At 45.3% G+C, this 69,935-nt stretch overlaps 11 protein-coding genes across 11 annotated transcripts; 5 read left to right on the plus strand and 6 right to left on the minus strand.

Annotated features, from left to right (window-relative positions):
* Positions 1 to 5,746: 5,746 nt before the first annotated feature.
* On the plus strand, positions 5,747 to 7,111 carry HRG_06211 (mitochondrial carrier protein; the record flags this gene model as incomplete). The annotated part of the gene is made up of 3 exons (XM_044864682.1): positions 5,747 to 6,260; positions 6,309 to 6,816; positions 6,871 to 7,111. The coding sequence occupies 3 exons, from the start codon at positions 5,747 to 5,749 to the stop codon at positions 7,109 to 7,111; spliced, it is 1,263 nt and encodes a 420-aa protein (XP_044721214.1).
* Positions 7,112 to 7,905: 794 nt separating this feature from the next.
* HRG_06212 (endonuclease/Exonuclease/phosphatase family domain-containing protein) lies at positions 7,906 to 10,099 on the minus strand (the record flags this gene model as incomplete). Its single annotated transcript, XM_044864683.1, has 2 exons — positions 7,906 to 9,128; positions 9,199 to 10,099. 2 exons carry the CDS (start codon positions 10,097 to 10,099, stop codon positions 7,906 to 7,908), a joined length of 2,124 nt encoding a protein of 707 aa, XP_044721215.1.
* Positions 10,100 to 13,002: 2,903 nt separating this feature from the next.
* HRG_06213 (methyltransferase domain-containing protein) lies at positions 13,003 to 14,732 on the plus strand (the record flags this gene model as incomplete). The annotated part of the gene is made up of 4 exons (XM_044864684.1): positions 13,003 to 13,374; positions 13,443 to 14,279; positions 14,334 to 14,400; positions 14,443 to 14,732. 4 exons carry the CDS (start codon positions 13,003 to 13,005, stop codon positions 14,730 to 14,732), a joined length of 1,566 nt encoding a protein of 521 aa, XP_044721216.1.
* A 713-nt stretch (positions 14,733 to 15,445) lies between these two features.
* HRG_06214 (uncharacterized protein) lies at positions 15,446 to 15,701 on the minus strand (the record flags this gene model as incomplete). Its single annotated transcript, XM_044864685.1, has 2 exons — positions 15,446 to 15,597; positions 15,650 to 15,701. 2 exons carry the CDS (start codon positions 15,699 to 15,701, stop codon positions 15,446 to 15,448), a joined length of 204 nt encoding a protein of 67 aa, XP_044721217.1.
* Positions 15,702 to 17,994: 2,293 nt separating this feature from the next.
* On the plus strand, positions 17,995 to 20,988 carry HRG_06215 (putative ubiquitination network signaling protein acrB; the record flags this gene model as incomplete). Its single annotated transcript, XM_044864686.1, has 2 exons — positions 17,995 to 20,712; positions 20,782 to 20,988. The coding sequence occupies 2 exons, from the start codon at positions 17,995 to 17,997 to the stop codon at positions 20,986 to 20,988; spliced, it is 2,925 nt and encodes a 974-aa protein (XP_044721218.1).
* Positions 20,989 to 22,278: 1,290 nt separating this feature from the next.
* Positions 22,279 to 24,486, minus strand: HRG_06216 (kinase; the record flags this gene model as incomplete). Its single annotated transcript, XM_044864687.1, has 9 exons — positions 22,279 to 22,503; positions 22,557 to 22,644; positions 22,695 to 22,760; positions 22,857 to 22,997; positions 23,073 to 23,154; positions 23,203 to 23,550; positions 23,600 to 23,684; positions 23,752 to 24,087; positions 24,136 to 24,486. The coding sequence occupies 9 exons, from the start codon at positions 24,484 to 24,486 to the stop codon at positions 22,279 to 22,281; spliced, it is 1,722 nt and encodes a 573-aa protein (XP_044721219.1).
* Positions 24,487 to 25,369: 883 nt separating this feature from the next.
* Positions 25,370 to 28,500, plus strand: HRG_06217 (retinoic acid induced 16-like protein; the record flags this gene model as incomplete). Its single annotated transcript, XM_044864688.1, has 5 exons — positions 25,370 to 25,378; positions 25,429 to 25,536; positions 25,609 to 26,546; positions 26,604 to 27,226; positions 27,275 to 28,500. 5 exons carry the CDS (start codon positions 25,370 to 25,372, stop codon positions 28,498 to 28,500), a joined length of 2,904 nt encoding a protein of 967 aa, XP_044721220.1.
* Positions 28,501 to 29,059: 559 nt separating this feature from the next.
* HRG_06218 (uncharacterized protein) lies at positions 29,060 to 29,659 on the minus strand (the record flags this gene model as incomplete). The annotated part of the gene is made up of 1 exon (XM_044864689.1): positions 29,060 to 29,659. One exon carries the CDS (start codon positions 29,657 to 29,659, stop codon positions 29,060 to 29,062), a length of 600 nt encoding a protein of 199 aa, XP_044721221.1.
* Positions 29,660 to 33,914: 4,255 nt separating this feature from the next.
* HRG_06219 (uncharacterized protein) lies at positions 33,915 to 34,489 on the minus strand (the record flags this gene model as incomplete). The annotated part of the gene is made up of 3 exons (XM_044864690.1): positions 33,915 to 34,110; positions 34,198 to 34,310; positions 34,397 to 34,489. The coding sequence occupies 3 exons, from the start codon at positions 34,487 to 34,489 to the stop codon at positions 33,915 to 33,917; spliced, it is 402 nt and encodes a 133-aa protein (XP_044721222.1).
* A 620-nt stretch (positions 34,490 to 35,109) lies between these two features.
* Positions 35,110 to 35,415, plus strand: HRG_06220 (uncharacterized protein; the record flags this gene model as incomplete). Its single annotated transcript, XM_044864691.1, has 1 exon — positions 35,110 to 35,415. One exon carries the CDS (start codon positions 35,110 to 35,112, stop codon positions 35,413 to 35,415), a length of 306 nt encoding a protein of 101 aa, XP_044721223.1.
* A 1,087-nt stretch (positions 35,416 to 36,502) lies between these two features.
* On the minus strand, positions 36,503 to 39,471 carry HRG_06221 (uncharacterized protein; the record flags this gene model as incomplete). The annotated part of the gene is made up of 6 exons (XM_044864692.1): positions 36,503 to 37,294; positions 37,341 to 38,003; positions 38,527 to 38,697; positions 38,875 to 39,005; positions 39,108 to 39,360; positions 39,424 to 39,471. 6 exons carry the CDS (start codon positions 39,469 to 39,471, stop codon positions 36,503 to 36,505), a joined length of 2,058 nt encoding a protein of 685 aa, XP_044721224.1.
* Positions 39,472 to 69,935: the final 30,464 nt, after the last annotated feature.

The raw sequence follows: 69,935 nt of genomic DNA on the forward strand, positions 1-69,935 counted from the left end.
GGATTACTTAGCTGCCTTTTTATCCCTACTTTAAGAAGTAAAGGAAGAAATAGGGCCCGATATAGTTACTAAAGAAGACTAATAACTCCCTTATTTAGATTATTTTTCGGACTTCTATCTAACGCCTATAAAAGACGGTTCCTATAGAGTATTTATAGTAGGCTAGCTTTTTAAGCTATAGCTATTAGTAAGGAAGGTATATAAAAGAGACCTCTTAGACTTATTAGTAAACTAAAAGTAGCTAGAAAGACACCCTTTTAAAGACTAGTTTTTCTAGGCTTAAAAAGACTACCTAGCCTTATATAAAGAGATAGGGTCTTTTAAAAAGGTCCTTAAGGAAAAGGTAAAAGGAAAATAGGTCCTTAGCTATAAGTAGGTCTTTATCTATAAGACTAATAAATATAGCTTCCTTTAAAAGTATAAAGCCTAGCTAGTTATCTATAGGAATTAATAGGAAAAAGGGGATCTACCTACTAAGGTAACTACCTTAGTAGGGATATCTTTTCGGACCCTTATAGCTATTATAGTAAAATTTAACCTTAAACTTAATTAGATAGATATAGTTAACGCCTTTATTAACTACTTACTTAAGGAAGAAGAATTTATCTATATATACCTTCTACTTAGTTTTTAATAACTAAGAAAGGTTCTATAGCTTAGGAAAGCTTTATATAGATTATAAAGATTACCCTTTCTTTAGTAATAGTATTTAACCGGTTCCCTTAAAGCCCTAGGCTTTAAGAAAGTCCCTTAGGAACCGTATATAATATAAAAGGGTAAAATTATAGTCTTCTTCTATATCGATAATATTATCTAAGCCTACCTAAAAGAGGAAGAAGCTACTATAAGGGAGGCTATAAAAGGCCTATAATAAAGGTATAAGATAACTAAGCTAAGGGAGCTAAAGTAGTTCTTAGGGATATAAATCCTTTAGAATAGATCCTAATAGACTATCTAGCTTACCTAGGACGCTTATATCGATAAGGTCGCTTATAAATTCCTCCTTAATTCCCTCGATAAGAAGCTTCCCTCTATACTTATATTAAATAAAGAGCTTTTACTTAATCCGTCCTTTTAAGCTAGGGAGTAAGAAAAACACCGATATTAATAGAAGGTAGGCTCCCTGCTTTTTTTAGCTATTTCTACTAGACCGGATATCTCTTTTATAGTCTCCTAGCTAGCTAAGTATAACTAGAATCCTAGCCCTATATACTAAGAAGTAGTAGACTAAGCTATCCTTTATCTCTATTTAATAAGATTATATAGTCTACGCCTAGGAGGGTAGGGAAGGAAGAAATTAGCTACCGAAATCTTCTTTTATTTAAGCGATTCGTCCTTTATAGATAACTCCTTAAATAAAAAGAGCTTATAGGGGTATATTATATCCCTTTTTAAAGGAACTATTGCTTAGAGAGCTTCGAAGTAAGCTACTATTACTACTTTAAGTATAAAGGCAGAGCTACTAGCTCTTTTAAAAGCGTTAAAAGAAGCGATTTTCCTTAGCCGGCTACTAATATCTTTATAACTATAAATTCCGTCCCTATTAGCTATAGAATACGATAATATATAGACTATACGAATTCTTATAAAGGAAAATAGTGAGCTATTAACCTAGCTATAGTATATTAATATCTATTAGTATTAGTTATACTAAGAGGTCTAAAAGGGACTTATTTTTATTTATTAGGTTTTAACGGTATCGATAAAAGTAAACGGTCTTATAAAGCCCTTACTAAAGTAAAAGCTAGCTATCTTTTTATAGTAAATTAAGCTAAAAGACGTTTATAAGAAGCTATCCTTAGAGGCCCGCTTTAAGAGTCTACGAGAGGAGCTAATAGCCCGTATAAGAAGGTAACGTCTATAGCTAAAGAAAAGGAAGAGGTCTTCCCTTTAAAGGGCCCCCTATTTAATTAGGTTTCTCCCTTCTAAGAAGGCCCCCTTTCTTATAGGACTTTCCCCTCTTTAGGCCCCTATTCCTTAAGTAGGTCTAAAAGAGCCTAGGGACCTAAAAGGGCCCCTACTTTCCTTAAGTAAAGGGATAAGTATAGAGCTAAGAACCTCCTCTATACGCTTACTAGCCTAAAGCTATATTAGCTATGCCCTTAAGGGGCAGGCTATAGCTAAGGGGGTATATCGCAAAGCGTAGCTTAATTTTATAGTTCTTAGAGATATCCCTTAGTAAGAGGGACTAAGGAAGCTAAAAATACCTAGTATAGAAAAAGGAAGAAGGAGCTAAAAAGAGGTATAGAAAGGAGGGTAGGGGTATAAGGGGAAGTAGAAGTAGCGATAGCTTCCTATAAAGGTAGCGAGAAATAAGACGGATATACCGGCAACGGCTAGAAAAGAGGGGAAAAACTAGTAAAAAGCTCGGTAGTTAAAAGGATATTAGTAGCTTCTTTAAGTAGGATCTTCTTTATTAATTAAGATGCTAGATAGGTATAAAGAGGGGCGTTAGATAGAGGAAAGAAGGAGAATTAAGGCAATATAATAATTACTCCCCTACTATAATTACTGCCCCCGTAAGAATTAAATAGCTCTGCCCTACCTATCCGACCCCTTACTTTTAATTTTACCTTTATATATTTTATATATACTTCTTATATCTCTCTTCGTAAGAATTATATTAAATAAGCTTATAAGGTTAAACTTCTATATATCTTTAGTTTAATATATATTAAGGGTAGTTATAAAAGGTTTATAGTAGTATTCTCCTTAGTCCTTCTTACTATAGCTTTTACTAGTAGTCTTATAAGAGCGTCTTTTATAATTAAGCTTACTAGCTAGTTAATAGTATACTAAGGGTTAGATATAAAGGTTATAAAAGGGATAATTTATATTAAGGAGGACTACTATAAGCGCTGCTCTTATATATTACGCCTTAGGGGTCTAAACTATTTATTATCTAGTTTCTATAGCGGGAGCTATAGTATATTCCCTACTATAGCTAATATAAGGGGCGTAGGGCTAGTCCTTATAGCGCCCTCCTTATATTAGTTAGCTAGGGTTATTATTATAAAAGTACTCCTAAGGGTAGTATTATTAAAAGGTTCCTCCTTATCTTAGTTATTATAGTTTAATACGCCCTTAAAGCTTTATTCTTTTAATAAAAGTAGTTAAGGTAAGGCAAGGGAAGCTATACTATATTAATTTATATAAGGCGTTATTGCTTATAGCTAGTATTACCTTATTATTAAAACGTATATTAAGTTATTAATTTATTTTTATAGGCCTTAACGATTAGCTAAGTAAGCTAGTAAGTTATATTATAAAAGTTCTACCCTTAATTCCTCTAGGTATTATTCTTATTACTAAGGTAGTTAATCTAGCTATCTTTTATTTTTATAGGAACTTAATAGGAAGTTTCTTAGAAATAGGTATCTTTTTAACCGCTAATAGAAGCGCTATAGTACTTAGGCTTAAATATATTAAAGTTCTACCTTTATCTAAAGTTCCTTAAGTATTTTCTCAATATAAAGGGATTAAGAAGCTAGGATCTATTTATACGCGAGTAAGAGCTTTCTTCCTAAGACGATATTAAGGTTTATAGGTTAAGGTTAACTTATCCTTTTTCTTATTTCTTTTATCTTTTATTCTACTAAATATAAATCTTAGGATAATAAAAATTAAAGGGAATTAAAACTACTACTATTTATTATATATTAGTCCCTTAATATAAGGCCGGTACTTAACCTTACCGTTTACTTAAATTAAGAATAGGTTTAATAAGTAATTAAATAAACTAGCTACTATATATTATTATATATATTAAATATAAGCTAGCTATTAGTATTATAAGTTAAAGTAAGAGTAGTAATACCTATATATATTCTTTTTTACCTACCTAAGATTTAGTAGGTTCTCTATCCTCTATATATACTATAGCGAGTATAAGACCTTACTTAAGGCTTTAACTAAGTAATATCTTAACGTTATAATTATATAATATTAATATAGTATATCTAGCGATATTTCCTAGTACTTTCCTTAAGTAAGTATAAGTATTTCCTTATAATTTCCCTACTATAATCTTATAGTAACTTTTTAAGGAAATATTAATATAATCGCTAAGAAGCTATTACTACTTAAGAAATCTTAGTATATTCCCTATATATTATATTTATAAGGGGAATTCTCTATAAAATATCTATATAATTTATTAGGTTATTATTTCTAGAATTTCTAAGTAATTTCCTAGAGTTTACCTAGTAACTTTTAGGTTCCTTCTTCTATAAAGAGTCTTAGGGAGTTAATAGTAACTTCCTTAAAGGAAGTAGATATTATTATAGGTACCTAGATTATCGATTATAAGGTGTCCTATAATAATAAGGGTTTCTAAGAGGTTAAGGACGCTTTAAGCTACTAGCTTAGTTTAGTTAGTAAGGAGGTCGGCCGATTTAATAAGTAGCCCTTTTAAGTATAAGGATTACTTTTCCTACTACTTTAAAAGCTTCTTTACTATATAAAGGGCCTTTATTATATAACTATATTACTCTTATTTAAAATTAATAGGGCTAATATAGCTAGTTTTTATATAGCCTTATTAAGCTTATTTTAAAGGGTAATAAGGCTAATAGTTAGCGTTAGTAATCCTTTCTTTAGCTTTAAAATAAGCTAAAAGTCCTCCTTTACGTTTTTCTTAGCTAGGGTCTTAGCTAAGGTTAAGGCCTTAGCTAGGGCTTTAAGTACCTTTCTTATAGTAACTTTACCTTATAAGCTAGCTTTAAGGTTTCCCTAGGTAGCCTTAAGCTACTAAGCAGCCTTAGGCTATTATAGGGGCTATTATAAGGGCTATTAGCGGTCTAGGGTCCCTATAGCTACCTTTTTAAGCCCTTTTATAAGGGTCTTATAAATAAGTTTAATTTTTTAAGCTTCCTTAAGGGCTTAGAAGGCCTACTAAAAGAAGCCCTAAGCCCGGTCTTTAAGAAAGGGGTACTAAGGCTAGTACTAGGGCTACTACTATTATAAGTATTAAAGTATAGGTTAGGTAGGTATAAGGCTAATAAGGCTATTAAGAGTAGCTTTCTTTTACCTCTTAGCTTACTTAAGAAGCTAGTTTAGCTAAAAGTAGCTAGCTTAAGGTAAGGCTAGACTAAGCTTAAAGAGGCTAGCTTTAAGCCTACTAAGCTAAGTTAAGTTAATAGTTTAAGTAAGCTCTAAGCTTATTTTATTATCTTTTATCTTAATATATTCTTAGCCTTAGTCTTAGTCTTAGGCTTTAGGCCTCTCTTTTAAAGTCTTTAAAGGGCGTTAGCCTCTTAAAGTTTCCCTTAAGCGGGCCCTAGCCTCTAGGGTACTTATTTTATCCCCTAGGTTAAAGAGGGGGGGGGGGGTCGATAGGGCCCGCCTTAGGCCTAGGCCGGGGTCCTAGGTTAGGTCTAGGCTAAGTTCCGTTAGCGGGGGTTATATATCTTTAGTTAGCGAAGGCGGGAAAGAGTTTTCTACCTATATAGGGGAAAACCTAGCCTAAGTTATAAACTTTAGTAGTATATTTTATACCCGCTAGTAGCTGCGCGAGGCTATACTTAGGGGGGCGTAATATACTATTCGCGAGGGTTCTAGGCGTATGCTTTTCCGTATTTTAGGCTTAGTTTCGAAAAGTTAGCCGGAAATACGTGATAATGTTTTTAGAGCGATATATTATATATAGGCTCCGGTACGCGTATCGGATCCCTGACGCACCTCTCCCACTCCACGACAGCTTCACTCGAACCACCAGCAACCTCTCCCACCATGCGCCGCCGGAGCCATGCCGCCGGGCCGCAATGACTTTGCCACCGCCTCGGTCCCCAACCCGCGCGGCGCCGGCGTCCTTACCGTCATCGTCGCCAACCCCGAGGACCTGCCGGAACGGGCGCCCCGTAACAACGCCGCGACGGCCGCCTCGGCCGCCGGCGTGAGGGCTCTGAGCTCCCAGCTCGTCGCCTTTTACTTCCGTGCCCCGGCAAAGGCCTTCTTCCGCACCCGCGTCGACTACCTGGCCTATGCGCGCACCGTCCACAACGCCCAGACCAGCCGTCTGTGGCAGGCCGTGGCCGACGACCGCTCCGCGTCGCGCCTGTCGCTCATCCTCCGCCACTCGTGGCTCTGGATGCGCAGCACGACGCCCGGTGTCTTGACCTCGGTCATCAAGCATCAGGGATGGGGCGTCGTCCCTCGCCAGATCCTGCCGCCCCTCGTGGCCAACGTCGGCGTCGGCGCCGTCCTGTACACGAGCTACCTCCAGATCCTCGGCCGGCTTCATCCTGAGAGCGCAAAAGCCAGCAAGAGGGCCTATCCGCCGCCGTCGCCCGCGCATACCTTTGCCGCAGGCTTTCTCGCCGGCGGTCTCCAGAGCGTCGTGGCCGCCCCGCTCGATGCCCTCCAGGCGCGCTACGACCACCGCGACCTTATGCCCAGCGACGGCAGCGGCAGGCCGCGGAGCCTGTGGACCTTTGGCGCCGAGAAGCTCCGCGAGATTGGAGTGCGCGGCATCTTTGCCGGATGGGCCCTGTCGTTCGCAAAGGACAGCCTGGGCAGCGCCGTCTTCTTCAGCACCTTTGAGTATGTCAAGGCCCAGGCCTACTACCGCTTTGTGACCTGGTACTACGGTGGTCTGGGCCGCGACATCGTCGACGTGCTTGCCATCAAGCACCCGTCCCACCGCCATGCCGAGGACGAGACAATCGTCATACGGCCGCACTACGCCATAGAGCCCATGTTCCTCCTCTGCGCCGGCATCAGCGCATCCTTCACCCAGCAGCTCCTCCTCCATCCTCTGACGCATTTCCAAGTCAAGCACTGGGATCACCTCGAGGACCTCGACCAAAAGGCAGCCCGGTACCGCGGATCCACGGCCGTGGCGAGTCCGGACCAGCCGCGACGACGCTGGAGGATGCTGCGCGCCTACTACCGCGCCTATCAGGAGACGTGGGGGGGATGCGCCGCCGAGGCCGCCGCCGAGGGACAGAGCCTGGGCCGCTGGCTGTACCGCGGCTTCTGGTGGAACGCCATCCGCCAGGTGCCAAGCACCAGTGCAGGCTTGATCATTTTCGAGCTGATTCGACGCAAGTATGGGTTCGGCGCGGAAGAGGTGAGGATCACAAAGGACGGATATGACATTCTGCTCAGTTGACGGGGCTTTCGTGATTCCGGTTTTGGCGTGTCGGCGTTTCGTGTAGGTTCAAATGGAAATCTCTTCTCGATAGAGTCGATGCCACCGGTGCCGAGGTTATAGAGGAGCAGAGCAGTACACATATACAACGAGAATTTAGAGTCGTCGCCTCCACCGACGTGTTTCTATTCGCTGTTCTCGATCGCGTGGCTTATGATGGTTGACGTGCTGCCTGTCGAGGAGCTCTAGAAGCTGTATTCCGAGCTCAGATAGGAGGAGCTCGCAGCCTACAAATCAGGCAGATTCCGAAGAGAGGGCCCTCCGGGGTGTCAAGTCATGCCAATCCTGTGGCGGCTTATCATGCTCTCCGCGATGAAGAGCAGGCCATTGTAGCTTTGGGGACGGCTCTGCAAGTTGGCATGATGAGCTCGATCGGCCTCTCAGTAGACGATTATACTCTCACGCATCATTGCCATCGACATCACGGCCACGAGGGGCTCTACGCTTCTCTCTCAGCCACACCACTCATTCCCATCGTGAACCAGAGATTCCTGAAAGTCAGTCATCAACTCCTACAAGCCCCAAAGGTACAGAGGCGCTGCCCCCCGCCGACCCCCTCAACCCTCCGTTTACATGCCATAGGTACACGCAACCTCTCGCCTATCCGACCGGCCCCCTGCCTTCCGTTGCAAGATCCGTAAACTCCTATTTGCAAAACCCAAAACTACATCCAGATTGAGGCAAAAAGCAGGATCTCGTCCCCCGCCCCCAAGATCCATTCGGCAGGGCCAAACGCATCCTCCTCCATCCAATCGCTAGCCGCGTCCGGCCCCGGATCCGCTGCCAAACTCGGCTTGATCCCGCTCAGAAGCGTGCTTCTTATCCTTGCGACCCTTGATGATGAACTCGGCCATGATCTGGATATGGTCGGCGGGGAAGTGCCAGTTCGGGAACGCCGGCATCCGCTTCAGGTACCCGGCGTCGGGCGGGCCGAGCAGGTCCACCACCTCCAGGGAGTTGGTCGAATACCAGATGTAGTCGATGACGTCGGCGAAGCCCGGCGTGTAGTTGGTAAAGGGAAGTTCGTCGGCGGTACCCTTGATGTGGGCATACGCGTCCCGGAGGCTAAAGGGGTGCTCGATGCCATCGCGGGTAAAGCTCCCGTATTGGTAGCTGCTCAGCTCCAGGTGGTCCGGCGGCACGCGGCCCATCGACATCAGTTCATACACTGACGAGTCTTCTGTCGAGTTAAAGTCGCCGCAAACCAGCAGCGGGATTTCCGTGTTGGTGCGATACTCCTGGCTCGGGCCGGGTTCGGCCTGGGGAGCCGGTGCCTCGGCCTCGCTCGGCGACGTCGGAATGACAATCATCTTCTTGTCTTTGACGGCCGGCCACCTCGCATACTTTTCTGCCAACTTGGTGACGTGCTCCATGAGAATGCCGGTCTGGATGACCTTGACGTCGGCCAGTGCCGAGTCCCAGGTAAGGTGAACGTTGACGAGGATGACCCGGGCACCGGTGAGGCGCGATTCAAAGAAGCATATGACGGCAATGTTGTCCTTGGGCATGACGCGGTTGAAGACGTCGTGCTGGTTCTTCATGTCTGGCCGGTTAATGGCGATGGTAGCAAACTCAATCAGCTGCTTGTCAAGCAGGATGAATTTGCTTTGCTTGTAGAACATGGCGCATCCGTCCACCGTCTGGGCGTCCTTCTCTGACATGGTCTTGGCCCGCGATTTGGGCCAGTGCACGCCCTTGTAGTCCATCTGCGCCAGCTCGGGGCTCAGGTCCTCCTTGAACGCATCCGTCGAGACTTCCTGCAGCGCCAGGAAGTCTGCGTCTCGAAGCCGCAGCTCCTCTAGGATGCAGTCTTTGCGATATTCCCAGTTCAGGGCACCCGTGGGGGTGTATCCATAAGTTGAGGCAGTCGCATACTTGTCGCAGAGGACGTTCCACGAGAAGACCTTGATTCTTTCCAGGCTGGGTGAGACGTCTTCCTGGATGACGATTTCTTTCCGGGCTGTCGGGGGCGGCGGCACTTTTGTTGCCACGAGCCATCAGCATCCGGTCACAGGCACGTAAGAGTACCTGGTGAGGAGGATACTTACCAGGAGCCCCCTCTCGCAGCGCATTGATCAAGCTTTTAGTGCCCTTTTCCATGATTTCCTGCTTCAGGTTAGGCTCCAAGGGATTGCCTTCGATTCCAAGCATGTCCAAAAGATGAAGAGACCCCAGTTCGAACGGCAGCTCCGGGATGTTGTTGTTGAAGAGCAACAGCTGCTTCAGGTACGTGCACATACCCAGCTCAGGGGGAAGCTCCGAAATTTGGTTGAACGAGGCATCGAGATGGCGCAGCTGCCGGAGCTCACCAATCTCCTTGGGGAGGCGCGTGAGCTTGTTGGAAGCAATGTAGAGCTCGTTGAGAAATTGGTATCTGAACAGCTCGGGCGCCAGGTTCCTGAGACCTTGGCCGCTCATATCCATGTTGTGCCAGTCCTGCCGCCGCGTTTCCTTTTCGACATTGTAGGGGCGTCTCCTGTCAATCTCGTCGTTTTCGCCGTCGGCCTGAGTTTTGGCGCTTGATAGAGGCGGGCCGCCGATTCCTCTGTTTTCCGAGGCCTTGAGCCTGGCATAGTAGTGCGGTTGTTGTTGATCGGTCATGGCGGAGTGAGCTCGCTCAGACTCCTTGTGCATCCGCAGCTGTTCCTGCCACATTTCGTTGGGCGGGCCCTGGCCTCCACGTCCGTTGTTGCCGGAATGCCCATTAGGCAAGGCGTTGGCGTTAAAGGCGGACGAGTTGGCCATGACGCCCGAGGTGAAGGATGCGTGGTGGGCAAGCCCGTTGCTGTTGGGCATGCCATGCTCATGCTGGAGGCCTTGGTGATGCTGGGGCTGGGAGGGGTGCTGATGTTGTGCGTGCTGCTGGTAGTTGTACAGCAAGTTTGGCATCCCGCGGCCCGCCCCGTTCAGTCGCGCATTGTGACCCTGCTGGTGATTTTGGGAGTACATGCCTGCAGCTTTGTTGTCTTGTTGGGTTCAAAGCGCGAGGCCAGGCTGATGGTGTGAGGTTGGGGAGGAGAGCCGGCACGAGGCTTGGCAGCTGCGGGCTTGACTGGTCGGCAGCGTCGCAGGTTCGGTGTGGAATGTGTTTGCGTCGAACGACTGAGGCGCGGTCTGGTCACCATCTGTCGTCGCAGGCGAGGCGGGGCAGTGAAATGGATGGCGAGGGAGCTCGGTAGGTCGGTCGGTGCAATACTTTACGGGAGAGTGGAAAGGAGGGACAGAAGGCAGAGCTCGTGTTGGCGCATGGGTCTGGAAGCGACGAGAGTACCTCTGCATGTGCAATCGTAGGAAGCCCGGGCGGTCGAGGGTGACGGCGTCGTCAGAGGCCCATTGAGCGGCGGGACAAAGCGGCGCGTGCACCTTCGAGGCTGGCTTTGTGTGGAGCGTGAACAAAAGATGATTCGCTGGCGTCGCCAGCCGAGAAGGAGTTGACGAGGTGAGACGGCTGATTGCAGGCGTGAAATGTTTGCTCCAGGCCTGGCGTGCTCTGCAGGGGGGAGGAGGTCAGCTCGAGATGGCGATGGGAGAGAGGGCGAGCGAGGCTGGCGGGCAGCTGGGCCAGCTGGCGGCGGGGAGAGGGAGGGGGCGCGCGCAACGTACAATAACGAATGAGTGCAATGGAGTGATGGTAACTCTGAAGAAAACCAACTGATACTTTGGCAGAATAATAGTGGCCGATGTCGAGGGTGAAACCAGAGATCATCTTCGGCCGTCGCTGGCTTTGCGGTGACAAGTTGGCTGCCTTTGGAGCAAGCAGGCAAAATCACGTGCATTGGCGGGTCCGCGCGCGTCACGTGCGCCCTCGTCCCCGACCCTTGAAGCGACTTTATTTCAGGCAAACGACCGACGGTTGGCTGATTCATCGACGAAGCCCGCGACTTTTGCCTGCGCTATGGCCATTACAGGTGCCAAAGTGTCCCGACCCCTTGTAACTAGGCGAGTGGCCATTTGTTGGAACTCTCAGCATCAACACACAGAGACGCTGCAGGCATCGGCAGAGCATGTTTTGGGCGCATGCAAGACGGGCATCGCAGGGTCAATGGGAAACCAAAGTCGAGGATCGAGTCCGGCTCGGCCTGACCATACACATGGTGGTGCCACGCAACGACGATAAGAATAAGACGAGCTTCCAATCGCATGGTTAGCGGGACAATCACGCCATCCGAAGACTAGAATCGCAAAGCATGTAGTTTTTTGGTCGCGTGTGGCACGGATTTGCTTGCTGTGCCAACCTTTGTTATCTATCTCTCAACAGCGAGCAGTCCATTTCAAGCCAATGAATTGCTAGTCGCAAACTGGAGGAGCCCTAGGCTGCTTGCTCGCGTGATGGCGCTTGCCGCGGCTCTGCACACGGCGTGCCTGACGCAGGCTGTTGGCTGCCCATTGGCAAATGACCGTGTGCTCGTAGGATAGGGAGCCGCAGCACTGCCCCCACGATCCCCAACTGCCATGGAGGCACATGCTGCCATCAGCTGTCAGTGCCACGGGGTCGGCTGAACGGGGTCCGTCGAGCTTTTGGATGCAACGGTAAGCCACCTCCAATGCCCTCTGCCTTTGTTCCCGCGCTGACAGCTGTCACTGGCCGCATCTACAGTGTAGAGAGATCCTGCAGATCACCAACCGAGGGACCCAGAGCAGCGCGCTTGATGGGAGCAAACCGCGTGTAGCCGCAACAAGGCTGCTTGCAGGCGAACATGATGGTTGGCGTCGCTCTTTCATGACTAAAAGAGAAGAAAAACAAAGTCTAGGATCGAGCTGGGCAATGGATGCGATTCACCAACAGTCTGTTTGTCGAGGGACAATCAGGAAAACAGGCATTGCACGGTAGGCCATGCGACCTCACACTGTAGCCTGTCGCGTTGGACCAGGCTTGTCGACCAACGGCCAACAAGGATGCTACAGTGTGTACTACATCATCTCCGCACGGTAGTTGCCAACGATTGATGCTTGCTGCTGCGCGTGCCCCGCAAGGCAAACCACGTCAAACCTTCGCCCAGCAACATGAAGATAATGGGGAAGCAATTCACCGCGCAGCTTGGACAACAGGCCGTACATCACGTCAGTCGCTCGTCAGGCCGAGCCCTGACTGGAGGACCCTGTTTGCCGCAAAGACGTCGACGCCGCATTACAGCAAGCAACCCTCGCTGCGTCGAAGCGCCCTGGACTGGACACGACAGCTCCATGAGCTTCATGCGTACTGTACATCCTCTACTCTCGTGTAGTCTGACGGGCTGAGAGACTAGACATGCGAACCATTGCGACATGCCGGGCCAGCAGAACTTGAATCTCGCGCACCGCTGACCAGGCAATCTGCCACCAAAAGGTCCAGGCAACCTTCACTGCCCTTTGCATCCTGCCACGTTGCGCCGCCCGAGGACAAACGGAACAAGCTCTTCGGCGACTTTTACAAACCTCAGTGAAGCATTCATCACCCGCCAAGACGGTCTCCATCGACATCGATTGGATGTGGTTGAGTGGCTGCAGCATCAACCGCGCGAGGCCTTGTCCTTGTCATTGACACTGCGCTGCTGGCCCCTGACCCGCTGCCGAGTTGAGGGCTCTCGCCAGGACGTCAATCGAGCTGCCTATCTCCGAGGCCGAAACGACGCTCCAATCCGACACCATCGCAGGGACACGGCGCCAAGCACGGAGCGCGTCTCCACAGGGCACACATCACTTTCTGGCCAGCGCTTCGTCAGGTTGCGCGACAGGGGCAGACAAGGGAGCAGCAACCTGAAGCATCCCGACCACGCAACCCGATTTTTATTTATGGGACCCCTACCCAAGCTGGACAGAGAGACCTCGAATCCGTTTGCGCCGGCCAGCACGGGCCACCGCTACCGCCAACAATGGCGGGTCAGTTTGACTTCAACGCGGCCTTCAAGAGCTCTGCCGTCATCATGCCAATCCCCGTCCAACGACCCTGGGCCCAGCGTCGCCCGGGCAGCCATCCCCACCGCTCCAACTCGGCCTCCCACGCTGATCATTTAGCATCTCGCCGTGCCCTTGGCCATTCCAGGACCTCGAGCGGAAGCCACTCGTCTCGCGAGACGTCCCTGCAGACGGATCGCCCCGCCGCCGCCGCCCCTGACACTGCCGCAGCCGCGGGGCAAAACCCAGTCGCCGATTCGGTCGCTTCCTCCAGCCTGGCGTCTCGTGCCAAGTCGCCCTCGTCCATGAATCGCCCCCAGCCTGCTGCTCAGGACGTGCGCGCCTCCGATGTAAGCATCGTCCATCCTCGCCGCCCGGGACTCCAGAACCCATCAGGTCCTCACACCCCTGCCTCCAGATGAACCCCCACGCTGCCAGCGCCGAGTCGGTCTCGTCGGCCAGCGGCACCGCCTCCCTCTCCGCCCGAACCACCATGACCTCTGGCCCTTACACGTCCTCGTCGAGGGACACTCCTCTGGCCCCGAGACCGTTTGTCCAGCGCAACGGGCGGACCTACCTCAGCAACCCGGAGCTTCCGTACCCCCTCCCGGTTGACCTGACGGAGCTTCACCGTCAATCCCTGCGGACGCTGCTGTTGATCCAGCTGTTCGGGGCGCCCGTGTGCTCTCCGTCACTCACCAAAAACCCGCCCCGGCGGGTGCTCGAGGTCGGCTGTGGTTCGGGGTTCTGGAGCATGATGTGCCACAGGTACTACAAGGGCCGTGGCCACGGTGGCATCTCATTTACCGGCATAGACGTGGCGCCATTGAGCCCCACGAGTACCGATGCAGCGGCGGATGCCCCGAACCCCGACACGGACATGAGCTGGAAGTTTTATAGCCACGACATTCGCGTGACGCCCTGGCCCCTACCAGAGGAAGAACAGTTTGACCTCATCATGGCCAAGGACATGAGCCTGGCCGTGGTAAGTCTCCACCAGCCTTCGAGCCAAGAAATCTTCAACGAGTACCTGCGTCTCCTGAAACCTGGTGGTGCCCTTGAAATTTGGGAATCGGATCATCTCATCCGCATGCTCCGTCCTTATGCCCCCGGGACGATGCCGACCGGCGACGCCGACGAGCTGGAGGTTGCTTCAAGCCTCGGTGCCTACGTCTTGTCCGCAAACACTCCGCTCTCCGCTCCTCTCAATTCCTTTCTCATCGATTACAACACCTGGCTCACGCGGGCTCTCGAGGCTCGCCGCCTAAGCCCCGTCCCCTGCACTCTTATTGGCCCGGCGTTACTTCAGGAGTCGGACCTCGTCGATGTCAGGTCGCGTCGTCTCGCCATACCCCTGAGCGAGGTACGATGGGAACGTGAAGGCGCCAATGACGCCGCCGGTGGGGATGGGACTCCAGGCGCCGAGGCCAAGAATCAGCAGGCCACGTCGCCCAAGCAGGAGCAGCGGGCGCTGTCGTCTGGTCAGAGTGCGCTCCGCGCCACGGCTCTCTTAACGGTGGTCGAGCAAGTGCAGGCTTTGGAGCCCGTCTTGCGCGAGGCCAGCGGCAAGAGCCAGGATGAGTGGGATGTGTGGCTAGGCAAGATGATGGGCGATCTGATGGGCGACAGTGGGGCGAGCTGGGGCGAGTGCCTGGAGGTTGGTGCCTGGTGGGCGACGAAGAAGGTGAGCGGGGGAGAGAAAGAATGAGATCCGAGAGGCGACGACGACGAGCCTCCGTCCTGGAGGCCACGACAACAAGTGTTCCCGACGCCAGCGGACTGAATTACGTCCTATTCGACGATACGCCCGCGCATCAGCCTGCGAGAGCGTGCATCCATCTACCAATCCGAGGAACAGCGTGCCCACCCCCCGCTTCTCTTTATTTACATGCGCATGGAGAGTTGGATATTCTGACTACGCATTGGCATCATACCTTTTTCTCAATACGCGATAACGTTTCAGATAGTACCTGTATACCCCTCGAGTCGTTAGCCAGTTTTGTCATTTTTCACGATGAAGCATGGCCTGGAACGGAACTGGCCGGAAGGTGTTTTTCTCTGGGGCGTGTCCAACGGTCATTCATCTTCTTTGCCCGGCTGTCCGGAAAGAATCTTCTGGAAACATGCAAGGGACAGGTGATGGGGCCGAGAGACTGAGAGTGAGAGCAGTGCGGCCTGGGTAATGATGGGTGGAATGGGTAGATAGCCTGGACTCGATTCCATATGCAAGGCATGGCTTGTATGCTGTGCCTCCCCCTCTTGGCGGAAAGAGGCAATTGATTGGAGGCATGGCGTGATGAGGTCTGAGGGGCGTTGCTTCCAAGGACTGCAGAGACAGAAGGCGAAGAGCTTACAAGGCCTCGATTTCTGCTCGTGGTCAGCGGCCCTGTATCATGTTTCTAGGGGAGCTGTTGGTTGGCTCTACATGCCCTTTTTGACGTATTGGGCCTGCGCAATGCCCGCGCGAATCTTGGCCTCGTCCCGCTCAGCGGCACGCGAGATGAAGGCCTTATGAAGCCGCGGGCGAAAGTAGGCGAAGCCGAGGGGATACTCGCGCCCGAGGTAAAGCAGCTCTGGCGCGTGTCAGTCCCGAGGGTCGTTGAGAGGGCGAAGAGAGTCTCTGACCTTTGTAAATGGCAATGACTTGCCGCCTCAGCTCGAGGTTTGGGCCGAGCATTGCTGAGTCGCGGGCGTGAAAGCAGGAGGTGCTTTTCGCACGATGATATCGTAGCTGCGCCCCGCTGAGCAGTTGAGACTACCTAGGTAACTATAGGTCCCTAGGTAGTTTGTACATCGAGTGGGTACAGGCGGCAGTCAACAGGCTCTCGGCGCAGCAGGGCGATATCTGATAGCAGCCAGGCACGTGCCCAGGTACCGGAGGGGGATGCGCGTCATGGCTGGAGAATGGTTCTTCCATGCTCGTTGGATTCGTGCTCGCCCCCTTGCGGGCATGGACGCCCTTCCCCGAGTCCGCTGGGGGTTTCCACGAGCACTGGAGAATTGTGTCACAGTGATGCAAGGACCCTGCTCGGCCACTCGGCCAGCATGGAACCGGTGCCTCGGTTTACACCAAACTGCGCCTTCTTTGGCCATGCTCATGCGAGGAAACGAGGGCACCATCCACCAACCTCATTCCTCGAAATGCCAGTCTAGCGGCTACCCAGGCTCGAAGCTGGCAAGCCGGCGGTTTCCGGCGGGCCAACCGATCGATGACCCGGGTAGACGGCGGCCGATCACGCAGCCAGACAAATCATGTCCAAGGGACGAACGGCGGCGCCATGGCAGCACCACCTTGCCTATTTGTGCGTTACTATGTAAATTACAACGAGCTATTCCCCCCCGAGACCGTCCCCCTTGCCCCTCTTGATGCACTTACCACGAGAACAGGTGGGATCAAAGAGCCGCCCCGGCACGGCGCACTGCCAGGCTCGGGGAGGAGTTCCTTTGTTGTGAAGCATTGCCGGCTGTGATGCAGAGAGCCGTTTGAACACAGAGTCGGCGAGTCGGTGTGGCTCGGGATTGCCATCAAAGAGCGGTGGACAGCATTGGACCTGGGATGGGCGACTGCCGGGTAGCGTTACGTTTTGGAGGCTGTGTTACAGTACTTGATACAGGAGTCTGTCAATGGCAAACGACATGTTGTATATGTGACTCCATCTGAGCAAATTCTGGCACCCATGATCTCGCAAAGTGGTGCTTTGATGTGATAGTCCCCGGCCGTATAAAGCCAGCCTAGAGAGGCAGAGACCACACGGGCTGCATCGGACAGTAAAAGCTTAACCTACGCCATGAAGCGTCGATGCCAGCGGTGATTGGTGCTTCCAGGCTTACCTGGATCAACCGAGCTGCTTAGCAGACGAGATGGCATGGAGACCAAGTGTGTGTGCGTAGTCACCGGCAGGAAAAGCCGGGGCGAGATGTAGCGCGTGAGACACATCTCAGCATGAAGGCACCGCCCGCGGCTGGGGATATCCTGGGCTCTCCACCCATTCCAACGGGTGGAGCCCTGGACTCTTTCCACGCATTGGGCTTTCTTTACTCGTCTTGCTTCTTGCTCTCGCGTCTTCGACGTCTCACGATGGATGTTGATGAGAAGACTGCTGCCTTGAGAAGGTGCAGTCCTGGCCATGTGTCCTGGGCTGCTCCAAGGCGTGGCTTGACCACAAGGCCTGGGACCAACACATATCCACCGCACTGGGTTCCGTGACATGCAGTTTTTCTACCGAGGAAAGGGCACGAGGCATGAAGTGGATTGGACCGGATATCGACGACCCGCTGGTCTTGATGCAGGGCCAATCGATGGAGTTGCCTCCGGACGTGGAGAGAGTAGCAGCAACATTACAAGCCATGTGGATGTCGCCAATGAGAGAGAGCAAAAAAAGAAGAAGAAAAAACACACAACCCCTCCGGCACCCACCCTGAACCCCACCTGCCAGGACCGAGTACCGACCGACCTGCGTCGTGCCCCCTTGGTACCTAACAATTGAGGCAATAATATGCTGCTCTGGGTGCGTGGCCCCAGGTCCCGCCGCGGCCCAGCTCTCAGCACCAAGGTCACGGGTACCTGCCAATTTCAGTACCTGCCTGGTTCCCGTTTATCCCCCTTCCGTCACTTCCACCCTTCCTTCCCTCCAGCGGGCGTAAAGTCTCCTGACGCTGTCTGTGGCATGGAAAAGACTGCCACGCGCCATCACCACCAGCCTCACCTGTGCAGAGAGACGCCGCTGCCCTCCTAATTCGCGCCTCCTCGGCCGCTCTCGTCAAGTCTCTCTGCATCCAACAAGACCGCCCTCCGGTTCCCTCGCTCCGGCTCCCTGACGTCGAGCGACGCCGACGTCAACACCACCGAACCGCCTCCCGCCTAGGCGCTGCCTCCTGCCGCTTGCACGCCCTCCGCTGCTCATGCTGCCGGCCCTGCCTTGCTCGAGGCTGCTGGGTCTGCAGGACCGTGGGAACAAACAGGCTTGCGCATGCCTCGTGCGTCGGGCTCGGGCAAGCGACAGCCAGGCGCCGCCGCAGGCAACCACCGCGACTCGAGGCCCGACAATGGGCTCGTAGGCCCTGGCACACGCGTCTCGGCCAGAAAGAGCCACGGTCACCTCAACGGCTCTGCCAGGTCGCCCGACCTCGCCGCCCCAGCGCCCTCGCCGCCGCCGCCCGCGTCTGCCGCAATCCCCCCCCTCAACCCAAAGAGACGCCCCGACGATGCCGCCGTCGCCGCTCCCGCCACAGCCTCGTCTCACTCCTCGGGCCTCGACTGTTTCTCGGGTGATGCCTCTCGCAGGGACTCGTTCGGCACCTATTCCGAGGCCTCGTCCGAATCCTGCCACTCCACCATGGGCGCAAACGGCAACTCCGGCCTCGTCGACGGCGGCCACCGCCAAATCGACGTCAATGCCATGAAGAACGCCGACGTCCACCGCGACTCTGGCCCCCTCGAGCTCGCTGCAACCGTCGTCAGGTCCCTGCCCATCCAAGACACCCTCGCCATCCTCATCATCCTCATGCATATCCCATACTTATCCCTCACCCTGGTCTATGCCTGTTTTGCCTCCCTCACCTTTGTCCCGCCCGTCGCCAGCAGAGCCGGCTGGAATATCAACTTTGGCGACATTCTCGACAGCAACTCGCACACGCCTTCGCTCGCGACCGTCATGTGCATGGACTTCTTCTTCTTCCTCATTTGGGTCTTTCTCTGGCCGCCCATCCAGGATTCCATGCTCGAGTTCGCCAAGCCCGTCATTGCAGTCACGCTCGGCGGCGGCACCAGCACCAAGCATGGCACCTCGAGAGGCGTCACCGTCTGCTTCACCTGGGTCCTGCTCCACAAGCTAGTCCGTGCCTCCAAGTGCTACTGGCCTCGCCTGGGGCGGCACCTCCCCGACGCATGGCGCGTGCACGCCGTCTTCAACACTGCGCTTCCCACAGTGACAACCACGACCACGAATGCCGCGTCTGCCGCCATGTCCGCCCCGTACGATAAGAGAGATACGCACGGCTGGATTCAAAGCATCCTCGCCATCCACATCCTGACCCAAGGCATCGTGAGATATATTCGGGAATGGTACCTCAGGCGTGAAAGATTCCACGCGGCGGCCGCAACGGGTGACCCGGAGGCGGCGAAGCCTTCTACGGCGACCGGCGGGGGCGCATCGAATACCGCAACTGCACCCCCCACTGGCGATTCGGCCCACGACACCAACCCGATCGCTCCCGACACAGAAGCTGGTCCTCCCCCGGCATCTTCTCATCCAGTGGCCATGACGAAGAAGAAGAGGAAACAGAGCGCCCAAGTCCGCCTGCAACAGCCGCTCTGGGCGGCCCTTGCCAGCACCAAGATTGTGGCCATGAAGGAAATTGAGCTTTCCAGCTGGGGCAGCGGGAGCTCCGACAAACGAGACATCCATAACTCTGGAAATACCCCGTCCTTCAACCGGCAGCCCAAAAAAATATGGATTTCGTACATTGGTAGCGACGAGGTTTGCTTCAGCACCAGCCGCTTCCCGGACCCCGACGAAGAGTCGCCTCAGCTATCCAAGGCCAGCAGTCAAGGTACCCGACCCGCGGGTGTGGACACTTCGAAACCGTTCTACGTTCGGATCAACAATGCTTTTTGGCAACCCACGCGCATATTCCCTGTCGACGAGTCGGATGAGGGGGGCTCCCAAGGGCTCAGATGGACCGGCGATATTTACGGCTTGCGCCCTGCATCCAAGTACGTTTGCGAGTTTGTGGATGCCCGGACCGACCAGGTCCTGTTCACGACCAGCATCCGCACGGTCAAGGAGCCCCTTCGTGACCACGATGCCCTCTCGTCCGGCCTGCCCAACGGCCAGCAGCCTCTCCGTCCCGACTCGCCCGCCACCACGCTCCGAACCTCGATTGCCGCCGCCGAGGCTAAGCTTGCCGACGAGAAGAACCGGCTCAAGATGTGGCGCAAGGAATGGAAGATCCGCATCAACACGCTGAAGAAGGAAAACGAGCTCGCCGATAATCAGCTCGCCTCTGCCGGGAACAGTGACGAAAAGTACAAGCAAAAGATTCGACAGCAGGAGACGCAAAAGGCCCAAGCCGAACGAGACACGCAGCGTCTCGCCGAACAGCTCAAGAACTGCGACGCCACACCCGAGCTCACGGAGCGCAAGAAGAAGGCGGAACGAGCCTACTCTGCCGAGAAGAAGGTTTTTGATGCCGCGCAGAAGGAGCTCAGGGAACACAAATCGCGGCTGGAAGGCGAGGTCAAGGCGAAGGAAGTGGAACAGTCAAATCTCAATACCCGACGTAACAAGGTAGCCACTCGCATTGCCAAGGTCGAAAACGAGCTCGCCAATATCGCCGACGCCAACACCAGAGGGCTCGACGAGGTGGAACGTCGCAGACAGGAGAGAAGCACGTGGCTGGAGCAAATGGCCGAGATTGAGCACAATTACGTTGAGCGGCTCGGGCAGGTCATTGCCGCGAACAACGGGCGGAGGGAGCACCTGCGCAGTCTTCAGACGCAGCGCCAAGCCATGCAAGGCTTCCTCAACCCTGCCAACGGCATGGGCCTCGACGTGAACCCTGCCATGGTGACCGAAACGGGCCATGCGTCGTTTCAGCGACCAAACCCATGGAATCCCACCCCGATGGCCCCGGCGCACTATCCAGCGGGTCTTTGGGCGACCTCTTCCAGCGACATGCACCCCTCCGTACCTGCGCCGTCTCGGCCTCCTAGCATGGCCGCCTGGCACCCTCCCCCCGCGGCACTTGCTTTCGAGCCACGCGGCCCGAGGGCTCGAGGCCGGAGCTCGAGCATGCTCAGCGACATCAGCGGCTTCACGCAGGCCAGCGACGACGGTTCGAGGTCGCCTCCCGCCGCGGTACGCCACCGCCCTCGGCCTGCTTTTGGCCGTAGGAACGGCGCGAGCGGAAGCAGCGGTAGCAGCGGGGGTGGGAGCGTGGGTGATTCGACGAGCCCGGCTTGACGAATCGATACGCTTGCATTGGGATTGGAGAGCAAGCTTCCCATAGCGACTTAGCAGAGGAACGAAAAGCAGCGTTTCTGAATTTGACGAGATTGCTCCGTGACGGTATGCGTTTGGAAAGCAACCCCCGATTGGCCTTGAAGGCTTGATACTTTCTCTCGTAGTCGCTCATGCCCAGCGCCAGCAGTAAAATGCAAGACCACTGCCTTCGATTTCCAATTCACTGTCCGGTAGTGGGGAGGGGGGGGGGGGGGCAGGCCACGCCGGCCTTGAGATTCCTGCATGTTCACACGCCTGATGACATGCATAAGATGCACGAAGGATGAGATGGCGTTGCGATGACTCGTCTTGAGAGAATGAAGGCGATGGACCTTGGGGAGGTCGCTCGGTTGCCCATGAGAGCAACCTGGTCGTGTGAGACGTGACAATGGAACCACCTTTGGGCAGCGACGAAGAAACGGAAAACTCGAGCTGACATTTCAAGCAAGTTACCAAGTGCTGTTCCTTCCCAAGCATGGCACCGTCGCCAATCCAGTCTTTCAATGTGCCGTTTTCCCGCCCTTCGTTTCATCACTTCATCGCTCGCCTTCTTGTCACACGCGGTGCCCAGGCGTAACCGCCGCCAGAGAACAGTCCGCCGCAGTGAGGGCGCGGTGGAAGACCGGCGGCCCGACAACCCTCCAGACGCGTACCCAGCTCTGAGGGGCGCGCAGATCCTCGCTGGACAATGGATGTTCTCGGGTCGTTGAGGAGGCCGGGGGCACGGTCGGATTGAATCAGGGGATCTGATGAATGCGGGTTAACTTGGTGGCCGCGTGGTTCAGGCTCTGTGGCGTCGCAGTTGATGTGCCTGATACTTCCCATCACCTGTTTCGAAACCCGTCTTCATGCTCTCTTGGAGTACACCATTCGTAGTAGGCGAGCGTGAATCAGTCCTGTCAATAAGCCCTCAGAGTACTACTGGTGCATAACCTGAACAGGACATCGCCAACTCTAGCTGGAAGTAGGGACTGATCCAAGCTGCTGCTGAACCCAAGTCAATGAGAAGCAAGCTCTCAGCACCAACGACTAGCGCGCGTTGCTCGGCCCCAGACAGCGATATTCAGATCACGAGGGAACATGCTCCTTTCGACTTTCTCGCATTCGGTTGTACATATATGCAGCTGATGGGGCGAGGCTGAGTCCAGAACTGTCCATCCCCCACGTCGTTGTCCATCCAAGGCTCATCTCTCGCGAAGAGGGCTGCGGGAAGACATGCCGGGAGGAAGCAACGACGGAATGGACAGTGCCTCATGGGACGCCGTGTGTATGTCGCCCGGTTGCTTGCTCGAGCCGTTCTTTTTCCATCCGGATCTTGGCCGCCTCGGTTCCGTCATCGGACTGAGCCACCTCTCTGAACCAGGGATGGTTTAGAGCCTGCTTGGCGGTGATGCGTTGTGAATAATCGTACACGAATATCCTCTTCAGAAGGTCGAGGAAATGCTTCAGAAACGCGTTGTTGGGAGGGACAATATCCTGCAAAATCAGCTTAACCGCTATCGCACATGGACACCGCAACTCATACGAACCTGCAATTTCTTCATCGCATTCACAAAGCGACGAGACCCGCGCGTCGTCTCGGAAGTAGGATAATCAAGCTTCAGCCGTTTGAAGTATCTAGGAGAAGCCAGTTAGGGCAGTCTGATGGCCGATCGGGCTTGGCTTACCTCGGCCCGCTTCCCGAGCTCCTGGCGTGTAGCTTGTTGACTTCTTGAACCAGGTGAGTGTCAATCCTGGAGCCAATCACAGCCTCCATCATGGCCAAATGCTCCCTGTTATCATGGGTCTGGAACAGCGCGTCACCCGTGAAAAATTCGACGAGTATGCACCCGATGCTCCAGATATCGCATGGAAATGACCAGCCGAGCCCCAGAATGATCTCTGGCGCGCGGTAGTGACGGGTTGACACAACCGATGAGTGGTACTCGTCTTGGAATGTGGCGGAGCCAAAGTCGATTAGCCGGATCTCGCTGTTTAGTAGCACTCGCCGCTGAGTTGCTTGCCTGCTAACGGTAGTCGACGACGACGGGATCTTTCTGTTATACGTAAAGGTCTGGTAGGAGTCGTCCAAAAGCAGGATATTTTCGGGCTTGAGATCGGTATGGATGAGATTAAGGTCGTGCAAGACTAGAACATTAGCAAGCCGGCAAGTCCCTAGGTCTGATGAATGCTTACATGCCACACTGGTGAAGAGCTGTCGCGCGAAGTGTTGTATATGGCTGTTGGGAAAGGGGACGAAGCTATTTCCCTTGAGAAAATCAAAAACGCTTTTTCCCAGCAGGTCGGTAACGATGCAAATATGTCCTCGGTAGTCGAAACAGTCTCGCAGATGAATGCATTGATTCCTGTTGCGTTCATCGTTGGCCTTGAGAGTGGCCAGGACCCGCAGTTCAATTCTCGAGGCGTCGCGGTACTTTTGGACAGAACGGATGATCTTGACAGCCACGGCCTTGTTCCGCGCTCGATCGCGGGCTTCGACGACCTTGCCGAACGTTCCCTGGCCTAGCAGACGATTTATCTCATCTAGGGCATGTTAGTAGAGACCTCCATGTGGCGGAAATTGGAGACATACACTTCTCGGTAAGCTTTGCATCGGGGATAACGATGTAGTGGCCGTCATCGTCATCCACTTTTGAAACATCCTTTTGGTGGAGGTGCTGCGGAAGAGGAGTGAGGCATTAGCCATTGGAAACGAGCGTGGAGGTGCCGGAGGCGGCTGCTCACGTCTTGGATGACCCGAACGTGCACGTTGGACACCTTTTTGGGCGGATTCGGAGGAGGCTCGTAAGTCAGAAAGGAAGCTCTGGCCTTGTCTAGAGCCTTCCGCTTTGCCTCGGCAGCGGTCCGCCGGCGAGTCGTCCGCCTGTGCTCAAAAGAGGGGGCTGCCTCGTCGCGCTGGCTGTTCGAGGAAAGAGAGGTAGGGGCAGTCGTATTCAAGGTCGCACTGGTGCGTTCGCTAGAGATGTTGACGTCGTTTGGGTGGCTACTCTGCAAAGGCGTGGCATGGGAAGCCACGTAATCGACGTGAGAAGGTGCAACGGCATCATCCTTTCTCCTCCTCTTGGTTGGCGGAGGAGCAGCCGAGGAAGAAGCGACAGCAGTGCCGACGTTTGCAAGCTTACGGCCGATGTTGGCCGTTGGCTCTGGGCTGTCTCCGATGACTATGATTTCTTTGGGAAGGCCATTGCGATAGAATTCGTTCCAGTCGGGTTCTCGGCGGCGTTTCTTGGCAGAGTCAGGGTCGGCGGCGGGGGCAAGCGCGGTGATGGAGGCCTCTGTTCGCGACAGTGTAAAGGATTCGTTGGGACCGGGGCGGGACATGGTGGCTGAGTGTGGTTCATCAGGAGCAGGGTCGTTGGCTGGGGTGCCGGCAAGGTCGCGGGGCCAGGACGAGTAGGTCGAGCTATTGACGGCGCGGTACAGGCGTGTCGGGTTCGCGAAGGAGGACGACGTCGACATGGGATCGAGCAGGCTATGGCGATTCGGGCGTGGTGAGTGAAGGTGAGGGGGAGCGGCCAGGGCCGTTGTCGTGGGCGTGGTCATGAATACTCGTTGTATCAATGGCAGGCCGACGGCCGCCTTGTCGGTGCTGTTTGAGATGCTCGAGGCAGACGTTGTTGTGGGCCGTGACGACGCTACTGTCTGGATCCCTCTGCAAGGGCGGTCAGTGGCTGGAGCTGTTGCACGTGAGTCGACGGGTGCGCCACGTTGAATGGCCTGCGGAACATTTCAGGCGTCGCCGGCCACTGATGATTGCCGGGCGAGAGGGAGGAGGCTAACGGGGCCCCGAACTCGGCTGAGGGGTCCCTCTGGCGACGTACTGTACCTACAATATGAGGATGCAATATCGCCGGTACGCGCCGGAGCCTATTTAGGCCGACGCGCCCAACCGCGCGGGTGCCGTGGCGGCGGGCTTAATAAGCATGCCGATATTCTTCAGCAGGCTCCTCCAGTACTTGGAAATAGTTGGGAATATCAAGTTATTGGTTGTATTTTTCGATGAATGCGTTTTGCCCAAAAAAAGACCCCCCAAACGTCTTCTTAAGAGATGGACCTTTTCTCCCAAAGCCGTGCCCCATGTGCTCATGTTGCTGGCATAACACTGGAAAATAGCCTTTCCTTTCTGCTTCTAAAGCGGCACATTCCATGTACAGTACCTGCCTGCCCCGCAACGGCGGGCAAGTCCAAGACAAGGAGAGCTGTCGATAAGGGAGTTTCGTGACACATGTCGGAGCTTGCTTCATGCATCCGCCTTCCCTAATCACCTCGCCCAACCTCGCCCGCCCTCCTCTGTGCTCCTCGACGCGCCGGCCCTGGAAATGACCGCGACTCCCGCGCCGACATGGACTTTGTAAGCTGGCCTTTGCCGTGCTTGCAGACGACGCTGACTCGCCAGTACAGTGGTCGCGCCTGCTGAGCCCCTTGTCGTCGGGCACCTCTCGCCAGGACCAGGCCAAGGATCCCGCCAAACGGCTGCACCGGTTCGAGAAGGAGTACGGCAGCTTGCTGGTGAGGTTGCGCCTCTGTAACCCCCCCGCAAGAGCCTCCTCCCACTGACCATGGCTCGCTACGTGCCTCCAGTCTGCGTGGCGCACCTCGTCCAACCTCTCCCGCGACAGCGACGCCGCCGAGACGCTCGAGATCCGCCTCCAGGACCTCACAAACATCCTCAGTGACGAGAGCCGCCGGCCTCTCCCCCATCCCTGCATCCAGTATGCCGCCATCAAGCAAATCTACGTGCCCATCGGGAAGATTGCCACCACGTCCTACGACGAGTGGATCATCAAGGAAGCTGTCCTCTTCTTTGCCACCCTCATCGAGAGCGAAGAGGAGGCCTTTGTCGAAAACCCAACATTTTCCGCCAGCCTGACAAACCTGCTGGTGCGCATTACAGGCATGAATGGCGTCCCGCTCGGCCTCGACACAGAGTCGCGTGTTGTCGAGCTGGCCTTCAACATCACCACCAAGATCCGCCTCGATCCCGACATACTGCCCGCTTGGTTCAAGGCACACCAGGCGGCGCGGCAGAGCGGCGAGCGGGACCGCGATACCCGCGAGCAGTTTGCCGGACGCACGCAGAGGGCCGATTTCCCCCTCTTCTACATTCTCATGGACTACATCCACCACGAGGGGAAGGTGGGTGATTTCGCCCGCACCGGACTGCTGTACATCATCGAGGCTGCCTCGAGCTCTGCGTCCCTGGAGCAGTGGATCGTGGAGAGCGACCTCTCGACCCTCATGGCGACGGGCCTGGGAGCCCTTTACAGCCAGCTCAGCCGCAAGCTCGTCATTGACCATCTGCCGCACGACCTACCGCCCATCCTCGCCCTTTCAGATTACGAGCATCCCGCATCCAGCTACGACATCGTCAGCTCCTGCTCCCCCGAGTTTCAGTCTCACCTCGAAACTTTTCTCTCCCACCTCTTGTTCTGGCAGGATGTATTGAACCATTGCCGATCTGTAGATGTCAAGTCAACCCTTCTGGAGCATTTCCAGGCTATTTTCCTGCAACAACTGCTGTAAGTCGCCCCCTTAGCCCGTCTGAGACGCCGTGCCTTGTCCCTGACTGGAGAAAGATATCCCTCGCTGCTAGAGTCCTCCGATATCGACGGGGGCTCGTCTGTGGCCGTCTTAACCTACCTGCGCCGTATCCTTGAATCCTTGGATCATCCCGACATGATCAACCTCATTCTCCATTACCTCTTGGCCCTCCCTGAAACTATTGCATCCCCCGAGGGTGCTTCCACGTCGTCCGTCAGCGACGCACGAAAGCGAAAGTCAATGGACCTCGCCACCATGATGGCCGAGAAGTCGGCAGAGACCGTGACTCCTCTGCTTTTCAACCTAGTCGACCTCATTCTTGCTTGCTTGAGGTCGCGCAACCAACAGACGATCCACGTCACGCTCCAGCTCGTCTCAGCCATCCTCAAGAGGCATCACCGATATGCCGTAATCACCCTGCTCAAAACCGAGGTCCTGCCCGCCAACACGGCTGACCGCACCGTTGGCGCCCACGAGCAGGAAGTTGAGTACGTTATTGCGCTCGCTAGCTCGATTGGTGGGCATGGCGACTTTGACGATGCTTACAGCAACATTCTCAAAGACACCATGGCGCGCTTGGAGAGCCACCCGTGCTCCCTAAGACTCGTGGCTCCCCGGATGCCGACGAGCAACCAAAAACCACCTGCTGTACCCGACAGTTTGCCTGGCGCGCCCAGGGACGTCCGGGAACACTCCCTCCGTGCAGACGATCCGCTGCTCAATGCCACACTGGACCTCTTGGAAACCTTCTTCATCAACCCTGTGGAGATGAACTTGTCAGTCACCGAGACCGTGGTTGATCTGGCTATATGCGGGTATATGAGCATCGAAGGATGGTTGGCCCGGAGCCCAAATACTTACTCGTTCCCGGAAGGAGAAGAGGCAGGAGATGGAACGGGGACGGGCCAAGAAGAGCGCGGTGACGGGATGTCCGTGTCCATTGACGAGCTCGAGGTGCCCCCTGCAGGTCCGAACAGTGACAAGGGCCTATCCGTCGGCGAAGCTCAAATGCTGAAGGCGCTGGAAAAGTGCAAACGCAGGCCCCAGTGGTCCCAGGAATCGGTCCCGCGAATGCTGAGGCTTCTCAAGCGTCTATGCGATCAAGTCTCGTCGTTTAAAGAGATGATTCCTCGGTTTGAGGAACTGCTTCAGCAGAGGCGGGAGGCATTTCAGACTGCCGAAACGATGCTGGACCACCCGCCTCCGACCCGCAAGGAATCTCCAGCATCTCAAGGCACTCCAGAACGTCCGAGCCCGGACAGGGCAGCGCGGGCTAGCTCTCCATCGCGACCCTCGGCGCTTGAAGGGTTCGCACAACGCTTTTTGCTGGAGCTTGGGACGCCGAGCCGGTCTGTGAGCCCGAGAGGCCGTAAGGAACCGGGTCGCAGCTCGGGAGCCTCGACACCGGGAACCACCCCTGGGCTGTCAGAATCGAGCATCCCAAGGGCTCCCCGTGTGCCCCCGAAGGAGTTCCCGATCAACTACGCCGACCCGAACAAGAGTGGGACCCCTCGAAATTTCTCGCCCAGCAGTGCTCGCAGTGATCTGGGGTTGGCGAACGACGTGGGCGAGACCAGCGCTGCCAGCCAGGCGGCGGCGTTTGCTGCCATTGACCAGAGCATTCTCGCCAAGCGCGTCGGCTTGCCGGACGACAAGCTCAAACCCATTCCCATCAAGTTAGACAGGTGGCCTGCGTCGAAGCCCGGCGAGGCGGCCAGAACTGATGGGACAGATGGCAGTGATGCGGCCGACACCACCCGAGTCTCCGTCGGGACAACAGAGGATGCCGAAGCCGGCATTTTCGCAGAGGAAACAAAAGTGTCAGTGTCGCATGTCATGACCAACGTCATCATTTTCCAATCATTCCTTCTGGAGCTGGCTGGCCTGATGCAAGTCCGAGCCGGTCTATTTGGCGAGGTTCGCTACGTTTGAGCAACCATGCACCTTTACTCTCGGGTTGCGAGGACGCGCGACGGGTCTTGGTTAGGTAGCACGTCCTTCAGGAAGCCTGAACATTGCATTGCATGATCATTTGAGGCGCCGCGTCTTGTTAAAGCTGTTCATCAGCCGGGGGTGGGCTGAAGCCGAGAAGGGGAACGAAAGCGCGGAGAATCGTTGCACAAAGCAACATGACATGAGCAGTCGACACCACCGAGGTCTATGGCAGACAGTGCGTGTTCGCAGGGCATGGAAGTCGAGGACCACATTCTCGACAGTGCTCTCATGTGAAGATTGGGGAATTGCGAGGAATATGGGGTCGGATGGGAGGGCGTCGAGTTTCACATGTCGGCCAAGCCCGCGACGAGACGTCGGCTACCCACCAGATGTTTACCGCCTACGGGGCACGTACAGTACTTGCAAGCCAGTCACTGGAAGCCATGAAGATGGGCAGTTTGAGGGCAAAATGAGGCACACGGTCCGTATACATGTATTCAGTCTATGATCGGCCACCGGCAGCAAGATTCCAAATTCCCTTGATTGACCAGTTCGCTTAGCACGAGCCACCGCCATCAGCGGCGGGAGACATCACCAAGCCGACAGGCTGAGCGGCGGCGTGGACAGCATTGTCGGTCTTGGGGGGGTTGACCGTGTCGGCAGTTTGCTGGACCGCCTTGCCGACCTGTTCGGGCTTGGAGATGGCGCTTTGCAACTTCGGGTCGGCCAAGACTCGGCTGAAGATTTCAGGAGCCTGAGCCGGATCGAAATCTGCAGCGCCTTCGATGCACGCCTGGGTGTATTTCTCGGTAACTTCGCTGCTGCTGGACTCGGGTGCCTCGTTTATGATGATGAGGAGACCGGACGTCATGGGCAAGGTGAGCCATAGGCTGAAGCCGTTGGCGGACATTTCAAAGTTGAAGGGCAAGGCATTTTTGCAAGTGTTCGACTTGCAGCCCGAGGTGGCGGCCTGCACGAGTTCGGGCTTTTGGAGCTGCTCGGGGCCGAGGTCGCGGGGCTGCCCTCTTGAACCGGGCTGGCCCTTTGTGCCGGACTGGCTGGCACGGGCGGGCTGCGAAGACGGGGTGGCGGCAGCGTTAGACGGCTTCGCGGCGCCCGACGACCCCGGGGCGGCGGGGTTGGCGGGCGCGGTCATCTCCTTGATAGCCTGCTCGACGAAGGCCAAGACGCCTCTCCTGGCATCGTCAAATGTCTCGCCGCTACGCACAGTGACGATAACGACTTGCAGGAAAGCTTTGCTGAAAAGAGGTTGCCCTGGAAAGGAGGAGTAGACACGGTCCCTTCGCCCGCAGCAAGCTCAGGTTCATGCAATGCCCCCGGGAGAGCGACCTGGCGCGCGCGTCTTGGAGCGTGGCTGGCGGCGAGGGACGGGTCTAGTTGGGCCACGGCGTTTCGGCCATCCCAGCTCTTCTGCGGCCAGGTAGGCGGGAGCTTCGTGACTCTGACTCCAGACGACAGGAGACGGAACCCACGCGTGGACGCTCCTTGTACCTGGCTGGAGTCGAGTCAGACGCCTCGGGCCAACCACTTCGGGCCAACGAGGTATTTCCGCATGATGAGTGGCTTATTTTCTGCCATGTGTTGGCACCCGACTTGCCCATAGGATGGATGGATGCTTGGGTCCCCAAAGGTCGACCAACTTAGGTAGGCTTCGGCCGTCTTTGACTCGCACCCGCCGTGAGGGAGCTTCCTTATAGCTACATGTTAACCGAGGCTGAACTCGGAATGCCCAACTAGACCATAGTGGGAGAAGACGAACGGAAGCGGAGTAGACTCGGGTTCAGAGTATTCATCGCCGACTTGAAGACCGGGAGGCCGCGATTTGTACAATCCAGGAAACATTGGGTCAACACAGCGGGGGCCAACGATACCTGTATGTAAACTTAGTCCACGTCTCTCTATATACCCTGAGGAACCCTTCCCTCGGCGCCTTGGCGCCCATTGGACGACGATGGACTGACATGATGTTCCTGAACATAATTGCTTTGGCTGCCACATCATGTACTCCCTTTGCTATAGGAGTCGCTAGGGTATGAATGCGTCTCACGTTATTGATTTGGCGTTCTCCCCTGGTCCATCTATTTCTCACAAGCGACCTCCCGCGCTCAGGATGAAGGTTGAAGTGGGACCGGGTTGATTGACGCGCTCCTCCGAAACCCCTCGAGTGTTTCATCTCCATCTAGGATACGATTTAGGATGGATATATAATTATACATACATACAGCCCTAATAGGCGGGCAGTCGGCCCCTCGCATTAGTCTGCCTTGGACAAAAGCGGAGAGGCAGTGTTCATCTTGTATGGGTGCCCGCTTTGCCGCGCTTTCGTTTCGCCTCAGCGCAACAAACAGAGGAAATTGGCCTCCCACTCACTCGGCCCTGTGCTAGTTGCCCAACACCCCATTTTTACACATAGGGACAATGCCGACGTGACAAGGTGCTCTGCTGGAGACGCGGCTTCATGCGAATTCCTTGCATTTGCATTAATCACTCAGCGCCAATCAAGTCAAGGAAGGGGCGAGACGATCGACAGGAGCCGCCCACAGGATTAATTCCCAGATTGTCCATTCTGGCCCCTTGGAGCCACTTGTAGAATATTTCAGTTGGTACCGGTTGCTCCTGACGCCTTGAGTTGTGATGAATGACAGTTTATGCGCCGGAACAAATGTCGAGCTCATCGAGGAGCAGCCCGGCTCCACGACATCCACAGAGTCCTTGATAGCCTTGACCTATAAACAATCCTAGACCTGAAACAGTAGGGCTTCGCTGAACCTGACAAGCAGGCATGATCGAATTACTGCCACCTTAAAGTGCTGCTAGTCACGCTGTTATGCGAGACGGCCGTTTATGCCGAGTGTTTAGCCAAGCCGTCCCTCACACGCTTAAGCCCCTTATGAACCTGGCTTGGCTTGCCTAGCTCGGCTTACTCGAGTCTCACTGCCAACATTTCCGAGGAGCCCGAGCCCTTGCTCGCCGCGAAATCGGGCATTTTTTTTATATCATTACTCGCATGCAGCCTCTAGGGCCATGGCGAGGCTAGTAGGGGCCTAGGCCCCTATTAGCAGTCCTAGCTAGCTATAGAGCCCGGGGGCTTACAACCAATTAGGGAAAGGGTAGCTATAAAGGCGATAACAAAGGAAAGGTCAGTCTGGTTCCTCCCGCGCGGTGATTTCCCCCCCTAAGGGCCCTAGGGCCCCTAGGTTACTCCTTTTCGAGCTACTTAGCTGTCCCTATCTCTATTTTAGCTAAGAAGGTTAGAAGGGATTCCCTTCCTTCCTTAGAGCTATAGAGAATAGGTAGGCTATAGGCCCCCTTCCGTCTCTTAGAGGTCCGGTAAAGGACCTCTCTTTCCCTCCTATAGTTCGGGCACCTTAGGATAAGGTGCCTAGCCGTATGCCTTCCTTAGCCGTAGCGGTAGTCGTCTCGGTCTACCTTATTAGTCCTTTTTAGGAAGGAAAATAGGAAACCGGCCCTAAAGAGGAGCTAGTAGAAAGCCGAGAGGGTCGGCCTAGGCCTCCCTATAAGGTCCTTTTCTAGGCTAAGGGCTAGGCGGGGGGTCTTTTAAATAGACGTATAGTGCTTACCTAAGCCCTTAGCCTTAGGGCCTTTAGCTGCCTTAGTAGCCTAGAGTCCCTTTTAATAGTCCTTAGTAGCTTACTAGACCTTTCTTTATAAGTTACTAATAGAGACTAAGGGGGTCCCTTAGGTAGGGGCCCCTAAGCCTCTTTTAGCTAGCTAGTTAGCTAGCTCGTTACTAAGATTCCTAGGTAGCTAGGGCACTAGTATAGCTATATATTATAAAAGGCTCCTAAGCTAGATAGGAGCCCTTTAATACGTATAGCTAGGTCCGAGAAACCTAAAACCTTCTTTATAGCGGCTTAGCTATCTATAAAGATATAGGTATCTATAAGGGGGTTAAGGGGGCTAAGCTTTAAGGGCCGAGGCCTCTTAGCTAGGTCCTCTAAGACCCTTAGTATCGCGAATAGCTCTACGTTAGCTACTTCGATCGAGGGCCCTAGGTTCTCGTAGTACGCCTTAATAGGCCTATTTTCTAGGCCTATTTCGCAGAAGGAGCAAGCGTTAGTCTCTATAGGGGACCCCTTAGGGCACCCCTTAGAGCCGGCGAAATCGGGTATTGTCTTGCGCCACGGATCCTTTAGTCGCCATCGAACCATGTTGCTGCTCTTATTTTCATATCTTTTTAATTTAAAGTTTTTTTAATTGTGGCTCTCTTCATGCTGACTTGATTGTCTGCCCTGATTGTGGCTCAATAAGTGCCACTTGAACGAGTCAATATCCCCCTTATCCAGACTCTGCCGTGGGCAGGGTCGCAGATAACAGCCTCCTACTACGCGAGGGTTTGCAAAGCGACCAAGTCCTTCATGAGTGCGAGACGTGGTAACCAAGCTCTGAAATGACCTAGAACGGCCGTCAACGTCGAAGACCGGCTGGTGTCGACGAGGCAAGGAAAAACATTGCAACCACTAGTTTGAGCTCACGAACCACGCCGAATATTGAACCAACCAACAAACATCTGAGAGACGTTCGTCGGCGTTCTATACAACTCACAATAAAAGTAGGCACTCTTCTGTCTTTGTAACTTGTTAACTCAACAGGTAGACGCGCTCGCCTTGGGACTCGGTGCACAGACCCGCTACATGTGTAGCTGCTTCCAGCAGAAGACATCTAGGCCTTTCCATTGCCCTTTGACGTTTCTACCATGCCAGTCTCAGGTTTTGACTTCCGAGGGGCTTTGTCTTGCTCCAAGTACACTCAAAAGTTGGCCCTTGACGCCCCGGCCTCCGCGATGAGGGCAGAACAATTCCTACAAGGTCCGGCAAGGTTATTCCACATCACCCCATCTGCGTACTTGTCATACGCACTCAAATCGGGACTCTCCATGAACCTTCTCATCAGAGCCAGACCATACAACTCGCTGTTTTTGGTCTTGTCCCTGGCATGCTGTCAGTCGCTAGTAACATCAGAGGCGGAGAGGGTGGCCGGCCAAGAGTACATACCTGAAAACTTTCACCGTGAATGGATACGTTTCGGCGCAATTTCCGTACGGGACTTTTGAACCGCCTGCTACCGTCTGCTCAGGAGCCGTCTTGTTCCTGAAGGCATCCTGCTCAAACAGCTTCATCTGCAGGGCCTCGAAACATCATACGGAATCGAAGGTTCTGCACGTGTTCCCTCCAGGCGCCGACAAATTTGGGAATAAACCTATCCCCACCTGTTGAGGCACCAAGAAAGAACCACTTCTGCGGGGTCTTGCCGCCCTCGGAATGCCACGTGCACTGGAACATAAAGGGCCAGTCTCCGGCCTCGGGGAGAAAGCAGTTGTTCTTGTTGGCGGCCTGAGGCGCGGCTCCCAAGAGGCTGAGGAAGAGGCCTCACAGGTCGTACGAATTCCACCAAGGGACCTGTCTTTCTATGCCGCCAGGACCAAGGTGGACAATGGGCCACCCATGAAGCCGGAACCAGGACTTTTTCAACTCCTTGCCGGTACCCCATCCCGGGTTGACGGGGCGTTGGAAGTGAGAGTCGGTCTTGAGTCTGGGATCGCGAAAGTGTGCGCCGTTAGGAAGGCTACGCGATAGCTGTCAGCCGCCCATCATGCCTAGGCCGTCGCTACTCAAAGTTGGAGTAGTACGAGGCGTCTTATCAGGTACGCACGCGAGAGGCCTGAGCTTGGCAAAAGTGTCCTTGAGCAACGGCTGGACTTTGGGGTCCTTTGCTCGGTGACCGCCAGTCTTTCCATTCGAGACGTCTTCCATCCGTTGGTAGATCTGCTGGAGGATCAGCTCTTATTATTGCAAGATGACATATGTCAGGTGCATTGTGTTTGCAGCTTCCACAATTCCTCGATGCCTACTTTATTGATGTCCCGGGTGAAGGCATTGCGGAACCACTCATCGCCTGGTTTGGAGCCGAATACAGGGAGAAGGACAACAGCTGGCTGCGGCATTTCGATGTGTGTCTTCAACGTTGGAATGCTCCGGTTTGGTAGGGCCAAGGAGACTTTGGTAGGTATGATGGCAACTTGGAAACGTAATATGTCCAGTGGCAGAGCATCGAGTCGTTCGCCGCCAGAAATCAAGAGAAGAAAGGTCCACGTTGTTGAACCCGGGGGCTGTTCCGACCCCTAATTCTAAGGATAGAGCGAATGACGTAAATCCTATTTCGTATAATCAGCTGTACTTCGTATCAGTGTGTCACTTGTAAGGTAATGAAACCCCCGCCTCGTCTGGTCGAAGCACGTGCTGAGCGTCTGTAGTTAAATTCAGTGACTGCATCATCTCATAGCCCGTCCCACGTCCCTGACTTGTTCACAACACATCCACCCACAGCTCACTGCCTCGGCCGGGCAACACTTGGCACTCACCAAAACATTTTCAGCCTGTTGCGTAACTCCCAGCTGCCAAAGCGAACAGATATGGTGAGCTGTCACATGTCCACTCAACTGTCTTGAATTTCTTCTATTTTCCTTCTCTCTCTCGTCGCCTGATTGACGCCACGCTGCTAAACACCTCCCAGCCCCTCCGTGTTACCGACCCGCCTGAGGACTGAACCGTCGATAAGGTCGACATGGACGTTGATTTCTACTGGGGAACCAATGGCGATGGCACCGAGGATACGAAGAGCGTCGGTCTTACGGATCCGCATCCGCTCATGATTAAGAGCCGTCATGCCGCTGCTGACGCATACGTGTTCATGGCATCCGGGGGCAGGTGCTACCTCTGGAACATGGCGACGGGTGACGTGTTCCAGTACGTCAAGCCCGCAGACTCGATAGCATCCTGGCCGGATGAAGAAGCCTGGGGGAAGGGGGCGGGTGGAGACAGCGTTGCTGGAGCCGGTTTCCTAGGCGGCTCCTGGTTCGATGAAGGGTGAAGATTGGCGAGTACTGGGGTAGAGCGGCGGGGAGCTGCTGTAACAAACATGCGCAAGGTGCAGATGCAGATCGCTCTTCACACGAGGCAGCTGTACATGTAGTCGCATTAAGCGCAATGGTGACGCAACGTCAAACCAAGCTGGAGTTACACTCGCTCCCATAGGCTGTTTGTGTCATGTCCACGGAGAGGTTATCGGTCCCCTCCAAGTCGTGGGACTGTCAGAGGGAACACACGCATTGTCCAACATGCTGTGGCCGGGGGCTGCTTGGCACTGTTATCAACCACGTCAATTTCATGACGGTATATCTGCTGCTGCTGCATTGCCGTCTTGCCGCAGCACTGATAATGCAGCCCGACCTGGTCGAAAGCCGGGTTCAATACACGTTGAGGGATTGGAGCTTGTGCGCCGTGTAGAACGCTGTACGACATGTTACCATCCAGCTTCTGTATGGCGTCCTGTAGTCTTCTCACCCAAACCTGCCAGATGCATGGCCAAGGTTGCACAGAGCTGGCCGAGGTTCTCGGAACAGCCTGCAGCGCCTATTGGTTTATACCAGTGGCACGAGTGCGCGCGAGATGTGAAACGCGACGGGAATCAGATGCAAGGAAGGAGTTACCGTCTCGTATAGAAAGCATTGAGAGTGTGGACGCGACGAAACATGGCCGTGTGCATATGCACAGCATCGAAGATCAGGATGAAGTATCTTCATCTAGGCGGAGAGGTAGAGGCAGTTGAGTTCTGACACGGGAAAAACACGTTTACCACTTATAATATTATAGACGATTCACGCCCTATTGAATAGGGAGCGTATGTTAGGGAAGTAGCTCTGATGCGTTGTTGTTGTTGTTACCAGAGGCTTTGAGTATGGCCATTTCGTATGTGTACATGAGCTGGCAATAAAATTTGCTACATAGAGCTATGTGGCTTATTGAATGCGACCAACATTGAACATTTGATAGAACGAGCTATAAAACCACTAACAATGGCCGATGTCTCCAGCCCCTAGGTTTTGACAGAGACAGTACGCCCTGGCTGACAAGTCATGGATACTTTGGGTTCACCACTTTAACAAACGTGTCTGGATTTAAGTGATTCTGCGAGTGTTTACCGTCCCCATGGGCTGGTCGGGATTCCGGCAATGGTCCGCCCATGACTGGACTCGAAACTCTTGATCGCGCTTACTGGGCTCGTTGATGCTTGCCAGTCCAAGCAGGAAGCTCAACTCCCGGACTGCGGTCACGTTGACCCAGCCCTTTGCGGCACGTGGAAGAAACCGCAGGCGGAGCAGGTTCCGGCCGTTGCCGTCGACAACATTTGTAGGCAGGACGTTGAAGCGCAGGTTGATCAGCATGTGCGTTTCGGGGCCCGCGTAGTTTCGCATCAGAAAGGGGCGTGGGCCGTAGGCGCTGTTACCCAGCTCGATCTGTATGGCTACCTCCATCAGCAAGTACTGATTGACCTCGCTCTGCCTCAAGACGACCGAGAAGATGAGGTCCTGGGCTATATTTGATATTTTCAGCGTGATATGGTCCCCACTGCCGATTTCGTTGCTGCCAACACGCACGAGGTACCTGGGAGACGAGGCCGGCTCCGACCCCTGAGGCTGGAGGTCGGAATCGTCCTGGACGCTTGCGCTTGTCGTGCCTCTGGAAACGATAACTTCGGGAGTGTCGAGGGCGGCTTCGGTGCAGGCTGGAAGTGCGCGCACGTGAGGAGTAAGATGGCTTGAAATGGCTGTCTGGGTTGGACTGTAGTTTTCATGACGCTGGAATGTTGCCTTCTCAACATCCTCGTCGTCCGTCTTGCCTTGGGCTGGGGCGGAAGGAGTGCGACCATCGCCCTCACGTTCAGCAGCGGCGATGTCTCTTGACACGAGCTGTGCGCAACAGCCTCAGTGTCCTGATTTCAGGGGTGCTGCTTACACCACCACCAGGTCGCCCCAGGCTAGTGAGGCTGCTCGAGGTTGGTGCATGGGCCTGGAGATCGATGGTGAGGTTATATATGGGATCGTTGAGCTGCATGCCACATAGTGCCGACGTGGTAGCATCGCCGTCAAAGTACGGCACGCCGTCATCATAGCTTCCCATTTTGTCTTGCAACACCTTGAGCTGGACGTCGGCAAAGCGAGGCAGCCGCAGCATGCGTAGGTCGTTGAGTCCCTCGCCGGGCTGGGAGTCCCATATGAAGATGTTGTCCGACGATCCGTCGCCCTTGGGATGGTAAATGACTTGCTCGAGGGCGTCGTGCCTGTCCTTGTCCTTCTCCCGGGTTGTCTGGTCGACTGTATAGTGCCGCCGGATGTCGACCTTGACCTCCGTGGTGTCGAGTCCCCGAGCGACGGCAAAACGCTGTTGGTGAGACGGCTGTGTCAAGACGAGACTAGCAAATTGGGAAGACCCAGGCACACGATCCATAAAGGCCATCATGACGCCGTCGGTCACAATGTCGTGGCGCAGCAACGGAGCACCGGCCGGAGGATCCTCACCGGCGCTACGAAGGGCGGAGTCATCGGCCAAAACCTCGACTCGTAGGTCCGGAAATATGGTGACGAGATCGGAGCGTAGGTAGAAGCCGTAGGCAGGGACCTAGACGCGGTGATTCTGTCCCTCGAGCGTATAGTTGATGTAGTCATTGAATGCCTTCTTAATGGCTACGCGGTCCTCGTCAGTGCCAAAGTGGTTGCCCAGAGATAGTACCACGTCGAGGAGGGCGTCCACCTAGTTGTGGTCGATGCGGAAGAAGCGCAGGGTCTCGGGCTCTAGATATGTCGGGTCCGCAATAAGGCAGTGCGCTGGAACGCCAGCGGGAAACATACGATCGACGAGCTAGGATAAGATAATCATCCAGTCTATAGACTGCGGGTCGTTTGTTTCGTCGTACACATCACCAGACGTGCTCTGAGTAAGCGAGCGAACAGCCTTAAGAGCGGCGTCTGGGTACTTTTCCTAGATTCCCGGCGAATCAAAAGACAAGTTTGGCAGCTCATCGCGGCCAAGTTTCAAGCGGAACCATCGCCTCTTGGCCTCTAGGGGTAAAACGGGGTTCGCCTGGCCCTGGTGGAGGACCGCGACCACGGTTATCAAGGTGAATGTTCGCGAGATTATTGACTATGCCGCTGAGGTCGCCGAGCAGCTCTCCCCTGGTGCGAAAGGCCATATCATCAATGTCCATAAGTGTCTGCAGCTTGGCCGAGTCGGAGGCGGGCCGGTGTATGGCGCTCCTCAGGCGGCCCAGCGCGGCGGTAAAGGCTTCGTCGCCCAGGGCCATAGTGCGACCGACCTGCCACGCGACCAAGTACGTCACGTCCATTATGCCCAGTTACCTATCTAGGATCTACAGGTCGACGCTCGAGTTAGAGCAGCTCGTCAGGTTCTCAAGCGGCGGCACATACGTAGGTATAAAGGGGCCTCGGTAGAGCGCAATAGTAGCTTCGCCAGTCTACGTGCGATACTTAACGATTATGTAGCCATCGTCGAGGCGGCGGGCAACGAGCTGCTTCATCTTGTCGCCCGACGTCAGCAAAGGGGCGACAATGGCCTCTGGGGCTCGTAGCACGTTCAGAGTGCGGCCCAGTTGCTCAAAGGCGTCTAGAACGTTGAGCGTATTAGGCGGCAAGACGGTGTAGTTCTAGCTATGCAGCGAGCAGAGCGCGACGTAACGTTGGCCCTTGCTCGCGTCCGGGAACTTACCTATGGCCTCGACGCCCTCGATAGATACTAGATAAGCGCACAAGGTTATCGGTGTAACGTTATCCAACGGGCCTAACCGGTTAGCGACGACGATGCTAAAGACGGCAGTGTCTTCGACGCCTGCGAGCGCCATACCGGAGCCGTTAATCTTGCGGATGTAAGACAGATACTGGTATTGCCCCGTGTCTGGCCCGCTGCTGACCCTATAACCGGCTTTATCGAAGACGGAGAAGAGGCTAGTGAACAGGTCCGACTGGACAAAAATGAAGTCTCCGCGGCTATCCCTCATGCTCTCCGGCCCCAGGTTCTACGTCACGGGCGTAACGACATCGGATGCCAGTTTCCACAAGTCAACGATGCTCATATTTACCGTAATAGTTAGCGACTGCTTAACCGGCTTAATAACGCCGTTGCTCGTGCTTCGGAAAATGCTCGCTGCCCCGTCAAGGGCCTCGGGTGGCAGCCGGAGCTCATCCTAGGAGAAGGACAAAATAGCGAGTCATCCCTTTGAGTGCCGAGGGACCGCACCCATGTCACGAGCCCCACAATACGTAGCTATATATAAGATACGCATTTAGGGGCTAGCAGTATTAGCAAAACCTTCGACAGCTAATTTTCCTAGTAACGCATTTAAATTAAGCTTAATAACTTCGTAATAAGATCTATAAACTTCGTAAGCAGCTATTCTAGCTATAAATAGCTTCGAATATACCCTCCATATACGGCTAGACTACTATTAGCGTGAGTAGCCTATCGATAGTATTGTCTGCCCCCTATTTAACCCTAAGCTTAAACGGGGCCCCGAATTCATCCCTTTTTACGTTCCCGAGCGCGAGCTATAAGTTTAATAGCTGCTACTAACGCCGTTATTACTTTTCTAGCAATTTCGACTTAAATCCCTAGTTAAAGAGTAGGTTAGGTATATAAATAATAGTCCTAGGCTAGGCCTAGAGGGTCTAAAGTAATAGTATTTATAAGAGAATAGCTAGTTAAAGATATCTCTTAGAGAGATCTTTCTATAGATTATAACTCTTATTTATATAAGGTAATATAAGGAAATAAGAGTTTAAGAGTATTAAAAGGCCTCTTTAGCGGACTTAATATACTTAATATACCTTATTCTTTAATTTATATTATTTAACTAATATTATCGTCTTTAATAGTATATTTAAATTAGTAACCTAAACTTAGCTAATATCTTTTATAGGCTCCCTACGCCTTATATATAGGTTAATAAGTTAGCTAAATAAATATAGTAAGCGTTTCTTACTCTTTATTAGCTAGGTACTTATTTAGCTATAAATAAGTATATATTCCGCTATATAAGTAAGTTAAAGTAAATAGTTACTTTTAAAACTAAGCTTATACTTATAGGCTTTAAAGTATAGGTTATTATTATAAAGTAAGTAAAGGCATATATATTTAAGCTAGCCGCGTATAAAAGAGCTCTATATAGCTTATTAATATTATCCTATAAACGGCACCTATATATACGCTTCTACTTACTCTATAATAGTATAAGCTATTAACTAATAGATTTAATAGATATCTCTTTAAAGAGGGTACCGCTTCCTTAAAGGAGTACTCCGCCCCCTCTTAGATAGATAGGAAGTATTATATATTACGTACTAGTCCCTCGGTATAGGGCCGGTACTTTAACCTAGCCGTTTGCCTAGATCCGGTATAGGTCTAATAGGTAACTAAACGGAGTAGCTACTATACGTAATTAAACGTATTATACGGACTAGCTACCGTACGTTATTATACGCGTTAAATATAGACTAGCTACTAGTCTTATAAGTTAAAGTAAGAGTAGTAATAACTATCTATATTCTTCTCTACCCGCCTAAGATCTAGCGGGTTCTCTATCTTTTATATATACTATAGCGAGCGTAAGATATTACTTAGGGCTTTAACTAAGTAATATCTTAACCTTATAATTATACGACGGTAGTATAGCGTATTAGTAGTATTTCCTAGTATTTTCCTTAAATAAGCATAGGTATTTCTCTATAATTTCCCCGCTATAGTCTTATAGTAACTTCTTAGGGAAATCTTAGTATAATCCTTAAGGAGCTATTATTACTTAGGAAATTATAGTTTATTCCCTATATAATATATCTTTAAGAGAAATCTTTATAAAATATCTATATAATTTACTTAGTTATTATTTCTAGGATTTCTAGGTAATTTCTTAGAGTTTACTTAGTAGCTTCTAGGTTCCTTCTTTTATAGGGAGCCTTAGGGAGTTAAAGTTAACTTCCCTAGGTAAAGTAGATATTATTATAGGTACCTAGATTATTAACTATAGGCTGTCTTATAGTAAATACCTAGGGTAAAAGAATTAACTAATATTCTTATTAGTCTCCCGCGGTATTTAGGTAGGAGTCGCGCTAATAGGGAATTATAGTAAAGTTATATAGATTTCTAAGGTTAGTATAAGGGATAACTTATATCTTATCTAAAACGTAACTTAGTATAACTAATACTAAGGGCGTAAGGCGGCTAAGCTAAGAGTAAAATACTATTAAAACTAAGGGCACTAAGTAGCTAAACTAAGGTAATAAATAAGTAAAGCTAGGGGCGTAGTATAGCTAAGCTAGGGAAAACTAATTATAACTAAGGGCGCTTTATAGCTAAGCTAGTAAAAAAAAAAGACTAGAGATATAATAAGGCTAAACTAGTAACTAACCGTCTTATACTATAGGGGCTAAGGTAGGATAGGGAATCTCCTCCTTAGCTTCCTCCTCTATTAGTTCCTTAAGGCCTACTAGTATATCGTCCGGGGCATCCTATATATTAAAGGCTCTATAAATAAGTATACTATAGGCGTTATTTAGGGCCGGTTCTACTAAGAGTATTATAGCTAGTTTATTATAAGAGGCTAGAATTTAGTTATAGATTACTACTACTAGTACCTATATAGTTAGGCCTAGGTTCTAGAACCTACCTAAGTACGCGTCGGTAAACCTTTAGTCTAATAAGTTAAAATAAGCTATTACGTTAGCTATATAAGGGCGGGCCGCTACTAGTATACGTAGGGGGCTAACGCGGGCGGCTCTTTAGTATACCGCGGCGAGCTTAGGCGACTTATCTAGGAGGTAGGCAGCGAAGGCGAACTAATAGATAAAGCTAGCGGGCACTCCGGTAAGGGCGGCGTACTAGCCGAGCGAGAGGTTAGCGTCGGCCTCCTTATAGATAGTAGCGAATAGATTTACTTAGATTACGGCCGCGTTTAAGGCTTTATAGACTAGCGCTTTTAACTTAGAGTAAACGATACCTATATAGCTATTTATATTAGCTAGGTTATTATAGTATACTATAAAAGGTACGATAGGGAATAGTCTAGGTTTTCTATAGCTTAGAACCTAGAAGGGGTTAAGCTTTTATTAGACTAGTATTAGGGCCTATTCCTCGGCGAATAGGTTAGCCCGCTTAGAGGGAGTAAAGGGTAGGGCCGCGGTAGTAGTAAGTAGGCGCCTAGTAAATAGGTTCCTTAATAGCTCGTTAAAGGTAAGGTCTATTATACTAAATCCTTTAGTCTTAGCTAGGGTGCGCTTAAGGCTCTCTTTAAACTTATAGGTTCCCGGCGTACTAGTAGCCTTATACTCCTCCGCGGCGGCGGCCTTAAATATCTTTAAATAGGTAAGGAGGCACTTTACGCTAGTAACGGTAGCGATAATCTTAAGTATCTCGGCGTCTATAGATAGTCGGCTAAGATAGTAGCGATCTATATAGTTTTAAGGGCGCTAGTTATTATCTTAGTTTTATCGGGGAAGATAGCCCTATCTAGGTTATATAGTAAAGGTAGGAGAAGCTTATCCTTATTAAACGATAGGGTAAACTACTTATAGGCATTATAAGGGGTACTAAGGTTTTTCCTTATAATACTTAATATTAAGGGTAGCGAGTTATTAAATAAATCCTTAGAGCTTAATAGTAATAAGGTATAGTTATTAAAGTAAACGTATAAAGGAGTACTAGGATTAAGGTAATAAGAAGCGCTAACCTACTATAGTTAGATAGTTAACGTTATATTCCTACTAGTTTAAATAGTTACGGGAGTTATAGTAGTACTATAATAAGCGGCGGCGCTATAAGGTATTATAAGAAGGTATAAGCAATAAGCGTAGAATCGGGTAATCGATAACGTAAGCGGAATGATCGGTCGAAGGAGTATAGGGTAGGATTTTGTCCGGAATTTATAATAAGTATATAAGGGGCCGAATAATATATTAAAAGAATAGCGTTATAAAAGATGCTTGCGAACTTACTTATTCTATCTACTACTCCTAGGGAAATCCTTTGTCTTTTATAGATTATTGCTCGCCTACTAGTAGACTAATTAGTCAGCTTTCTAGCATATTCTATAGTGCTTGAAAAGCTCTATCTATAGTATATCTTCCTAACTTAGTAGGTGGTCTAATTGTAGCGTGATAGTTAACGTAACACTATAGGTTCTAGCATAAGTAGTGGATTTAACTAGAATGTTCTATGCCCTACCTATTCTCGTATCGCGGATATCTTCGGAACCGCTAGGCCAAAATAGGCAATAGGGTATCCGTTCTGCTTGTAATTAACTCATGCATAAAATGCATATTTTTGTTTGTAAGGATAGGCTTATCCTGACCCGCTTTTCCTAGAGGAAGGTATAGATGTCTAGTAGAGGTCTTTGTCTTTTAAGGGTTATTCCCTTAGACTATATTATAGAGCCTCTTTTTACTAGCTTATTCTATAAAGCCTCCCTATGCCTATTATTTCTTTATAACAGTAAAATAGGAATATAAGGGTATATTCTTATAGGTATAAAGAAGTATAGCTAGTTATATTTATATAGGTCGCGGGCTTTAGATAAGGGAAGAGATAAAGGGGCGTAGTATATACTATTTTCTACTAAGCCCGCGTTAAGATTATACCCTTCTTTAATAAGGAGGTCGCGGTAGTTAGTATATATACTATAATTATCCTATTTCTACTTAGTAAATATAGCTATATTAGACTTAAGGTTATAGAGGAGCTCTACTTTATTTCTATATAATTAGACTACTTAGCGGAATCCCTTAAAGCTTAAGCGTAGTAGTTAGCGGTAGATTTAGTTAGAGAAATACTAGCGAAATACTAGGTCCTTACTATAATACTTATAGCCTTAGATAGCGGGAACCTTAAAAGTAAGTATAAGAAGGGCGCGGTTTAGTATAAAAAAAGGAGTATAAAAGGATAGGGAAATTAGGTTCCTAAAATAAAAATAAATATAGGTACTAAAATATAAAATTAGATTATTATTTACTATAAGCGGCCTATTAATACTTTATTAGCTATTTAACTTATTCTTAGACTTCTAAGAGAATAAATAATAACGGCGCGTACTATATATTATTATTTCTCCCTTAGTTATAGTAGCTCGTACTATTATATAGCGCGCGCGTAGAGCTTTTAAGTATAGGTAATATAACCTTATAACGCTCCTTACTAAGCGTTAAATTCTTTAATAAGGTCTTTAGCGATAATATTCTTAGCGGCTAGCTAGGAATTATAGCTACTTAGCTAGCCTTTTTAGCTAATAAGGTATTTTATATAAGCGGTCCCTTAGCTATATTTATAAGTTCTAGAGTTAAGGATTCTTTTAACTTCTTAGTAGTTAGTATTAGGTTCTAAGCTAGGTTAAGCGTTTAGTTATTTAGCTAGCTATAGCTATATAATAGAAATAACGTTATAGATATTTAAGGATCTAGTAAGGTTAAGGTAGTAGGCTAATAGCCGATCCGTTTTAAGACTTTAAACGGTCTTATATAGTATTCCTTTAACTTCGCTACCTATCTATTAGCTATACTATATCCTTTCCTTAGCTAAAGCTATACCTAGTCTCTAGGCTTAAACTCTAGCGCTTAGTACTTTATATTATATTACTTTTTTATTCCCGCTTAAGCTAAAGCAATTAAGATCTTAGCTTAGTCTTAGAGTATCTCCCTATCTATCTATAGGGGGCTTTCTCTAAGGTATCGCTTACTATTATCTATCTATATCCTAGTTAGTAGCTTACTTAGAGAGGTACCGATTACTAAGGAATAAGAGTTATTAAAGGTAAATTAAAGTAATAGTAACGTATCGACCTATTACTAAGATAGGAAGTCGGTTATAAAAAACTAGAGTATAGTTTTAACTACTTAGTTATATTATTCCGATAAGCTATTAGTCTAGGGATACTAAGCCGTAAATACTAATAACTTAGACCTATACGCTATTTATAGTCCTTTCTAAAACGCTAAAAAGAACTTAGGGTCTTAGTTAAAGATAATTTAAGCGGGAATCCCTTAGTTATAGCGTATTAACTTAGTAAATAGTACCTTAGCTTAGTCCTCTATAGTAAACTAGTTATAGCTTAAGATAAGGAGCCTTATTTTTAAAAACTTATTAGTTACTATTAGTAGTATATTATAGTAGACCTTAATAAGTAGAATCTATAAAGTTTAGTCTATAAGGACGTTTAAAAGCCCTATAAAAAATCTATAGTAATTATATAGAAAGGTAAGGCTAGGAAAGTAATCGGAACTAACTTACTAAGGGCCTTTAACTAGTTAGTTTAGTTCTTATAATAAGCGTTATATTTATCGATAAAGCTATTAATAAGTTTCTTAAAGCTAGTAATAGTAAATATAAAGGATAACTCCTTTTATATCCTTTACTATCTTAAGTAAAATTTATACGTATAGTTATTAGCGATAATTTCCTTAGTATAAGTAGTAAGGATATAAAGCTAATAACGACCTTTAGACTTAACTAAGTAAAGTAACCTATACTACTAAATAAATAAGAGACTAACTTAAGACTTATTGCTTTTAAGCTACTTTAATATACCAGCCTACCTAGGTTCTTCTATATATACTTCCTAGATCTTTTAATATAGGTTAGGTTAAATAAAGGATTCTATAACTATATATATATATTTAACTAGCGCTTTATCTTCCTAAACGCGGTCTAATTCCTTAAGTTTATACTTCTTAAGTATTATAGATAGTAGTTAAGATAGTATATTAGTAAGGATATTTATAGTTCTAAGAATATAATAGACCTTTAAGGGAAACTAGCTAAGGTACTATAAAGTAAGTACGAGCTAATTATTTATCTTTATATTAATAGTAAATAGCGATATTTACTTTAAGATAACGCTTATAGTAGCGTAGTTAGTTAGTATAACGACCTTTAGTAGTAAGGTAAAGATAATATATAACTAGAGCTTTTAATATACCTAGGAAAGATAAGCGACTTTAAGTTTAATAGGCTAGTATCTAAGCTCTTTATTAGTTAGGCGTTTACTAAGGTAAAGGATTAGCTAGATACTTATTTAAGGTAAGGTTCTTCCTAGGTTTTAGTCTACCCTTAGTACTAAGTAAAAGGCTACTACTATAAAGCTTAGCTCGCGGCTAGCGTCGATTTATAAGAATAATAGCTATTATAAGTTAAAATAGTATAGCTATATTAGTTTTATAAAAGTATTTATAAAATCTTAAAAGGCCTATTCTTTTACTAAGGACGGTTAGTATATTATATTAAAGGTATATTTATTCCTTACTAATCCTTTAAGTAGCGCTTAACTATCTTATACTTTCTTAAGTATCGCTATTTTTTAAACTTAAAGCGCCTCTACCTTTTAAGAGAAGTAAGCTACTAAGTACTATAGCTAGTTAACTAAGCTAAGCTACTTTTCTAGTACTTATAAGGTATTTAGAAACTCTATATCCTATAATACCTATACTTATTCTTTAGTATTTATTAGGCCGATACTTTTAACTTAAAACCTTAATAGTTTTATAAATAGGTAGCTTAGGAATAATTTTAATTTAGCTAAGGCTAGGTTATAGTCTATAAAGAGTTAAAAGATAGCCTAGAAGTAATAAATATAGTTATTTTCTATATCTAAGTATATTATAATATTATCGATATACTTAAAGGAATATTATATATATTCTTAGAGGATTTAGTCTATAAATTATTAAACGTATATAAGTAAGTTCTTATATCCTATTAAGGCTACTATTAGTTATTTTAAGCCTTTATAGCTAATTACTATAAACCTTTCCTAATACTCCTTATAGATAAGGAACTAATAAAAGAAAGACCGAGTATCTATAGTAGAAATAAAGCGTATTCCTTATAGCTTTTAAATTATATCTCCTTAGAACGGTATTAAGTAAGCGTTTAAGATAGCTATACTATTAAGAGCGCGTAAGTCTATTACTATTCGGCCCTTTTCGTTACTATATAAAGTTCTTTAGACTATAAATATAAGGTAAGCGAATAGGGTTACTTCTATAGCTTATTTTATATGCCTTTTTTAGTATAGGTCCTTATAGGTCTAGTTAATTAGCGCCTTATCCTTCTAGCTAAGCGGGTAAGCTTTAAAAGCTAGTTTTTATAGGTATTAATTTTCTATTAATAGAATATATATATAGTAGGCTAGGTAAACCTTAATAGTACCTTAGTCCTTTTATAAGGTTAGAAAGGAAGTAACTATATATTAAATCTTTTCTATAAATATAGGGTCTTAATTATAGATTTTAACGTCCTTTAAAGTGGTTATCTCTTTATATTAAAGGAATAGCTTATAAGGGTCCTAAGGGACTTAAACCTCCCTAAGGCCCTTATAAGCTAGGTAGACTACTTCCTTACTAAAAGGAAGATCTAGCTAGCTTTTAAAGGGTAAGTTTAGCCCCTTATAGACTTAGTAATAAGGGTGCCTTAAGGGTCCTTTATTAGCTTTATTTTATTCCTCTTATATATAAGGGGGATACTAGCGGCTAAGGGATACTAGCTATCTTATATAGATAACTTTAGTATCTTTATTATATTAATATCGGCTAAGAAGAATATTTAGTAGCTAGAAGTAATAGCTACTAACCTATTTAAATAAGCTAAAGACTAAGGGGTCTACTTTAACCTATTAAAGATAGAACTTATTTACTTTAGTAAGCAACGATAGCTTATTTTAAAGGGTATAATAGTAAGAGGCTTATTTTTTAAGGTAAAGCCCTTAGTATAGTAGCTAGGAGTCTTCTTTAATTCTAAGCTCTTATTTAAATAATATATTAAGAAGAAGGTAGCCTTTATATAAGCTACCGTTAAAGGACTATCCCGCCTAACCTCTATATAAAAAGGTTTATTATTTAAAGCCTTTAAATAGCTCTACTAAGCCTATATAACCTTTATAGTAAACTATAGGGCCTAGCTTTAGTATAAGGGGCCTAAGACCCCTAAGAGCCTTATAAAGCCTTTTTAAAGGCTTTAAAACTAAGCTCTTTTAAAGGTCTTAGGGGCCTTTAAAAGATCCCTTATTAAGGCCTTAGAAGCTAAAGCGGCCCTACCGCTACTAAAGGTATAATTTAAAAAGGTATGCTTTTCTTATACCCTTTAGACCCTATACTTCTTACTTAGTTACCTTATAAGGTAGGCTTATAACCTAGCTATATAGGATAACCTTACTAACTTAAGCTTTAACTTAAGGGCCTTAAGCTATATTAGGCTATATATATAGCTCTTCCGCCTCCTTAAAGACCTAGTAGCTCGTATAGGACCTAATTATAACTTATAAAGAAGGAAACCTAGCTAAGAGCCCTTATAGGCCCTAGAGCCTAAGGCCTTTATTATAATAATAAAGGTCCTTAAGCCCTTAGCTAAGAAGTAGTACTAACGCCTCTTAGCTAGCCTAGCTAGCTTAGAAGACTTTAGGTTACGGCCCTTAGCCTTTTATACCGACGGCTCTAAGAGGTGCCTTAAGGGGTCCCCTATAAAGACTAATACTTACTCTTTTTATAAAATAAGCTTAGAAAATAGGCCTATTAAGGTATACTATAAGAACCTAGGGCCCTTAATTAAAGTAGCTAATATAGAGATATTCGCGATACTAAGGGTCTTAAAGGACCTAGCTAAGAGGCCTTAGCCCTAAAGGCTTAGCCCCCTTAACCCCCTTATAAATACCTATATCTTTATAAATAGCTAAGCTACTATAAGGAAGGTTATAGGTTTCTTAGACCTAGCTATATATATTAAAAGGCGCTTTTTTAGCTTAGAAGCCTTTTATAATATATAGCTATATTAGTACCTTAGCTACCTAGGGATCTTTAGTAACGAGCTAGCTAACTAGCTAGCTAAAAGAGGCTTAGCGGCCCTTACTTAAGGGACCCCCTTAGTTTTTATTAGCTACTTATAAAGAAAGGTTTAGTAAGCTACTAAGGACTATTAAAAGGGACTCTAAGCTACTAAGGCGGCTAAAGGCCCTAAGGCTAAGGAACTAAGTAAGTACTATATATTTATTTAAAAGACCCTCCGCTTAGCCCTTAGCCTAGAAAAGGACCTTATAGGGAGGCCTAAGCTAACCTTCTTAGCCTTTTACTAGCTCCTCTTTAAGGCTAGCTTTTTATTTTCCTTTTTAAAAAGGACTAATAAGGTAGACTAAGACGACTACCGCTATAGCTAAGAAAGGTATATAGCTAGGCACCTTATCCTAAGGTGCCCGAACTATAAGAGGGAAAGAGAGGTCCTTTACTAAACCTCTAAGAGATAGAAGAGGGCCCTTAGCTTACCTATTCTTTACAGCTCTAAGGAAGAAATAGAAGCCCTATTACCCTTCTTAGCTAAAATAAAGATAGGGATAGCTAAGTAGCTTAAAAAAGAGTAACCTAAGGGCCCTAGGGCCCTTAGGAGGGAAAATTACTATATAAGAGGAACTAAACTAACCTTTCCTTTATTATTACCTTTATAGCTACCCTTTCCTTAATTAGTTCTAAGCCCCTAAGCTTTATAGCTAGCTAGGAGTATTAATAAGGGCCTAGGCCCCTACTAGCCTCGCTATAGCCCTAAAGGCTATATATAAGTAATAATATATAATAAAAAAAGTAGTTATCTTTAAGAGGCTATAGTCTTATAAAATCCTAATCTTATAGTTTAGAGTCTATTTATATATCTATAAAAGGAGTTCCCCTTTAGCGGACTTAGGGCTCTTATCTTCTAAGGTTTCTATTAATAGGTTATTATCTTAGTATAGTTTACTATATTCTATAGTCTTTTATATAGCTAGCTCTTTAGTTAAAGTTACCTTAGCTAAGGTTTCCTTAGGTAGGTCGATCTATAAAAACTATATTTCGTCGCTAAGGTCTATTAGTATTCTTAAGTACTATCCTTTCTTAAATCTAACGTAGCGAGCGGTAGTATTAACCGCTATAACTAAAGTTATACCTTAGATTAGGTTATAAGCTAATAATAAGTTTCTTAGAAAAAATACTAGGTTACGATCCCTTAGTATATTCTTAATCTACGCTAGTAAGCGTTCTATCTTATATATAAGAACGTTAATATTAGCTTAGTATATAACTTAATAATAGATCGCGTAGCCTTATTAGGTTAAGCGAGCTATAATATTATAACTACGGTCTAGTAAACCGCGGGGACTAGTATATATTATAAGGGCATATAATATAGGGAGTAAGGAATATTAAATAAACTAACGGGCTAATTAAGTTTAAAGCGATAGGTTACTTTAGCGCTTTAACGCTCTATAGATAGGATTATAGGATCGCTCTAGCGCTTTAGCGCTCTTAGGCTATAGGATTACCTAGTACTCTTAGCGATCTAAGAAAGCTCTTAAGGTATATAAAAAAGGAACGGAATACTCCTTTTAAATAAATAGCTTAATAGCTTTTAATATTATAATTATTATAATCTTTATTACGATCTTATCTTTAATTCTAATTACTTAATTACTTAGTTATAGTCTATAGTTTATAACCTCTAACTTATTACTAATATAATATACTTATTATTACTTAGACTACACTTTATTATATCTACTAATATAAACCCTTTAATAGGTTTATCCCTTAGAAATAATACTAGTTATTATACGTTAAAAGCTCTTATTTAGTATAATACTATATTACTTTAAGTAATATCGTAACTATTAATATACCTATATAGTAAGCTAGATTAACTAACTCTAGAGCTACTATATCGCTTTAAGATATAATACGCGAGATTATTACCTTTTAATATAAGGTATAGTTACTTAGGAATAAAGAAAGTAACGGATAAAGTTAGGGACCTTAGAAAAGTAATTAAACTAAAATAGCTCAGACTATTTATATCGCGAAGTATAGCTTAATTTTATAGTTCTTAGAGATATCTCTTAGTACGAGGGACCTAGGAAGCTAAAAAATAGGTTTTAAGGAAGGAGCTAAAAAGAAGTATAGAAAGGAGGGTAGGGGTAAGAGGGGAAGTAGAAGTAGTAATAGCTTCCTATAAAGGTAGTAAGAGATAAAACCGATATACCGGTAATAGCTAGAAAGGAGGGGAAAAACCGGTAAAAAGCTTAGTAGTTAAAAGGATATTAATAGCTTCTTTAAGTAGGATCTTCTTTATTAATTAAGATACTAAATAGGTATAAAAAAGGGTATTAAATAAAGGAAAGAAGGATAATTAAGGAAATATAATAATTATTCCCTTACTATAATTACTGCCCCTATAAGAATTAAATCTCTTTGCCCTACCTATCCGACCCCTTACTTTTAATTTTACCTTTATATATTTTTTATATACTTCTTATATCTCTCTTTATAAGAGTTATAAGCCTAGGAGGAATAGAATTCCTATACCTTCCGGCTACTATAAAAGGCACCTTTCTTATATCCCTTATAGCTTCCTTTTACCCCTCTTACTAAAAAAGCCGATTTTTAACTAACTTTTCTACCCCCTTTCTTTTATAACGATAATAAAAACCGACTCCTTTACTATCCCTACGGTTTATAAGACGATTCTTATAGAGCTATAAGATTAAGATAAATAGGTAAAAGAGCTATAGGCTCGTATAAATAGAACTATCTATAATTTAGTCTTCTTTAATAAATAGGACCCTCTTAAGCCCCCTCTTTATCCTAGGGTAACGGAATTTATAGAGGGAGCTTCCCTCTTCTCTAAGATAACCTCTATATAGTAGAGAGCTTTTTCTACTACCTTAGGCGACTATAAGAGTTACCGAAAGGAATACCTCTATAAAACAAAGCTTTTAATACTACTTATATAGTAATAACGGAATCCGTTAATACTATAAAGCTAATCTCTCTTTAAGAGGAAGAGACTCCTAAGTAATAGCTTTTAAAGCTTAAGACCTCGATAGCTCCCTTAAGGGGCTATATAACTAACCGTATTAAGAAGACCTATATAGTATACCTAGGAGCCTTTTCTACTAGGAACCTACTAGCTTCTTTATAGCTAGCTAAGTAAGAAGAAATCCTTAAGGAAGCTAATTAATACTTCCTTATAAAAGCTCTTTCTAGCTAGTAGCTATAGGATATATTACTATTAATAAAGCCTATTAGTAACGGTTACTTAACTATCTTTTAAGAAGCTAGCCGGGAACTAAATAAAGAGGCTACTAAAGTATAATAGTAAGTAGTCTTATTCCTTCGTAGCTAGCACTCGACCTAAATAGCTTAACCTACTACCCCTATAGCTACTATAGCCCTTATTACTATAGCTCCCGCTACTACTACTATAACTATTACTCCTTTAGCTCCTCCTCCCTTAAGAGCCTTAACGCTATTATTAACTATAGCTATAGCCCTAGCCCTAGCTATATATCTTACTCTAGGCCTAGCCCCGGTCCTATTAGTTAGACCGGCCCGACTAGTCCCTTAATAGACCTTTTAGTCTATTAGTCGAAAAATTAAGGAACTAGTTAAAATCGAACCTTATTAATATTAGTAATAAGGGGTAAAAAGGGGGGGTTTTTAAGTAGACCTTTTAAACTAAGATAAGGATTCCTCGAAGAGATAATATATAAGGAGGAATCGACCTACCTACTAAGTATATAAAAAGCCCTATCGGCTAGAAGACTATTAGTAAGTCTTCGAGGAAAACCGACCTAAAGGAGTTAACCTTTTAAAGAGGCTATAAGAAATAGTATAATAGTCTCTTAAGGAGGACCCCTCGTTATAGAAGAAGATAGATAAGATTCGGGTTACTAAGAAATAGTAACTAATACCGCTGCCCTTATTTAAGTCGTAAATTCAAGGAAAAATTATTAGTATAGTAAATCTAGCCTTCGCCTTCCCTATAAATTAATAAGGCTAAGACTAACCGTTAGAGCCTTCCGATTATCCCCTACGAAAATCAGCTATCCTTAACTCTAGTACTTCCCTTAATATCTATAATATACTCTTACGATTTAGGTCCTTTAAGAAGGTATAGAGAGAATACTTTATTGCCGGGGAATTAACTATATAGATAGAGGGATATAGAAGGGTTAATTTTATAATAAAACTACTTAACGGATCTATATAAATTCTTCGACGAAAAAGGGTAGCTTTTTGCCCTCGATTTTTAACGAGCTTAATTTCCTTTTACCTTCTTCGAGAGAAGGGAATCTTCTAAGATATAACGTCTAAGCCTACGAGGCTAGTCTAGAAGAATTAGACTATTAGGCTTATCGAGGAAAAATTCGGTTAATTTATTCTCGAATTCTAACCTATTTATAAGAAGGAACTACTTAAGAAGTTAGCTTTCCTTACTAAGAGGAATAGGTCTACTATAAAGGACCCTCTTTTAGTAGCCTAAGGAGACGGTCTTTTTTAGTACGTATAACTTAGTTACCTAGGCCCCCTAGCTTTATATAAGCTAGGTTAATAATAAGGTATATAAATAAGGGGCTTAAAGACCGTCGAATATAAATACTATAGCTAAGGAAAGACTAAGAGACGAATTTTTAAACGGATACCTATACGGCCGGACTAGCCGTATAAGGAAATTTAGGTCGATTAAACCGACGTCTCTAAGGACTAGGAAAGCTTCGTTAGGGTAATGTTTTTTTATAGACGCTTTTTTAGGGATAGTTTTCCCTTATTTCTTATAGACCTACCTAAGTAAGTATAACTAGTCTACCCTCTAAAAATTCGTTAACTAGATAAAATCCTACTTTAGCTACGAGTTAAAGAAGATACGGTTTAACGGAGAGCTATTTATAAAGGATATCTTAAATTAGCTTCGAAAAAGGGGTATTTTACCCCTCCTATTAGCACCGAATACCTAGGCCTAGAACGGAGGGGTAGAAAGATTAAGGGGTGCTATAATAGAAAGGGCCCGTATAATAAGACTTACTATAAAGCTTCCCTATAACCTTTAAAGGGAAGTCGTTAAGACCGCTTATTACCTTTAAAACTAGACCCTTAGGGACCTTAAGGACCCTAGGGAACTAAACTAAGGAATAAACTAGAAATCCCCCTTTAAGTACTTTATAAAGAAGAGGGCCTCGCTAGCCTACCTTTATGCCTATAGCTATAAGGCATACGCTAGAACTACTAATATATAGCTAAAAAGGAAGAAGAAAAGAAAGCTTAATCTTAGAGCCTTTATTAGTTACCTCGTTAGTTATAATTCTACGAATATCTTCCGGATCTAGATTCCTCTTCTATAAAAGGTTATTTCGACTAGGGATATAATTTTCGACGAATCTAGCTTCTTCGATAAAAAGAGGGATTAATAGCCCCTCTTACTCTTATAACGTTAGCTAATTTAAAAGATTTAAATCCCCCCTTCTTAATAGTCTTAAGAAGAGGTCCTAGATAAGGAAATAGAAGAAGAAACTAACGTCGAAGTAGTCGAGGATAACGCTAACTTTAAAGAAAAAAAAGAGGAAGCTACTAGATTAGATAATCTAGATAAAGAAGGAGACTATAGGAAAGCGGTAGAGCTAAAATACGCCTACCTACCTATGCCTCCTCCTATATAAAAAGAAGATCTAAAAGTAGCTTTTTTAGTTAGTCTTCCTATCTCGACCCCTAAAGGAGTAGGAAAGGTACCTCTTTTAAAGGATTACCTAGCTGCCTTTTTATCCTTACTTTAAGAAGTAAAGGAAGGTATAGGGCCTAATATAGATACTAAAGAAGACTAACCTCTCTTTTATTTCGATTGTTTTTCTAACTTTTATTTAACGCTAATAAAAGATAGTTCTTATAGAGCGTTTATAGTAGGCCGGCTCTTTAAGCTATAGCTATTAGTAAGGAAGGTATATAAAAGAGACCTCCCGGACCTACTAGTAAACTAAAAGCAGCTAGAAAGACACCTCTTTAAAGACTAGTTTTTCTAGGCCTAGAAAGACTACCTAGCCTTATATAAAGAGATAGGGTCTTTTAAAGAGGTCCTTAAGGAAAAGGTAAGAGGAAAATAGGTCCTTAGCTATAAATAGGTCTTTATCTATAAGACTAATAAATATAGCTTCCTTTAAAAGTATAAGGCCCGGCTAGTTATTTATAGGAACTAGTAGGAAAAAGGGGATTTACTTACTAAGGTAACTACCTTAGTAGGGATATCTTTTCGGACCCTTATAGCTATAGTAGTAGAATTCGACCTCGAGCTCGATTAGATAGATATAGTTAACGCCTTTATTAACTACCTACTTAAGGAAGAAGAAGTTATTTATATATAACTTCCTCTTAGTTTCTAATAACTAGGAAAGGTTCTATAGCTTAAGAAAGCTCTATATAGATTATAAAGATTACCCCTTCTTTAGTAATAGCATTTAATAGTATAAGAGTCTTTAACTATTATAGGTTATAGGCTTAGGCTATAGCCTAAGCTATATAGTTATATATAGAGGGCCGGATCCTATACGTATATATATAGGCTAGCCGCGTATAAGAGAGCTCTATATAGCTTATTAATATTATTCTATAGATAGCACCTACGCGCACGCCTTTGCTTACTCTATAATAGTATAAGCTATTAACTAATAGATCTAATAGATATCTCTCTAGAGAGGGCGCCTCCCCCTTAAGGAAGTACTCCGCCCTTCCCTAGATAGATAGGAAGTATCGTAGCTATCCTAGAAGCGATTAAAAGCGCGACGGCTAGCGAGAAGGATAAGGTTCTCGCTATACTAAGGGAGCCGTCTACGAGACCGGCTTTAACCCCTACGGCCTCCGTAACGCCGGTTATAGCGGCGATACTACTAACGAGGAAGCCGCTCCCTTAGCCGACTTAAGATAGTAAGCTAAAGTCCCTTTACTTCTTCCTTAGCCGGCTATAGACGAAGTTTATAACTAATAAGAAATAGGGCCTAAATAGCTATCGCGATATAGCGTGGTATTCGCTCCTTTATACGCTACCGGAGCCCTAGATACGGCGGATCTCTAGATTCTAGGATAAGGGCGGCCCTAGGGGTAGACGCGACCTATAAGACTTCTTTTAATACCTTATATATACGTTCGGCAACGTATAAGAGCGGGAGAAGGCGTAAGATAGGCTACGGACCCTTAAGTAGAGAGACGGATAAACCTTTAGCGAATTCCTTCTTAATTTTAAAGAGACGCTCTTATAGGTAGCGGGGACTATAGTATAGGAAGATAGCGCAAAGCTTATATAGCTACGGAATTCGATTACGCCGGCCTTATAAGAGCGACTTATCCTTATAATTATACCTACTAACTACGGCGAGTATATAAGCCGGTTAATAAAGGTAGCTTAGGGCTATAAGTAGACGCCGCGTTTTTAAAAGCTCCGTAAGCGCACGCTATATAGCGGCGACGGGATTACCGCCCCTTTATAAGATAAATAACCGGCTATCGATATAGACGGGGACACCCTAATATCGGCTACCTATATAGACTAGGCTAAACGCGGTAAGAAGACGCCGTCGACTACCCCCTATACCGCCCTATACTCTAAGTAGCGGGCAAAGTAGGTAATAAGTAAGGAAATTAAGAAGAGGAAGGCTAACGGCCGCTACCTACGTTATAGAGTATCTATATACTTTATATTAAATTGCCCCTTCTTTTTAGCTAAGCGGCCTATAGCGGTTTAAGTAGCGAAGATAGAACCGCTCCTCGCCTTAGACGATAAGGAGGACTCTGCCCCCTTAGGCCTAAAGGAAAAAGAGTAGCTCTAGAGTAAAGATAGGCTCCGGAGCCTTAATTACTAGCACTAGTAAAGGAGAAGGAAGAATTATCCGCTTATATAGAAGAGGAGCCTACTTTAATATAAGTTATAATTAATAACTCCTTGCCTATTACTGCCCTTATAGATAAGGGCTACTAGTACTACGCCGTAGTTAACGAGGCGCTTACGCGAGAGATATAAGTACTAGTAGAAAAGATCGCCTTAAGGTAAGTAAAAGGCGCCTTAAGCGCGATAAAGGGTATAGTAATTAGGGGCATTATATAGCTAGCTATAGAGGTCGACGGTTACTATAAGCTTATCGTAGCCTATATAATCCCTTAACTAGAGTTTCCCTTAATCCTCGGGAAACCCTAGTTATTATATATAGAGTTATACTTAGTTTTATACTAAAGGAAGCTATAGTTTAGGCCTACGTAACGGTAGGTCCGCTATAATAATAGTTCTATAAGTATAGGACTAAGCGTATAAGCTTTATACTTAGTATAAGAAGTCCTTACCTTTATCTTTATAGGAACTATATAATAAGTAGAGTAGGGGTAAGGCTAGGTAGCGGCTAACGTAGCGGTCTATATAGTTAGCCTAGTAGATATCGATAAGGCCCTCTAGATAAAGAAGCCGAAGTCGCTTTCTAAGCTATAGTAATAGATACTAGAGCGTTTTTACGACCTCCTACTACTATTCGAGGCCTAGGAAGTAGATAAGCTTAACCTATATAAGCTAGGGGTAGACTATAGGATCGTACTCCGTACTAATAAAAAGGGGTAGGAACTACCTATATTATTCGGACCGTTATATAGTATATTATAAATAGAGCTACTAGTGCTAAAGAAGATACTAAGGGACCTCCTAAATAAGGGTTTTATTGAAGTAAGTAGCTCCGAAGTAGGAGCGCCGGTCTTATTCGTATATAAACTAGGGGGCGGGATATAGTTCTATTACGACTATAGGGCTTTAAACGTAATTACGAGGCTAGACCGCTACCCCTTACCCTTAATCTTAGATACGCTTTATAACCTTTCGAAGGCGAAGTAGTTTATAAAGGTAGATATAAAATAGGCGTTCTATAAGGTATAGATCTTAGAGGGTAATAAGTAAAAGACAGCGTTCTATATATACTACGGCTAATTTAAGTAGCTCGTAACGCCCTTTAGCCTCTTAGGAGCGCCCGCTACCTTCTAGCGTTATATTAATAACGTGCTTTAAGACTTCCTCGATAAGTTCGCCTTTATATATATAGATAATATCCTTATCTATACGAGCGGCTCTTATAAGGACTATATATAGAAAGTATAGAGGGTCCTAGAGCGCCTCTAACTTTATAGGCTCTACCTTAACCTAGATAAGTACGAATTTAAGGTTAAGAGGGTTAAGTACCTAGGCTTTATTATCTATATAGGCGTAGGTATATAAGTAGACCCTATAAAGATCTAAGCGATTTAGGACTAAGCTGCCTTAACTACGTAGATAAGCGTATAGAGCTTCCTTAGGTTCGCGAACTATTATAGGATATTTATTAAGGGCTTCTCTTATATTATAATACCCTTAAATAAGATTACTAAGAAGCAGACCGCTTTTTACTAAGGGCCTATATAAGAAGGAGCGTTCCGCACGCTTAAGGACCTATTCTCTTAAGCCCTAGTACTACTTTAGTAGGACTTTAACTAGTCTACGTTAGTTAAAGCGGACTATAGCGGCTAGGCACTTAAAGGAACGCTCTCTTAAGAGGTAAATAAGCGGAAGTAACTAGTAGCGTTCTACTCCTATAAGCTAACCTTAGTAGAGCGGAATTACGCTATTTACGATAAGGAGATACTAGCGATTATTAGCTACCTTAAGTAATAGTAAGCGGAGCTCTAGAACTATAAGAGCTTTAAGGTCCTTATAAACTATAGGAACCTTAAGTACTTTATAACTCGCTAGTACCTCTTAAAGCGGTAAGCCCGCTAAGCGGAGTATCTCTTATACTTTAACTTCTCGATTAAGTACCGCCCTAAGCGGGACTCCGCGGTCCTAGACGCGCTTTACTAAAGGGATTAAGACCGGCCGACGGGAGCGGATATCGAGGCCTAGGATCTATAGCTTATCCTATAAGAAGTACTATAGACTTATATAGGAGCTTCCCTAGTAAAGGAAGACGCGGTGCTAGCGAATAAGCTTCCCCCTACGCCCTTACCTTAGTCCGGCGAGGAGGGATAGACTAGCCTAAGGGCGCGCGCGGCGAGAGTATTCTAAGATAAGGCCCTTTAACGCTTATAGGATAGGATAGCGGCTCTAGACTATACCTACGAGGGCGTGCGCCGCGCCGTTAAGTCTAGCGCTCGACGCTTAAATCCGAAGCTAAAGCTAAAGGTATAAGTAGCCGACTACTATATTAATATATAAGGGCATCTACGCTAGCGGGGGAGACTATAGGTACCGGGCGCACTATATACTATAAAAGCTAAGGAGAAGGAGGGACCGCTAGAGCTAGATAAATAGAACGAGCTCTAAGGGAGGCTAGTCTAACTTATCTATAACTCTAGCGTCGTAGGTTACCTAAGTAAATAGGGTATAGTAGTAGGCCTTATAAGGGACTTTTACTAGCCCCTCCTATAGTACTACGTTTGTTGCTTCCTTTATAACTATAATATCTACGGCCGTATAAAGATCTAAAGGGCGTAGCTTAAGGGGCTACTTAAGTAGCTTTTAGTACCTAACTAGTTCTATATATATATATAGATAGACTTTATAATAGACCTCCTACTTATAAAGGGCGGCAACCGCTATATATAGGTAATTAAGGACTAACTTAGTAAGTCTATAGTATTAGAGCTAATACTATTTATAGATATAGAGTCCTACGTAGAGCGCTTTTTATAGTACTAAGCCCGCTCGTATAGCTAGCTAGCCTTTATTATAAGCGATAAGGGATCGAATTAAACTAGCCGCTTTTAGTAGTACTTATACTAGCTACTTTAAATTATATAGCTTCTTAGTATAGTATATTACTTATAGACTAACGGAGGGCCTAAGAGGGTTAACTAAGAGGCGTAGGCTTACCTATAGGCTATTATAGCCTATAACTAAGTAAACTAAGACCGGTAGCTCCCTATAGCCTAACTTACGTTAAATAGTAAACTATATACCTCTATTAAGATAGCCCTTTTCTTTATAACGTATAGCTTCGAACTACCCTTACTAGTTCCCTTTACTATAGATATAGTAGTAGAGTAGTATAGTAATTTATTACTAAAGGGCCGCGCCTCTATATTTATATAAAAGCTATAGGAGACTATAAATTATTACTAATCCGCGATAGCCGCCGCGGCGTAAGATTAAGAGCGGTATACTAATAAGACTAGGGCCTTAGTAGATAGGCTTATAGTAAGAGATAAGGTATAGCTAGACCTCTATAACTATAGGTTAGTATAACTAATGAAGAAGCTTAACTAGCTATACGCGAAGTTTATAGTATAGAGGGTTATTAGCCTATAGGTTATAGAGCTCGATAGTCTCTTAATAGGGGTCTATAATAAGATTAACGTAGACCTCCTTTATAAAGCCTCCTTTAACCTATTACTTAGATAAGAAGTAGCGGACGCTTAACCGCCTATAATTAAGGTAAAGGGAGAGGATAAGTTTAAGGTTAAAGAGATATAGGCCGCGCGCTAGAAAAAGGTTAGTAGGGGGAAACGCTAGGAGGTCCTTATTAAGTAGCGCGGGTATCTCGACCCTACGTAAGAACCTATATATAAGTTTACGGGAACTATAGCCCTCGATAAGTTTAAAGCCTTATTTAGAATAGTAAACGAGAATAATAGACTAGTAGACTACCGATAGTAGCCTAAGCTAAGACTATAAAGTAGGTAAAGTAAAGTAAGTAGTTATAATAACGTAAGCGTAATTATATAAGCGGAGATAAAAATAGCGTTTATTTTAAGGTAGAGCCCTTAGACTACCTAGATCTACTCTTTATCCTTATTATTATCTTTATCCTTATCCTCGTTATCCTCCTCTAACTTATTAATAGCGTCGGCGCTCTCTAGGGCGCTTAGGCGGCCCTTTAGGCCCGCGAGCTAGTCGGCGGTAGCGGCGGCTCTAGGGGCTCTAGGGGCGGGGGGGGCCCGGCTAGTAGCAGCGGCGGGGGCGGCGGCGGGCACGGCTAAGGGGACCGCTAATAGGGCGATAGAGGCAGTGTCCCTAGTACTAGGAGAGTTAGTAGCGGAAGTAAAAGAGCTAGATAAGAGGAACTTACTTAGGGACGAGGCCCTAGCGCTTAAGGGCGCGGAGATTGCGGTAGGCGGCGGCGGCGGCGGTAAGGCGCTTCTTAGTAGCCCCCTATACCTGCCTATGCGCGCCGGCCTTCTAAGCTAACGCCGCAGCGAGTAGGATAGGAGGCGCCGCCTTATAGGCGCGGCCGGCACGCGCGTACTAGTAATAACTACCGCTACGGCGGCGCCTAACTTAGTCGGCGTAGGGGAGCTCCTATAACGCGTACTATATATAGGGGGCCGCGCGGGCGGCTCTAGCCTATACTTAGCATTTATACTTTAAGAAGTTAGCGGAAAATAGCTACTACGCTCGCTAGGTAGCGGACTTACGGGGGTAGTAGTAGCGGAGGCGGGGGTAGAGGGGCCGGGCGTTACGGCTAGCGGCGGGGACGGCGTCGTTACCTAGAAGGGCAACGTAAGGGCGGCTAGCGTAGTAGAGGTAGAGGCGGCGGCGGTAGGCGCGGTCGCGGGGGCGCGGGTAGGAGCAGCGGTAGCGGCGGAGCCGTCGTCGGCTATACCTAGCACGGCGTTAAAGAACGACTCCGTACGCTCTAAGAAAGAGGAAGCGAGGGAGGGGGAGGTAGATATATCTATCGCGGAAGTTAATATTATAGATTACGGCCTCCCGCTCTATAGGGCGGAGAACTTATTAGTTAAAGTTATTATTATTAGGGCTATTATTACTACTATAGCTATTACTATAAGTATATATTAATAAGGCAGCCTATATAGCTAGGAACGAACTAATACTTTAGGTAAAGCGGAACTTACTTATTATTACTACTATTATAGTTAAAGAAGGAGGAGAAGGAAAAGAAGGAAGAAGGGGGGGATGCCGCCTTATATACCCCTAGGTAAAGGAGGCTGCCTAAGGCTAAGGGGACGGGCAACCTAAGGCTTACGTAGGTCTAGGCTAGCCGCCGGCTACCTAAGGGCGTATATAATAGGTTACGCCCTTATTTAAACGGCTAGCTAGCTAATAAGTATAGAGCCCGGTTCTAGCTACCTAGGCTAATAAGCGTAGGGATAATAGGGCTAGTAAGGCTAGTATAATTAATAGAAAAAGGTAGGGTAGAGCTAGCGGCATAGGCCCTATAGTATAAAAGCTATTAATAAGGCAACGCCGCGCCGCGCTTAAGGGAGGGTATTATATAAGAGTCTTTAACTATTATAGGTTATAGGCTTAGGCTATAGCCTAAGCTATATAGTTATATATAGAGGGCCGGATCTTATACGTATATATATAGGCTAGCCGCGTATAGGAGAGCTCTATATAGCTTATTAATATTATTCTATAGACGGCACCTATACGTATACCTTTACTTACTCTATAATAAATAGGTTCCCTTAAAGCCCTAGGGTTTAAGAAAGTCCCTTAGGAACTATATATAATATAAAAGGGTAAAATTATAGTCTTCTTCTATACTAATTATATTATCTAGGCTTACCTAAAAGAGGAAGAAGCTATAGCTAGGGAGGCTATATAAGGCCTATAATAAAAGTATAAGATAACTAAGCTAAGGGAGCTAAAGTAGTTCCTAGGGATATAAATCCTTTAAAATAGGTCCTAACGGACTATCTAGCTTACTTAGGACGCCTATATTAATAAGGTCGCTTTTAAATTCCTCCTTAATTCCCTTAATAAGAAGCTTCCCTTTACGCCTATATTAAACGAAGAGTATTTACCTAATCCGTTTATTTAAGCTAGGAAGTAAGAGAAATACTAATATTAATAGAAGGTAGGCTCCTTGCTTTTTTTTAGCTATTTTAACTAGACCGGATATCTCTTTTACGGTCTCCTAGCTAGCTAGGTATAACTAGAATCCTAGCCCTAAGGATTAAGAAGTAGTAAATAAAGCTATCCTTTATCTTTATTTAATAAGATTATATAGTCTATACTTAGGAAGGTAGGAAAGGAAGAAATAAGCTACTAAAATCTTCTTTTATTCGTGCGATTTATCCTTTATAGATAATTTATTAAATAGAAAGAGCTTATAAGGGTATATTATATCCCTTTTTAAAGAAACTATTACTTAGAAAGCTTCGAAGCAAGCTACTATTACGATATTAAGTATAGAGGTAGAGCTACTAGCTCTTTTAAAAGTATTAAAAGAAGCGATTTTCCTTAGCTAGCTATTAATATCTCTATAACTATAAATTCTAACCCTATTAGCTATAGAATACGATAATATATAGACTATATAAATTCTTATAGAAAATAGTAAGTTATTAACCTAGCTATAGTATATCGATATCTACTAGTATTAGTTACGCTAAGAGGTTTAAATGGGACTTATTTCCGTCTATTAAGTTTTAATAGTATTAATAAAAGCTAACGGTCTTATAAAGCCCTTACTAAAGTAGAAGCTAGCTATCTTTTTATAGTAAATTAAGCTAGAAAACGTTTAAGAGAAGCTATCCTTAGAGGCCCGCCTTAAGAGTTTATAAGAGGACCTAATAATATATATAAGAAGGTAACGTTTATAGCTAAAGAAAAGGAAGAGGTTTTTCCCTTTAAAGGGCCCCTTATTTTAATTAGGTTTTTCCCTTTAAAGAAGGCCCCCTTTCTTATAGGACTTTCCCCTCTTTAGGCCCCTTTTCCTTAAGTAGGTCTAAAAGAGCCTAGGGACCTAAAAGGGCCCTTGCTTTCCTTAAGTAAAGGGAGAAGTATAAAGCTAAGAACCTCCTTTATACGCTTACTAGCCTAAAGCTATATTAGCTATGCCCTTAAGGGGTAGGCTATAGCTAAGGGGGTATATTATAAAGCGTAGCTTAATTTCGTAGTTCTCGGAGATATCTCTTAGTATAAGGGACCTAGGAGGCTAAAAAATAGGTTTTAAGGAAGGAGCTAAAAAGAGGTATAAAAAAAAGGGTAAGGGTAAGAGGGGAAGTAGAAGTAGCGATAGCTTTTTATAGTGGTAGCGAGAGATAAGATAGACATACTAGTAACGGCTAGAAAGGAGAGGAAAAACTAGTAAAAAGCTTAGTAGTTAAAAGGATATTAGTAGCTTCTTTAAGTAGGATCTTCTTTATTAATTTAAATACTAGATAGATATAAAGAAGGGTGTTAAATAGACGAAAGAAGGATAATTAAGGAAATATAATAATTATTCCCTTATTATAATCGCTGCCCCTATAAGAAATAAATCTCTTAGCCCTACCTATCTAACCCCTTACTTTTAATTTTACCTTTATATGTTTTTTATATACTTCTTATATCTCTCTTCGCGAGAATTTAATAGTACTTATAGTATACTTTAAGACTTTCTTACCTAACTTAAGGCTTACTACCGGTTTTACCTTACTAAACTCTTAGACTTAGTTAAAAAGGTACTTTATATAGGAAATTATTTATCTAAAATAGTACTTACTTAGTTTAGACCTATTATAAGGGATTTTCTTAATAACTAACTAGCGCGATAAAATAATAAAATAGATAAAGTCTTTACTAGTTTCTAAGGATTTTAAGAAGCTATTATAAAGGTATTTAAAATAACTAATAAGGAATAAGAAGCTAAATAAAAACTTTAAGAACTTTAATAAAGGATCTTAGTATTAGATTATATTATAAAGTTTTATTAAGTTACCTTAAAGCTTAATTAAGATAACGAACCCCTTATATTATAATTTTATAATAAGCTTAAAGAAGAAGTTAAGGACGAGCTTTATAAGGAAAATTAACTTAATAACCTCTTAAACTATATTACTATAGTAGTATAAATCGACGATAGATAGTATATATAACGCTAAGAAAAGAAATAAGGAAGAGGAAACTAAAACCCTTCCTATAAAAATAACTTTATATTTCGCGCTAACTATAAAAAAAAGCGCGAAATATAAATAGCCTAGGTATATATAATATATCCTAGACTAATAGATTTAAGTATAATATAGAAAGGTAAAGGAAAGTATTTTAACTATAAGAAACTTAGATATTACTTTAAAGAATATAGATAACTTTATAAGGAAAAGAAAACCTATTAAGTACTAGCCTTAAAAGGTAAGAAATACCTAAACGCTATTAATAGATAGGAACTAAAGTATAAACTCCTTAGTTAGACTATATACTATAACGATAAATATATAGTATACTTAACCGATAAGAACGGTACTAGATAGTTCCTAAAGCTACTAAAGAAAACCCTTATAATAATATAATAAAGGGATCTTAAAATATAGAAATAAGTTAAATTTATAGAACTAAAATACCCTTATCTTAAAGGAGTCTCTTAAAACTAAAGTAAGAAAAATAGTAAACGATTTTAGGAAGATATATAAAATAAAAATTAATAATAACGATAGGTAGTCTATAAATAATATAATAAAGAAGATATAAATATAGCCCTTATACTTATAAAACTCGGATAATAACTTAAAGAGAAATAATAAAGTATCGATAATATAAGCTTTAAAGAATAAGAAATACTTAGAGAAATAAAAGATAAGAACGAACTTATACTATTACTTTTATTACTAAGGGAAAATACTATAATTAAAAAATATACTTTATACTTTAAAGAATTTAAAGAAATACTTAAAATTAAAACCTAATAAATACCTTAAATTCTTATAGAAAACTAATAAGCTATATTAATTCGATATTAACTATAAGGGCTTTTACTTTATATAGGCCTAGACTAAGGTCTAGGCTAAGTCTATATATAAGCGGCCTCTACGCTTATATAAGCTAGGCCTATACTTCTCTTCCTTTTCCCTCTTATAGATTATTAACCTTCTTTTAATAGACCGTACCTAAGCCTATACCTTTACTTACTTTATAATAGTATAATCTACCTTTTATTTTACCCTCTTTATATCCCTATATATAGAATAGCTATTTTTTTTTATCTACCTTTAAAGCTAACGTTTAATTACCTAGTTTAGTTAAACCGCCTATACTAGTATATTCGTATATAAAATATCTATACTCCTATAGTTATAAAATTAAAGCGAACGTAATACTTAGTTCGCCTAGGTAATTAAGAGCCTCTTATAATAATAGGGCTCTATACGACTAAGAGCGGAACTACTATACCTTAGTAAGTTTAATAGCTCCTTTATAGAGCTTAAGCTATAGCTACTTTATATAGAAGTAAAGCTCTATACTAATAGCGCTATAATAAGGAATATCTATACTTAATTCGACTATTTTTATATAAGCCTATCCTTATACCTATAAAGGTATCTCTTACTATTTATATATACTAGTATAAATAGACTAGCTAACTTCCTTATAAAGCTTTATACTAATTATAGTAAACTTAATATAGCTAGGTTAAGTAAAAGGTCTATACTACTAGATATATATACCGATCTTACGTACCTTCTTCGCGAGCTTAGTAGTAATAAGTTTCTTTTTTTATCTTCTTTTATAGTATAAGAAGAGGATAACGCTAGTAATACTATAGATATCTTTATCTCCGCCTTAAGGACCGAGGATAGAAAGAGGTAGCGATTAAAGGGTCGCTATATAGGCTATAATAGTAAATCTTATTAGTTTTTAAAGTACCTATACTAGGAGGCATAGGTAAACGTACTCTAAGTAATAAAGGGGCGTACGTACTAAGATAGAAAGGAGGTTAGGTTTAATAATAGCGACTCTATCAATAATTAATCTTAGTAACGCCTTTATAAGCTTTATTAGCTTTCCTTCGCGTATAGTAGTAGCTGCTATATAGACGGGACGTATACCTATAGCGACCGAAAGGGCGGCTAAGATATAAGAAGGCCGCTAATATAATATAACTATAGCGAAAGGGAGTATCTATATAGCCCTATATAAGAGGGAGTAGAGCCTTATATACTAAAGTACCGTTCCCTATATTACGGTACTAAGAGCTACTACTATACGCCGATATAGGGGGGGTAGTATACTATAAGCTTATTAAAGCTAGCTATACGCCGTTTTATATACCTTTACTTCCTAGCTATAAGTACTAAAGCCTAACTCTTAGGGCGCGGCCCTTACTAATAATATAGTTTATCTAAGAAGCTCGCTTAGGAGGGTATTATACGTTATTTACTAACGTTTTTTCTATAACTAGGCGTATATAGTCCGCGTAAGGGTTCTATCCCTTTAAGCGCGGTATTAAGTATTATTTAAAGGCGCGCCTCTTTAAAAGCTAGGTAGGGGTATAATATAAGGGCTTTTACCTTATATAGGCCTAGACTAGGGTCTAAGCTAAGTCTATATATAAGCGGCCTCTACGCTTATATAGGCTAGGCCTATACTTCTCTTTCTTTTTCCCCTTATAAATTATTAACCTTCTTTTAATAGACCGTACCTAAGCCTATGCCTTTACTTACTTTATAATATTAACTAGTACTATATAAAAGAGACTACGCTATAGCTATTACTATAGTCGATACCTTTATTACTCTATAATAAGAATAGTAACTATAAAGAGAATTTAAAGATAATTTATAAATACTACTTACTTATAAGTACTTTAAGTATATTTTATAGATATTATACGTCTACCTAGATTATATAATATACTTTTAGATAAAGGTATAATATAACGCTTTCTTAGTTAAGTTTAAGGGATAAGTACTTTTAAAACCCTACCTAAGTATAGAACTAAACTACTAGAAAATTAATTAACGCTACTTAAATAACTAAGTTATATTATTAAAACCTAATTATAGTACGCTACCTAAATACTACGATAATTATAGTTTATTAACGAGATATCTTTTAAAGATATATAAAATCTATAAATACGCTAAAATAAAGGAATAGTATAACGCTACTTACTTTAAAGTATTTAAACCCTTAATCTTTTAAAGACTTATATAATAAGTTAAATATAATAAAGAAGATTATAATAAATATATATACTTAAATTATAAAGTTTATAAATATAAAAAAGTATAAGTATAGTATAAATAATATAACGGTATATTAAAAGATTACTAGTAATATATATAAAAGCTATAAGCTATATTTAATTAAGGAAAAATTAATATAGAAATACTATATAAAAAATAAAAATATACTAAACGAAAACTTAACCTTTAATATAAAAAAATTAGAATTATAAAGCATAGTATATAATTAACTATAAAGTAATATAATATAAATAATATAGCGTTAAGAAGTAAGAAATCTTTAATTAGCTATAAGAAATTAGTCTTTTAAGCCCTAATATAATACTATGCGATAAATAAGTAAAGAAACAATATTAATAATAAATTAAAGAAGAATACCTAAATAAAACGAATAAAGACTAAGTAAAAAATAAGGTATACTATCTATAAAAGGGCTATAGACTAGCACGATATAATAAGATTTAAGGACCTTATATATAATAATAGTAAGCTATAGTAACTAAATAGTATTAAATATTTAAATTATAGGATATTACGCGCGTATACTTTTAAACTATAGCGTAATAGGTAATTACGTTTTACTTAAAGTCGTTAATTATTACTAACTTATATAGAGATATAAGAGAGATCTATATAAACTTATAAATATTAAAGGAGAAGCTTTTAACTATAATAATAGAATTATTAATATAGAGATTAATTACCTTAATATTAATATCTAGGGCTATAATAAATAAGTTAACTTTAATATTATAAATATTAAAGAATATAACCTTATATTAAGACTTTTATAGCTATAAGAGAGCGACCTATTAATTAACTAGAAAACTAGCTAGCTATATTAAAACGAAGATATAAGTTTCTAGGACTAGTAAACTTAAAAGAAAGTAAAATTATATAATAATTTAGCTATTAAATAAGATAATAAGGATAACTATTTAAGTAAATTATTATAGGCTTTAGCGATATAAACTAAAATAGTAACTAAACTAGCGGATATAATAAAATCGATTAATAAGACCTATATACTAACTAATATAGCTATATAACCTAGTATCTAATATAAATAAAATAAAGGATATAATATAAAGATTTAAAAAGTTATTACTACTTTAAGGAAAGACTTTAAATAAATTAATAAAGAGCTTAAGTTAAAAGAAACTAGCTCTTAAAAGAAAGAATAAAGCTTATAAGATAGAATAAAGAATATCCCTTAAGAATACTAAAAATATAATAAACTCTTTAAAGAAGAACTTAAGATAAGGTAACTTAAATATAGCTAATAGGACTATAAAATTTATCTTAAGGATAGAATAACGCTAACATTTTATAAAATCTATAACTTAAACGAAAAGTAACTATAAACGCTATACGACTACTATAAAGGAATATATATTATAGTATAATTAGTTAGGTAATAAAGATAGCTAAAGGTACTATACTATATATATTATATTCTCTTTATTATAAGACGAAAGCTTATTAAAAAAGGAATTTCTCTTCTTTAGTTAGAGTAATAAGTAGTCTATAGTATATAAGCGGGGTAGGTATAATTCCCTACTAATACCCTACTAATATATTAGTACTATATACCTAAGTACTTTATTAGCCTATACCCCTTAGTAGCGCTCTTATAATTATCTCCCCTTTTATATAGACGTCTTAGCTATATCTTTAATATATATTACTTTTACTATACTATATATATTTATTTAAGAAGAAAGGTAGTTTTAGTTATATATTATATATATACGCCTATATAAGTATATATTAGTCTATACTTTATAACGTTAATAGTTATTATACTAGC

The sequence above is a fragment of the Hirsutella rhossiliensis genome (assembly GCF_020360975.1).
Source record: "Hirsutella rhossiliensis strain HR02 chromosome Unknown scaffold00005, whole genome shotgun sequence".
In the NCBI taxonomy this organism is placed as follows: Eukaryota; Fungi; Ascomycota; class Sordariomycetes; order Hypocreales; family Ophiocordycipitaceae; genus Hirsutella; species Hirsutella rhossiliensis.